Here is a 72,089-nt window from a genome sequence, read left to right as displayed (position 1 = left end):
AGTAAGAGTCCTTTCACTCTGATGGGAAAGGCAACACATGTCCTCATTATGTCCCATCCCCCTATATTCTCCCTTCCCCCTCCTCCTAATTGGAAATGGTTAAATGTTTCAGATATAGAAATGCTTCAGGGAAGAAATTCAAAGCTGATTAAATAAAAGATAAAAATCCAGAGGGAAAGTTCAAAGACCAAGATGGGTTCAACCTGTAGAAAAAGAAAGCCACAGGTTTGTTTTGTTCATGGGGAAAAAAAAGTCTTCTTGAGAACATCTTTGTCACTTTAACTCTAACACAGTTTACCTATAGCACCTATAACCCTAGGTACATTTGGGCAGTGAGGGGTGAGGGGTGGGAGAGAAAAAAAAAGGTGGATGTAGATGATGGCGGTTTGGAGATCAGAGCTGTGGTTTCATCTGCGTGATTCTCTTCCAGGTTAGAAATTCCTTTCATTGATGAAGACTAACAACACAATTGTATCAAGATCATAGCATGGGTTTTTAACTTGGGGTCCATGACATTTTTAAAAAATTGATTTTTATAACTACATTTTATTATAATATGTTACTCTTGTAATGGCATATATTTTGTTTTATGAATTCTAAAACAATATTCTGAGGAGGAGTCCATGAGAAGATGTTGAGAAGGCTTCACCAGAATGCCTAAGGGCCTATGAGACAACAAGGCTTAAGAAATTCCTCTTAGAGAATTGTCCATGGCACTTAAAGGCTTAGGTGCTTTGCCCATGTCACACAGCTAATATGTATCAGAGCAGGACTTGAATCCAGATCTTTCTGACTCCAAGGCCAGACCTTTATACCTTCATGCATCTACTCAGATTAAATTATCTTCTGCATATGCTAACACCCAGAACAAATGCTGGAGAGCAGATAACATTCGTCCTAAGATCCCTGCTCATTCTTGTGTCTCCATTTCTGGTGATGCATAGAATTTACGGGCACTTCCTAGATTCTAGACTCTTGATCACTTGACAATCAAGATCTGTAATTTTTTCCTGACTTTCTAATCTCTGGAATTTCAGATTGTTGACTTTTTCCTGACAATGAGGCCCACTGGATAATAAATTTAAAGTTGAAAGGGAACTCAGAGGTCATCCAGACAACAACCTTATTTTGCAGCCAAAGAGGCAAGGGACAAGGTTGCTGGACCAGGGAAATAACAGATTAATTTTCAGAATTCCCACCCAATAAACCTGATGAGATTGCAATGCCAAAATCTGCTGGTAGCTAAGAGGCAAATCTTTAAATATGAATAGGATTACTTGTGCTTTACTGATTGGGTTTTAGAAGCTGTGGGAGGAACTCCTATTTATTGACTCACTGAGAGTAAGTCATGAATCCTTCTGGTCTATTGAAGTGAGTCAAAGGAATGAATTACAAAATATTTATTAAACATTTAGAATATGTCTGGCACTGAGATAAGCATCGGAGATACAGATACAAGCACCCAATTCAGTCCCTGCCCTCTAGTAGCTTATATTCTAATTGGAGAAGACAACATGTATAAGAACACAGTAATAAGGTAAGAGAATGGTATTGATTCGATTACTGTTTTCTGAGCCAGAGTTGGAAAGCAGGGGTAGGAGATAGGCAGGGTACATATGCATCAGTGTGGCATAAAGAGGGCATTGGTACTAAGCTAGATATAGAAATTGCTCATTAATCAGAATTCCAGGCTCCCAAAGCAGGGGCCCAGAGTGTCATGTCAAAGGCGGTCACCCTTAGACTTTTCAGAACATCCTTTTTTACCTTCTTCCAGAGGTCAACTGGTAGAGTTTGGGCTATGAATGAAAGTGTTCCTTCACCTCACCTTTATTCCACAGAGCAATTACTTTTCAGGTTCCTACTTAAAAAAGCAAAGCTGGTAAGTTACTCAGATAGTGCAGACTGAATTATAGCATGACTAAGAAAACATTAACTGCTTCAGTGCTTTTTGTAACATTTGACCTCTGTAGTTCTATTCTTCTGAAAATTATGTGTATAATTATATATATATATATATATATATAGCTTCTTAGAATTTTGTACAATAACTGCACAGAATCCTTCCTCACTCAAAAGGTGAGTGGTGATTGGAAAAAGGAGTTCTGGGTTCAAGAACAAAAGACAGTAAAATTGCTGTGTAATTATTGGGTCAAGACTGATATTAGTATTATTTTGGCCATTTTACAGAAGATAAAATTGAACCTCAAAAAGGTTAAATGACTTACAAATCAAATTGTCACATGCCTAGATCTCATGACTCCTAGGTCAATACTTTTGGTTTATACAAAATATGCAATTTCAAGCAAGCAAATAAAATATGATATAGATGACAGTGTAGAAGGTAAATGCATGGAGTATTCACCAAAACAACCTGATTTGATTGTTTATGTGTGAGCCTAGTGTGACCCTATCCTCCCCCCATGCAGACTTGCCTGTCTCTTTAAGTGGTCCAGGCTCATACAGGCAAAATTCTTTGTGCATACGTTTCCTGAAGCTTTCTTACCTTAACCTAACCTCCTACCCTTTTCAACCTATCTAAGTTTAACCCATTAAGAATGCATTTCCTTCTCCTAAATGAGGTATCCTTGGACTATTCCAACCCAAACTGACAATCCTTTTTCTAAACTCTTAAATTATATTTTAGCATATATCCATACTCTTCATTTGACATGCACATTACCACATACATTGTCATAACTATTATTTAACTGTTTCCTGTGTTAGAATTTTCCCCAGGTATATTTTAAACTCCTATACAGCAGAGACAATATTTCACATTTAAATAATCCTTTGCACTAATCCAATTCTATACCCACTTTAGATACTTCATTAGTATTTGATAAACTGAGTGATTGATGTCCTAATATTGTAGTTTACACTCTAAGAACCCAAATACAAATGAAGAAACCTTTTTTCTTAATTAATTCTTAGGAATTTGGACTTTAAAAAATAAAATAAACACCTTACCAAAATGCAAAATGTAAAGATAATAGTGCTTTGCATAATGTAGATATCTGATAAATAATAGCTGAATGAATTTTAGAAATATTTTAAAACACATTCGTCTGATTAATTTTTTTCTTAATTTGAATGCTTTACTTAATGGTACATCTCTTTTACTTTTATTTCCCATTTTCACTTGTCAATGTGGCATACTAGAAAGAATTCTGGATAGGGAGTCAGAGAACCGAAGGTCAAATCCAGGTTACTACATTTGTCACCTGTATAGCCTTGGAACTCATCTGTAAACTAAGGTCCCTTCTAGCTCTTTGCTTATAATTCTGAAAACTATGTGTAAATGGGAAATATCTAATTAAAATAATCAAAGTGTTCCCTTCTGAACTCCCCTCCATCTCAGGATAGCTAGAAACTATGGGGAGGGTCGACTTGACTCCCCTTTTTACAAAAACCCCAATCTAACCCCTAGTTTAATTGATATTAGCTCATATTTCTCCTGGTAATTAAGTGTGTTAATGGAAATTTAGCACCAACCCTAAGAAGACTCAGTTAGAATCCTGTAAATTTTTTTTTTATCAACAACAGCTAATTTTGACATGATTGCTATGGGTGTGTTATTCCAGGTGGCAAACAAAATAATAAAATGTTACAATTTTTCAAATGGGTACTAACAAGTAGTTATCAATTAATAATATGATTTGGGTATAATTGCTATTCTATTTTTACTTCCCCCCGCCCTTTGCCTTTAGACAACAGTATCAATTGAACTTCAAATGTTTTGTTGTGAAAATAAATCAGATTCTCATGTTTTCTTAGTTTGTGTCAAAACAGTCAAAATTAATTGAGGGTTATTCAAGACTCTTCCCCTTCCTCTCAAAAAGAAAAGGAAAGTTAAGGGGAAAAAATGAAGGAAGGAAGGAAGGAAAGAAGGAAGGAAGGAAGGAGAGGGGGAGGGAGGGAGAAAGATAAAAAGAAAATAAAGCATTTTCTCCCAAACACATATATCATAGTGGTAAAAATGGATTTAATTGAGCCAGAAAATTACTTCAACCCTGATTTCATTCATTCATAAAACCCTCATAAGAAGCACAGGACCTGGCACAATGTAAGTGTTTAATAAATACTTGATTACTAATCAAATAGAATAGGTGTTAAAAGAACAAAAAAAAAATGTTGAAAAGAAGTGGATTTTTCACCTTGTTCTTCTAATATAGTTTGGCAAAGAAATCACAAAAAAGGCAGTGGTCCTGTTCCCTCAAGTTTTATTGCAGGAAGTGTGAAGGTCATGAAAAAGATAATGAAGGGCCTAAAGGGGGCTGACTGAAGAGCAGTGATTGGAAAGGAGAAATAATGTAAAAATGACAATTTAAAGGTTTAGTGATTTTTGCCCTAACTTGTAAGCCTCTTAAAAGATGCATGTCATTACTAAATGTTTAAATACCTGATGATGGCTGAAAGGGGGAAAAAAATCCAGAAGGAGATTTTTGAACTTTCATTATGTATGCAGTGGAATAAGAAACTCCACACTCTACAATAGTAATTAGCTGTGCTTAGGAACACCCTGAAGAGATGCAATTACCTTGAAATGAATTCAGCACTTTAAAATATACATTGAATGCATTTATTTATTATTTATGTTGAAAATTAATTGGTCATTTGCCATTTAAATGAATGTGTAGTTCCCCCCAAATCAGGTGGCAGATAACTTCTTAATAGGTAAATACAACTTCCTTAGAGAACAGATTAAAGATAAGGTAGTTACTGGAAGGCATGTTCATTAGCACCACTTACTCTCACAAATACTCCATAATAAAAGTAATAAAATACACTTTTTTTTAGTCAAAAATGCTTCTCTATCATTTATTCAATTTTTAGAAATTGAAATTAGAAAAAGTACTTGGATAATGGGTTGGGAAGGAAGAAACAGACCTTCTCAATAAATCCTGACTGTTCAGTGCTTCACCCAAATCTATGATTAGCCTTTTTTAATAACATCATTAAATATTTACAAAGTGCCTACTTTGTGCAGAAAACTGCTTGACAATGAGGATCACTGCGCTTATGAAATTTCTAATGTAGCATAGAGACAATTCACCAATACATATGATTATAATACCCAATATTACATAATAAATACAGTATAAAATTACTTAACAAAAGAGAATTTCAGTATAGTTTACTGAATAAAGCACTTTTTGCTTTCGTTTTTTTAAAGCAGAAAAAAATTTGTGACAAATATGCATAATAAAAATGAATTTTCACATTGGCTAAGGGCAAAAAATATGTCTTTCTGAATCTTCAGTCTCTCACTTTTCTGTCAAATGATGAAGAACATACTTTGTTGTCACTCTCCTAGACTAACAAATAAAGTTAATTTGATGGAATTGCCCAGGTTATTCAAGACGCTTGTCCCCCTCTCTCAAAAAAAAAGGGAAGAAAGAAAGAATAAAAGGAAAAGAGAAGAAAGAAAAAGAATGAGAGTGAAGAAGGGAGGAAGGAGAGAAATCTTCCCCCCTCCAACTTTTGGCAGATAATCAGAATTACATTTGACTGAGATAAAAATAAATGGTCATTAACATAATCATAATACATTTTTAATGTATGTATCAAAGGTAAATAAAAACACTAAAAGGGAAAAACATTCTCTTATAATAATTGGCATACATAGAGTACTTTAAAATTTGCAAAGTATTTTACACATACAGATAAATCTTAAACAGATTGTGACTTGTCCATAGTAAATCCAAAGTGACAGAGACAAACTAGGTCTTCCTGATGAAATAATAATCATACTCAAAAAGCTTATGTACTTCAATACTTTAGTAATTTTATTCATTCATTCATGCATTTATTTATTTGTTTGTTTTGTTATTGCACTCACTCCTTCCATGGATGCAGCTTGTCACCCTTTTCTGACTTAATAGATTTTTCTTCAAAAGTTGCTATAATGGAAAAAAACAACCATAAAACATAAACGACCATTCTATTATTCTTCAAGCATGTTGAAATGGACTTTTCCAAAATTAGCTAGGCTGACTTTGGTCTTGCCAGTGGACTTTAATGACTCTGAAAGAGAAAGTGAGGCTGAGGACTTTGCACAGCTCTACCTCACTTAAATCCAATTCACACGCAATCAAAACATCACACATTTCATTGGTCCTTTTTGAAAATGAAGGATGAATAACAAAAGGCTAATCATAGGACAAAAAAAGAGAGTGCAACACTGAGCCACAGTCAGAATGCATTTGCTACTTAGAAGCTACCAAAGCCTGTGTTTTGTTTATATAGCTGTCTATAACTTGCGGTCACTTCCGTGATATGATGAAAGAGCAGAGTAAGACTCTAGTGGACTTAATGTTTGATCAATCGATATAGAAAGAGCAAAACACCAATACATTACCAGAATCCCTTGCAGAAGAGGGTTTACCTTCTCCTTCCTTAGATACTTTCTAACTGTATAGTAATCTTTAAAGTTCTTGAAGCTTACATGTAGTGATTTAATGAAACTAAATCTCTCTTAATTCTTATCTTGTTTACAATTTATGTGTGTTTGTTTTTAATATTTATTTTGCCTTTTACCAGTCACTTATGTTTGCCAAACTATTTCTTTTGATTTTCCCTGTGCAATTTGTTAGAGTGTCTTTGGACAGAAACAGACAGTGACATGGAAAACTATAAATCCAGTTCTTATTTAATAGAGAGAATATTCTGATCGATATGGTTTAATTGTTAATATATTGCAGTGATATGGCTCTGTTCAATTTTAGGGAGTTTTTGGTGGGTGGAATGGAGGGAATTTGTTACTATTTTTACTTTCTCATGAACTCTTTTATGTGTAATTACAGTGGAAATGTGAAATTTTGAGATCAACCACCAGGGAAAGGACCCAACTGAAGTTACTAACTAATGATCTTGATATGGGGAAGTAATTTATTAATGTACAAAAGGTCTACAGTAAGGGTGGGAGGAAGGAATCAACTGATTATCAATGTGTCTATCAGGTGACCTTGGCTAGGTGTGGGGAGCCAAAGAGGCCTGATCCAGGACTCAGATAATTACCCTAATAATAGTGGACTTTAAGAGCTCTTTGAGATGGGACTTTTGTTAAGTTAGCTCCTGAGTTCTTTGTTATGGGTTACACTTAAAAGGATGTTGTTTGAGTTCTGAGAACAATAGGCTCTTCTCCAAGACTTTAGTTATTTTTTGATGGTTGGCTCCTATGCAAATGCCCTCTATCTCTGATTTGGCTTAGGCCTTGAAGCCAGCTCTCCAGAGCATCCTTTGTAATGTGATTGCATATGAAAGGAGTTAACTGACTCTTCCTAAGACTCTGGGGCACCTAGAGAACAAAGCCTTATCAAATGATCTATTCTGTGCTACTTCCAGGGTACAACAGTCTAAGGTAATGATTAGAAAACTTGAGTCTTTTTTGTCTCATTGCTCTATGAAAACCTCGTCCTAAGAATCAATAAATGGAGTTCATGGTTCTTCCTTGAGCTTCCCACATGGCCTGCTCATTTCTTATTCACGTCTCCAGTCATGCTTAAGTGCTGGACATTGGGCAGCCCACGCAGCTAAGAGTGAAGGGAGAATGTAGATTTGGAACGCTGGTTCATAATGCAAGAACCTATTTGTCTAGGAAAAGCAGTCAGCCAGGGCATAGAAGAAGTTTCAAGAGTGCGTGTGTGTGTGTGTGTGTGTGTGTGGGGGGGGAAGTATATAATATTGTAGAAAGAGAAGAGGTGTTTGCCAGATTCCTGTGGCCTATGGTCTACTTAGCATACTTGTAAAAGGCTTTTTTTTTTTCAATCACAAAGATGAATTTGCTGAAAACGGCCCTATTTAAAATGGGCTTCTGGACACTCATCCAAATGAGAAGCAAAACAAGAATTTAAGCAAGTTTGAATGGGGGCAGAACACAGAAGTACAAAATAAGATCAGGGAAAGGCCCATGGATGTTTTTCTCACTTAAGAATGTGGGGAGTGGGGAACAGAATAGCCTTTTTAAGATCAGAGAAATGGGACAGTGGGAGATCTCCCTGTGGAACTGAGTTGGGAGGCTGTGGAAGGATGGTTCCTCCAATGTCCATACTATTGTATGACATGCTGAGGATGACTAGTAGACTCTAGAGTACTAAAAATAATAGTTCTTTCTAGCCAATGCAGCAGCTATGGAGGGAAGTTAAAATTCAATTCCAAGCTAAGAAAAAAAGCATCTCATTTGGAATTAGAGCCAAATCGGATCTGACTTGAGTCTCTACTTTTCTATTTGCTATCAGCATGATTTAGTCATTGCTAAGAGCATGCTTCTTTTGCCATCCTTAGCCACACCTTTTTATCCATTCTTACCTCATGACCTCCTAGCCACTTGGAGTCTGGAGGTTGGGGACCTATAACCACAGAATAACTTACCTCTTCCCAACTCAGTTCCAGACAGAGAAATAAGTCTCAAAGAAAGGAATATCAATGAATGAGGTGATTTAATTCTGGAAGGAGCCTTCTGTTGTTAATAGGGTTAAACCTTCATAATACAAAATTAATGTTGTTCTTTTTTGTTTGTTTGTTTGTTTTCGGTGTGGGGAAGGCAGGGAAATTGGGGTTAAATGACTTGCCTAAGGTCACACAGCTAGTAAGTGTTAAGTGTCTGAGTCCATATTTGAACTCAGGTCCTCCTGACTCCAGGGCCAGTTCTGTATTCACTGCGCCACCTAGCCACCCCAAAGTAATACAAAAGGCATAATATTTCCTTCAGTGCTCAAGATGTGTAGGGGAGCTAACAAGAAGGAAATAATTACAAGGGACCTGGCTAGATAGATATTAGTAAGTCATTCTTAAGAACTGACAAGTTATCTACTCTTCACTAGAACAGAGCTAATCATACATTTTTCAAATTTCCATTCTTTGTACCAATGAAAAATATTAAACAGCACAATACATGATGTAACAGATAAAGTGCTATATTTAAAAATCAAGAAGACCTGAGTTTGGATCCTGCCCAAGACTTAAATTCTTACTTATTATCTGTGTGGCTCTAGGCAAATCACCTAAGTGTTCTCGGCCTGTTTCCTCATCTGTAAAGGCTGTCACGATGATAACGCAGTCTATAAATATCTTCTTGATACTTTCAGCTTTAGATTTTCATGATACCACTCTTTCCGGGTTCTCCTCCTACTGGTCTGACCACTCCTTCTCAGTCTCTCTTGCTGTATTGTCATTCTAGTTGTGTCCTCTATGCTTTCCTTTATACTCCTCAGCTCTAATGGATTAAATTATCATTGCTAAGTATAAGATTCTCAGATCTCTTTATAAAGCCCTACTTTCTTTTCTGATCTACAATCTCACATCCTCAACTCCCTGTTGGACACCATAGATATATTAAACTCAACATGTCCCAAACAGAACTCATTATTTTTCTAAACCCTCCCCAAGTCATCAAGGTTTAGCTTCCCTCTTATTTTAGAGTGTGCCACTATTCTCCAGTCCTCTAGGTTCAACTAGATACGTAGGTGTCATTCTTGACTTCTTGTTCTTTCTTCCCCCTCACATCCAATCCGTTACCAAGTCTTATTGATTCTATATTCACAGCATCTCATTTATCCCCTTTCCTCTGATACTGCCACTATTCAGGTGCAGGTTCTGATTATCTCATGCTTAGATCACTATAATAGACTGCTAGTGGGGTGGTTTCCCTGCCTCAAGATTCATCCTATCTCATTCCCTTCTCTACTTATTGATCTATGTGATTTTCTTAAAAGTACGGATCAGAGGATTTTTTATGTGATACTGGAGGTAATAGGGAGCCCCTATTGAAGAAACCCCAGTGTCTCCTGATCACCTCTATTTGGTTTTTAAGGCCCTTTTAAAACATACCCCCACATATACCTTTCCAGACTTATTATACCTTATTGCTTTCTACATACTGTTCAATACAGTTACAATGGCCTCCTGGATATGCTTTGCACCTGACTCTGTCTCTTGATCTGCATTTTCACTGATTGTCTCTTCTGTGGAGTTCTTTCCCTCCAAAACCTCACTTTTTTGCTTCTTTCAAGTCTTAGCTAAAATACTACCTCTCCCCAGTTCTCCCTAATGATAATACTTTTCCTCTGTGATTAATTCCAATTTATTCTTATATCTTAGATGTTTATATCTTATTTGTACAAGGTTGTTGGTATGTTTTCTCTCCCATTGGACTGTGAGCTCATTGATATTAGGGACTGTTCTGACTTTTTTTGTATCCCCAGCACTTAGCATGGTGCCTGGAATATAGTAGGAGCTTAATAAATGCTTATGGACTTTACTTGAAATACATAAAATATTTTGACCATAAAGAACCATATAAATGTTAGCTATTATACCAAACCATTTTTTCTGGCTCTAGCTTTGAGTTCCCAGTTTTCTTTGCAGCCAACATTAACTGCTGCCTTAGATCATTAGCTCTATGGGGTACAGAATAAGATAAGAAAGAGAAACACTAAAGTTTTTAAAAGTCATTTGAATAAAAGTTAAAATGACAAAAGAAATGTAAATTTACCTGTTCTGTGACAAAGTTTCACACTCTTTACAAAGTTGCTTATTAGAATAATGGGAATGTGTTTGTGCATACTCTAAAGAGAAATTGGGCATCTGGACAAGTGTCTCCAATATACTAAATATATGCCACTTTGATGAGATCCTCAAGATCTCCAAGTCTGAGCCACAAATAATTAAGTTTTTGCTAAAGATGCAGAGCATCAATGCATTACTCACCACTTGGAATCACATTACCAACATTCAATGAATCATTCAAATTCCAGGTGTATTTCTCATATATATCCGTAGATCCTTAGTGTCACACTGTCAAATTCAGAAAGGCAGTGCTCAAATTAAATACTCTGGTTCAAGCTTTAACATAGGAATGAGAGCTGATCTAACCTGACAGTTCTCTAGAAATAATCATTCTGACTTGTCAAAGATGGTACATGCCTGGATCTCTACATTATTCAAAAATAAAGGAAGCCAGGGAGAGGAAAAGAAGTGACAGAAAGTCCTACATTTGAGAATTAAATACTTCAAGGTAAAAATAAAAGGGAGGGCACAAGTATTTTCTTATAGCTGCACACTTTTGCTTTGAATTTTTCAACTGCATCCATCTATCATATCTTCCAAGCTCAAGAAGAGGTTATAAGTGCGAAGAATCTAGTCCAAGAAGGAAAACAAACAAACCCATAACAACAAATGTTAAGCATTTGGTTATTCACTGTTCAATCATGACATAAAAATTCATTACTTTCTGCTTAATAATTAAATATGATTTTAAGCTTTAAACTTAAAATATATGTGAATTAACCTTGATTTGTGTGGTCTTTTTTTGTATTCTGTACCCGAGATCTTCAGTCATCCCTGATTATATTCTAGTTGTCTTTTTGCTGTGCTAACTTAGTTATTGCTACCAGAGATGCACTGGGACTTATGGGTATTTCCCTATTTAAAACAGCAATAACCCAAAGCAACAGTGAAATGGACGTCGTAAACTGTATTGAACATCAGCTCCAAGAATTTCATTTTGTCTTCAGAGTGAGTGTTGAATGAACAATGGCAAACAAATTCCCATTCTGCCCTGTCCTCAGTCCTAATCGGCAAGGATCACCTCTAGAGTTGAAATGGCAGTTCAGACCCTTTTGCCCAACTGAGCCTTAGATCTCCATGAGGAGACCATCATAATGGCACTGCAGTCATCCCATGAATAACAAACTAGCTAGGCTGAGTCAGCTGGGTCATCTATTGCTCCCTGCTCACAGAGGAGAGCAGGGAGTGATAGATAGCTCCATTAACTCTGCCTGACTAATACACACTTGGGGAACACCAAATTGGGAACATTTTTTCCCTCTTTCTGAAGCAAACTGCTGAGACCATGTCAGTTTATTCTACATTTATAAAAACCAATAAAATTTCAGGAAGCTTGAATATTAGCAATAGTAACTGAAAATAATAGTGATAGCTTATACAATCACTCTGGAGTATTTAATTTTTAACTAACACCTTTCATTCCAGATGGTCAAAATGCTTTGTGGGCTTTCTTTACACCCCGTTAGCACACTTAGTTTTTTTAACCTGCTTTGATACCCATCTCTGCATTAAGATGTCACAATGTATAAGAAGGTGAAATGTGATTTCTATATTATAATTATCAAAGTACATAATTATGAAGAACATTTTATAATTTGTTGTTGTTCAGTTGTTTTTCAGTCATATCTGACTCTTCATGACTCCATTTGTGGTTTTCTTGGCAAAAATGCGGGAGTGGATTGCCATTTCTTTCTTCAGCTCATTTTATAGATGGGGATCTGAGGCAAACAGGGTTAAATGACTTGCCCAAGGTCACACAGCCAGTAAGTGTACGAGGCAGGTTTTCAACTCATAAAAATGTCTTCCTGACTCTAGGTCCCATGTTCTATCAACTATGCCACCTAGGTGGGGAAATATTTATATGATTTTTTCATAGTTCATGTATGATTTGACATAGTCTAAGTCACACATAAGGGTGTTGTTATTCAGTGCTATTTCTTCATTTATCCCATTAACTACACAAAGGCATGTGGGAATGTTGGAGATAGGAGGGAGATCTAACTTTGGATCCTCAGCCTGGTCAAAGCATTTAATCTCTCCAAAGCTTCACTTTCTTTATATGTAACATGTAGATGAAAGAGTACCTGCTTTGCAAAGGTTTTTTCATGAAAACTTTGAAGTGCTAGATAATTGTCAGCCAGTGTTATTGGTAAAGACTGTTTCATAGGATTGTGGAGCCAAAGTTAGAAGGGACTTCGGAAGATGTCTATCTTCATTTTGTATAGATGAACCAACTGAGGCCAAGTGACTTGTCCAAGGTCACATAGGCAGTGTCAGAGGCAGGACTTGAACCTGAATTCAGAGTACAGAAGTAATATTTTTTTTCATTGGTACCAGGATGCATTTAATAAAAAAAATATATAAATAAATTAAAATCAGTAGCTCAGAAGTCCTCAAATTTGTGATAATCATTTAGTTAAGTTTTGCTGAATCATTACAACTTGCCTGATTAAACATTCTGGTTGCCAGCAATAATTTGAGAAGAATTTCTAATTTTCAAAATCTATATTTTGGTATCTCAAACATCATAAATCTTAATCTACTGTAGAGAATTTGTTTCAAAAATACTTTAAAAAAAAGAAATCTTTTAAAACTGAACCTATCAACTTAGAATAGAAAAAAAATAGATTTTCATTAAAATGTACAAATTCAGACCTTCATAATATTTCTCTGGTGAAACACAGTAAAATAGTTAAACAGTTCACATTTTTAGAGCTGTTTTTTGTTTGGTTTGATTTTGGTGTTTGTTCCATTTAAACAATCCTGATTTCACTTTTCAATTTCCTATCTTTCATTTAGCCCTACACATTGCTGTCTTTCATATACCTTAACTATGTGGACAAGGAAGAGATTGAATTTTTCTACTAGGTAGGTTGACTTCTGTTCTTCCTTGACCATGGTTAAAAGAGACACACAGGACAAATGTTAGAATTGGGATTCAAACAAAGCTCAGCATTCTTTATGGTATACCAGTATAGCTTTCAAATGGTAGCAGCTTTCAAAAATGGGTTTTTAGGATTAGAATATTCCAACAAAAGTAATTCTAATTAATGAAACTGAAAAAAATATGCACATGCATTTTTCAATGAAATTATAACTTTAACACAAGGCAAGTTCATGTTTTCAAAATGTCTTTCTAAAATATTTTTTAAAATTACAAGGAAGTGTTTTTGGGGAAAAAATCCATCCAATCAGAGCAATGACCTATTGATTTAGAAATCAAACTTTAACAACAGATAATTATCTAAAATACTAATGTAAATTGTTTTGAAATATGCAAAGGCAATATTTATCATAAAGCCCATGTATTTTATTCTATATAAGTATGTAGTGTTACCCTTAGACATTCATTCAAAGTTTCCTGATTTCAAATTAATTGTAAATTCAGATGAACAACTTAACAAGCCATTTTTTTCTTTACATTTTCCCCTGGAAAGCTCCAATTCTCGTATGTATACTATGTACTATTTACATATGTGCAATGAGGATTATAAAAAATAAGATTCATTATGCATATTTTTGTGTACTTCATTTTTTTAATGGGAGAACATGGGAGAGAGACAAGAAATGTTAGTTGAAAAAGCAAAGCTTTAACAAAGTACAAAAAGGAAAGGAAAACAAAATAAATAAAAAAGAAGAGAAAAGAGAGGAAAGGAGAAAAGAGAGAGAAAAACAAAGGAAGAAATGAAGGAAGGAAGAAAGAAAGAAAGCAAGAAAGGAAGAAATAAAGAAAGAATAAAAAAGAAAGGAAGGAAGGAAAAGAAAAAAGAGAAAGAAAGAAAGAAAGAAAGAAGAGAAGAAAGACATATTAAAGTCCAATAACCCGAAACCACATAAATAAGGGGCAAACTATGACTCAATAGCTGGTGATGGCAGCTTTATATAGCTGTATAATATAATATTTACTGTTCCCAATGAAGACCTTGACTCATGAATGGGAAGGATCTGGACTTGTTTTTTTCATTAACATAGGAACTCCAGATGAGGAAACTTTCTTTTTCGATATAGATCAGTACCTTCTATGAAACTTTTAGTATTGGTGATTTGCCTAGGACACTGAGGAGTTAAATGAATGATTGGCTATAGTGTATGTGTCAATCAATCAATCAATATTTATTATCTACTACATGCCATGCACTGTGCTAAGCAGCAGGGCTACAAAAAGAGGTAAAAAAGCCATCCTTGCCTTCAAGGAGCTTATAATTTAATGGAGGAAACAATGTACAAACAAATTCAGACAAAGCAAGCTATATACTGGATATAAAGAATGGGAAGGCACTAGAATTAAGAGAGGTTGGGGAAGATTTTCTGTAGACCATGGGATTTTATTCAGAATTTAAAGAAAGCTATTGAACTCAGTAGTCAGAGTGGAGGATAGAAAATGTTTCAAGTATGAGGAAAAGGGAAAAGCCAGAGAAAATGTCCAGAGCTGAGAGACAAGAGTGAGTCATTTATTCAACAGGTAAGCAGTGTCACTGGATCTAAAAGTAGAGGTTAGGGAACAAGGTGTAGGAACTTTGAAGAGATAGGAGGGGAATAGATTGTGAAGACTTAGTATATAAGAACACTTTGTATTTGATCCTGGAGGTAAGAGGAAGTTATTGGTTGAGTAGAAAGATGACATAATCAGTTCTGGGTTTTAGGAAAATCACTTCAATGGCTGAATGGAGAATGGATTAGAGAGGGGAGAGACTTGAAGTAGACAGACCCACCAGCAACTGTTGCAATTGTACAGGAATGAAATGATGAGAGTTGGGTCGGCTGGGTGGTGCAATGAATAGAGCACCAGTCCTGGAATTAGGAGGATCTGAATTCAAATCTGAACTTAGACACTTAACACTTACTAGCTGTGTGACCTTGGGCAAGTCACTTAACCCCAACTGCCCTGTCTTCCCCCTCCAAAAAGAAAAAAAAAAGAAATGGTGAGAGTCTGAAAGAGATATGACAGTGTCAGAGGAGAGAAGGAAACTTATTTGAGACATTTGGTAAATGTGAAATTGATAGGCCTTGGCAACAGATTGGATGTAGGGGGTGAGAGATAGTGAGAAATCAAGTATGACTCCTAGGTTGTGAGCCTGAGGGATTGGAAGAATGGTATTGTCCTCTACTGTGATAGAGAAGATAGGAGGAGAGGAGGATTTGTGGAGAAAGGTAATGATGTCTGTTTTGGACATATTGCGTTTAAAATGTCTAATGGACATCCAATTTGGGACATCTGAAAGGTGATTGGAGATGCAAGAATGGAGGTCATTAGAACGTTTAGGATAGGTCATGATAGATCTGAGAATCATCAGCATAGAAACAGCAATTAAATACATGGGAACTGATGAGATCACCAAGCGAAAAAGTATAAGGGAGAAAAGAAATGGATCCAGGACAGAACCCTGAGGAAAAGGTTAAAGGTATGATCTGGATAAATATCCAGTAAAAGAGACAGAGAAGGAGTAGTCAAATAGATAGGAGAAAGTGGTGTCCAAAAAACATAGAGAGAAGAGAGCATCAAAGAGGAGTGATCAACAGTGGCAAAGACAGCAGAGAGTTCAAGGAGTGGCAAGGCAGATCTTGAACCCAGATTTTCTTGGCTCTGTGACTGACACCCTACCTGCAACATAATACTAGTACTGAGTCATTATAAAAACTTAAATTATCTTGGATATTATTCACTAAAACCCTATTCTGATGTTCATCATAGCATAAAGATGATAATCAGTATTTAAGAGTTACCAGAAAAACCCAAGCTCTGGCAGGTCCCTCCAAGCCAAATATGGTCCAATATGGTCCCAATGCTTTATTGTACAATGGTAGTTCAAAAGTCAATTTGTCTAATTTTGGATAGGTTCATCACCACGTTAGCTAGCCACAGTGTTAGTCACCTTAAGTCTCTCAAAAATGTTTATAAATTTGTATAGCAATAACTATCAGTTATGGTAAAGGAAATAGTGCAATTATGCCTTGTTTATGTGTCCTCTGTCAAAATCTTTCTTCAGTGCTTTATCATGATGAAAGGCTGGTGCAGGGTCATTGAAGACTATATGCTAGCAGAGAACTGGTATCATCTTCACGGTCCCATTAAATTGAAAAGTCTTTTGGAAATGGTAAACCCCTATAGCAGTCAACTGAGAAACCATCTAGCCAAGTCAGAAAAAATCAACATGACAAAGTTGGTCACCATAAATTTTTTCCCATCATAACAGTTGTAGAAGATCATATACCAAAACTATGGCAAATGTGATTTGGATTTATGGAGGAAGTGCCTATTCTAAAAAAAACATGAATTCTTTAAGTATTGATTTTCATGTTTACATTCTCACTTAAAGAAGTCAGAAAAAATGCCAAAAGGATTTCAAGAAACTTCCCACTAGTAACACTTAAAATAAAATTGAAAGTAGAAAACTCTAGTTAGAAGGCAAATTGATTTATTCAGAATATTTTATCCTGCCACAAGATCAGATCCATGAAGAATCATCACCTTTCCAGATGTTGATCAAGGTGATCATAAGATGCAAGATCTGAAGCAGGTGCTGCTGGTAACAGTATCTGCTTCATTGATTCATTAAACAAGAATTTATTGAGCACTTATCATGTGCAGAGCACCATGCTAAATGTGGCATTAACCCTGCTTATTATTATCTCAGTGAGCAACAGAAATCCAATGGAATTTTTGTAACCTGAAGAAACCAAAATACATATCTACTTTGAATAGAGCTCTGTTTAACCTCCAATGATTTGAACATCATGAATATTAAATCTAATATATATGTTCCTATATAAGGATCTTTTGGGTCCTTACATATGGAAAGAGAAAAAATATTTTCTCCCTAGGTGGGTGAAGTGTCACTATTCAGAAGTAGTATGTCAAGCAGTTTTTCACATCAAATAATTCTGGAAAGAATTCCAGCCCTGGGAGAATAGATGACAGTGCAGAGGTCATGGCTAGAGTGACATTAGGATGCTTCACCTAGCTCTTTCTTAGTGGAAGGTGATCTGTGTCTGAATGGTGTCTTTATCTGTGCTCCTTTTTCAAAAGCACTTGCAGTGATAATTAGTCTTCCTTCCAGCTAGTCACAGTCTTAGAAAGAGAGAAATAAAAGGAAGACAAGAACAGTAAGAACCTGACCCTAGGGGACTGCCACACTACATTCCAAGCCCCAAAGGGCCATCTGATGACTCTGTACAGTGTCATTTGTTGAATAAATAAGGTCCTATGTGGAAACAAAGTAGAACACAGTCTGATTTGGGATTGAAAAACAAAACTCACTATGTTTTTCTTTCATTTTTTTCACTGTTATTTATGTCTGGAAAGAATATATTTTGGAGAATTGAAAAAAATTAATCCCAACTATTTAAAAACTGCAGTGAATTACATATGACAATTGATATTAATGTCTTAACACTAATGCTAATCATATTATGCTAATATTCACATATTTAATATTCAATCATAAGACTGATAACTATGGTCTAGTTCACTCTTTTGCTATGAAGATTAAGGTTTCTATGTCAAGTATTATTTTTGTATCTATTATTTAACAGGAGCATCAGCAGTGTGTTTGCATGCTCCTGAACCTGCATGTTTTACATATTTAAAAGTGTCTAAAAGTCATTGTTTAGTCCTATCACAGTTTCTAACAGAACTGCCTTGCTGATGCTTCCATTCATAGATGTGTATCATGTTGACACAAAGTGTGCCCAAACACTCCATTATATAACAGCAGTAAATCCAAGTGGCATTAATGCTCTATCAAATCTCTGAAGCAAGACTAATAATAAAATGAGACTCATTGTGTTAGCAACCTTTGTATGATCAGAAATCGCCCAAATCATGTAATTCTCAGCTGCTTTTGATCTAGTTTTAATTTTGTAAAGTAAATTGTTTCATTGCTGAGTTTTCTTCATTGGGATTTTTAGTATATACGTACCTATGCTTAAAGTCCTGCTTAGATAATATTTAATAAAGCCTCAGATTTGCATATTACTACCTTTGCAAAGCCTTTTACATGTTATCTCTTTTAGTCCTCGCAATAGCCCAACCAAGTAGATGATATTATTAACTATTCTTTAATTTTTAAAATTCAATTGTATTTAACTTTCAATTCCACGTTTTCCCCCTTTTACTTCTCCTTCTCCCTGCTAATTTTCCTTGAGAGACAGCAAGAAAAGTAAAACTTGTTACAAACACATATAGTCAAATGAAGGATATGAATAGGTAATTTTCAGAGGAAGAAATACAAACTATCAATAGCCATATTATTTATTCTTTACAGATGGGGAAACTGAGGCTCAAAGTCATTAAGTGACAAGAGCTCACAACTAGTAGCTGAAGCAGATTTTGAAAATAGATCTTCCTGATCCAAGTTCAGCTCTGTTCATTGATTCATACAGTCTTTTGCTGAGAAGTAGAATAGCCTCGTGGGTAGATCACTGAACTTGGTTTTTCTGTCACCACTACTTTCATGATTGAGTATAAGCTCCTCCAAGTCAGACCTTTCTTTGAGTCTGACAAACAAATTGTCTTTCTTTCCCCATCATATATTTCTTTTATGCTTGCATATATTACATGCTGAATAAGTTTTTTGATTGATTGGTTACATTGCTTACAATTATGTGCAAAGTCATTTAATCTCTCTGAGCATCAGCTTCCTCATTTATAAACTAGGGATATTTTCTCAGTGTAGTGAGGAAAGTACCTTGTAAACTTTAAACTGATATATAAATCAGAATACTATCATTTCTCATTTTCATGGTGGGTTCTCAAAGATTGTCCTAGAAGACTTTTAGTTTTCGAAGGTGTAATGCCAATGCAATATTTATAGTGCCCACAATCACAATAAAGATCATGACTATAAGTATCACATGATGTTCGATCAGAAAATATGCCAAACTCTCCAGAAATAGGATAGAACTGAAGGATTTATTTTTTTTTTGGTCGTTATTAATTTGTTTACTTTTAGTTTACAAGATTAATTACCACAATTCCTTGAGTTTCAAATTTTCTCTCCTCCCCCCTCCCTCCATGGCAGCATACAATCAAGTATAGTATCTGCAAATACTTTCATATTAGGCATTAGTCAGGTTATAAAGATGGATTGTATCAGATGGAATGGACAATGGGAAAGAGGAAACAAAACCAAACAAGAAAGAGCAGGTAGTTTGCTTCAATCTGGGTTCAAACTCAGTTCTTTCTCTGAATGTAAACATCTCTCTCCATAATGAGTCTTTTGGGGTTTGTCTTATGACTCTGGATTGCTGAGAAGAGTCCAGTTTATCAAAGTTGGTCATCACACATACTTTGTGTCTGTAATTGTATACAAATTCCTCCTGGCTCTACTCTTCTCACTCAGCATCACTTCATATAAGCCTCTCCAAGTAAATATGAAGTCCATCTGCTCCTTGTTTCTTATAGCACAATAGTATTCCATAACATGCATATACCACAACTTGTTCAGCCATTCCCCAATTGATGGGCACCCCCTTAATTTCCAATTCTTTGCCACCACAAAAAGAACTGCTATAAATATTTTTGTACATATGGGTCTTTTCCCCACTTCTATGATCTCTTTAGGATACAACCCTAGAAGTGGTATTGCTAGGTTAAAGGGTATGAAATTATTTATAGCCCTTTGGGCAGGATTCCAGATTGCTCTCCAGAATGGTTGGATCAGTTCACAACTCCACCAGCAATGCATTAGTGTTCCATTTTGTCCACATCCTCTCCAGCATTTGCCATTTTCCTGTTTTGTAATCTTAGCCAATCTGACTGGTGAGATGTGGTACCTCAGAGTTGTTTTGACTTGCATTTCTCTAATCAATAGTGATTTAGAGCATTTTTTTCATATGTTTATAAATATCTTTAATTTCTTCCTCTGAAAACTGCCTGTTCATATCCTTTGACCATTTATCAATTGGGGAATGACTTGTATTCTGATAGATTTGACTGAATTCTCTGTATATTTTAGAAATGAGTCCTTTATCAGTGACATAGGTTGTAAAAATTCTATCCCAATTTTCCACTTGCCTCCTAATCCTGGTTGCATTGGCTTTGTTTGTACAGAAGCTTTTCAATTCAATGTAATCAAAATTATCCATTTTGAATTTTGTAATGCCCTCTAATTCTTGCTTGGTCATAAAGTCTTCCCCTCTCCACAAATCTGACAGACAAACTATTTCTTGCTTTCTCAGATTGCTTACAGTATCAACCTTTATACCTAGATCAAGTACCCATTTAGACTTGATTTTGTTAGTCTATTTGACAGTGTTAGATAATGGTGTATGTCCAGTTTCTGCCATACTATATTCCAGTTTTCCCAGCAGCTTTTGTCAAATAGTGAGTTCTTATCCCAAAAACTGGGGTCTGTGGGTTTATCAAACAGTAGATTACTATAGTCATTGACTGCTGAGATATGTGTACCCAATCGACTCCATTGATCCACTACTCTATTCCTCAGCCAGTACCCACTAGTTTTAAGGACTGCTACTTTATAGTACAGATTAAAATCTGGTATAGCTAGTCCAGCATCCCTAGCATTTCTTTTCATTAATTCCCTTGATATTCTGGATCTTTTGTTCTTCCAAATGAATTTTCTTACTATTTTTTCTAGATCTATAAGGTAGTTTTTTGGTAAACTGATTGGTATGGCACTAAATATATAATTTAATTTAAGTAAAATTGTCATTTTAATTATATTAGCTTGACACAGCCATGAGCAATTGATGTCTTTCCAATTAGTTAGATCTGACTTTATTTGTGTGAAAAGTGTTTTGTAGTAGTTTTCATATAGGTCTTGGGTTGTTTTGGCAGGTACATGCCCAAATATTTTATAATGTCTACAGTAACTTTAAATGGGATTTCTCTTTCTCTCTCTTGCTATTGAATTTCATTGGAAATATATAGGAATGTCAAGGATTTATGTGGATTTATTTTATATCCTGCAACTTTGCCAAATTTATTTATTGTCTCAAGTAGCTTTTTATTTGGTTCTCTAAGATTCTCTAAGTATATCATCATATCATCTGCAAAGAGTGATAGCTTGGTCTCTTCTTTGCCTAATTTGATTCCTTTGATTGCTTTTTCTTCTCTAATTGCTACTGCCAACATTTCTAGTACCAGATTGAATAAGAGGGGTGATAGTGGACATCCTTGTTTCACCCCTGATCTTATTGAAATGGTTCTAGCTTCTCCCCATTACATATAATACTTGCTAATGGCTTTAAGTAGATGCTGCCTATTATTTTAAGGAAGGCTCCATTTATTCCTATACTTTCTAGTGTTTTTAATAGGAATGGATGTTGTATTTTGTCAAAAGCCTTTTCTGCATCTACTGAGATAATCATGTGATTTTTGCTAGTTTTATTGTTGATATGATCAATTATACTGATGGTTTTCCTAATATTAAACCATCTGCATTCCTGAAATAATTCCTACCTGATCAAAGTGTATTGTTCTTGTGATAAGATGCTGTAGTCTTTTTGCTAATATTTTATTTAAAATTTTTGCATCTATATTCATGAGAGAAATTGGTCTATAATTTTTTTTCTCTATTTTATCTCTTGCTGATTTAGGTATCAGTACCATATTTGTGTCATAAAAAGAATTTGGTAGGACTATTTCTTCACTAATTTTCCCAAATAGTTTGTAGATTATTGGTATCAATTATTCTTTAAATGTTTGATAGAATTCACTAGTAAATCCATCTGGCTCTGGAGATTTTTTCCTAGGGAGTTCACTGATGGCTTGTTAGATTTCTTTTTCTGAGATGGGGTTATTTAAGTAATTTACTTCCTCTTCAATTAATCTGGGTAACATATATTTTTGTAAATATTCATCCATTTTACGAAGTTTATGTGCATACAACTGGGCAAAATAATTCCTAATTATTGTTTTAATTTCATCTTCATTGGTGCTAGGTTCACCCTTTTCAGTTTTGATCCTCATAATTTGGTTTTCTTCTTTCTCTTTTTTATTATATTGACTAAAGGTCTATAAATTTTATTGGTTTTTTCATAAAACCAGCTCTTAGTTTTATTTATTAATTCAATAGTTTTCTTAATTTCAATTTTATTAATCTCTCCTTTGGTTTTCATTATTTCTAATTTAGTATTTAATTGGGGATTTTCATTTTTTCTAGCTTTTTCAATTGCATGACCTCCCTTTTCTCTTAATTTATTCATGTTTGCACTCAGGGATATAAAAGTTCCCCTAAGAACTGCCTTTTCTGCATCCCACAAATTTTGGTATGTTGTCTCATTGTTGTCATTCTCTTGAATGAATTTACTGATTGTTTCTATGATTTATTGTTTGACCCACTCATTCTTTAGGATTAAATTGTTTAGTTTCCAATTAGTTTTTAGTCTGTCTTTCCATGGCCCTTTATTGCATATGATTTTCATTGCATCATGATCTGAGAATGATGCATTTATTATTACTGCCTTTCTGCACTGAATTATGAGGTTTTTATATCCTAGTACATGGTCAATTTTTGTGTATGTGCCATGTACCACTGAGAAGAAGGTATATTCCTTTTTATCCCCATTCAGTTTTCTCCAGAGATCTATCATACCTACCCTCTCTAAAATTCTATTCACCGCCTTAATTTCTTTCTTGTTTATTTTGAGGTTGGATTTGTCAAGTTCAGAGAGGGGGAGATTAAGGTTCCCCACTAATATAATTTTGCTACCCATGTCTTCCTCTAATTCCCTTACCTTCTCCTCTAGGAATTTGGATGCTATACCACTTGGTGCATATGTGTTAAGTAATGATATTGCTTCATTCTGGATTGTGCCTTTTAGTAGGATATAGTTTCCTTCCTTATCTCTTTTAATTAGATCCATTTTTCCTTTTGCTTTATCTGAGGTAAGGATTGCTACCCCTGCTTTTTTTTTTACTTTAGCTGAGGCATGATGTATTTTACTCAAGCCTTTTACCTTTACCCTGTGTGTATACCTCTATTTCAGATGTGTTTCTTGCAAACAGCATATTGTAGGATTATGGTTTTTAATCCATTCTGCTATTCACCTCCGTTTTATGGGAAAGTTCATTCCATTCACATTTACAGTTATGTTTATTATCTTTTACTTTCCCTCCATCCTATTCCCTCTCCTGTTTATACTTTTACTTTTCTCCCCTTCTCCCTTCCCTTCCTTAATAGTTTTCCTTTTGACCACTGCTTCCCTTAGTATTCCCTTATTGGCCCCCCTCCCTTTTCCTCCCCTTCCCCCTTACTTCTTCCTTTCCTTCTAACCACCCCCCTCCCCTTTTCATAGCCCTTTCCCTCTTCTACTAGCTGTAGGATAATTTTTATATTTAATGATGTATGTTATTTCTTCTTCACACCAAGAGTGACAGGAACAAATCTCATGTGAAGCTCCTCTCCATCCCCTCTTTCCCTCTATTATGATACATTTTTCTTCTCTTCTCCATAGAGTCCTATGCTTAACTGGTTGTGTTATTCCCTCCTTGCACCAGAACCAATGACAAAAAAGCTCATATAATACTCATCCCCCTCCTTTCTTTTCATCTGCTATAGTTTTTATGCTTCTTTGTGTGGCATAATTTAACCTTTTCCACTTCATTCATTCCTCTTCTTCCATTGCAGTCCCTTTGTAACCCTTAATAAGATTTTTTTATCTTCATTTTGTATAATTTATACTCATACCCTCTACTTGTCTATAAACAGTTTACTCTTATTAAATAGCAGGGTGTGTGTGTGTTTGTGTGTGTGTGTTTTCCTTATTTACTTTTTCTATGTCACTCTTGCATCTCATAATTGGAGGTTGAGTTTTCCATTGAGATCTGGATTTTTCATCAGGAAGGTCTGGAAATCTGTTATATTTTTGAATGACCATCTCTTTGCCTGGAAGAATATGCTCAGTCTCTCTGGGTAGGTGATCCTTGGTTGTAACCCGAGCTCTTTTGCCTTGCGAAAAATTGTATTCCACTGCCTCCAATCTTTCAGTGTAAAGGCTGCCAAATCCTGTGTGATCCTCTCTGTGATTCCTCAATATTTGAATTATTTCTTTCTAGCCACTTGAAGAATTTTCTCTTTTGCCTGGTAGTTCTTGAGTTTGGCCACAACATTTCAAGGACTGTTCAGTTTGGGATCTCTTTCAGGAGGTGTCTGGTGGATTCTCTCGATTTCTATTTTACCCTCAGGTTGTAGTATCTCAGGGAAGTTTTCCTTAATGAGCTCTTGGAGAATGTTGTCCAGGCTCATATTTTCATCATGATTTTCTGGTAGGCCTATGATTCTTAGATTATCTCTCCTGGATCTGTTTTCCAGGTCAGTTATTTTTCCATTAAGATACTTTACCTCTTTTTTCTAATTTTTCATTCTTGTTGTTTTCTTTGACTAATTCTTGGTTCCTCATAGAGTTATTTGCTTCAATTTGATTGATTCTAGTTTTTAGCGAATTATTTTCCTCGGTTAGTTTTTGGAGCTCCTTTTCCATGTCACACACTTTTCTTTTTAAGGAGATATTTTCTTCATTATAATGTTTTTCTAATTTTGCAATTTTGATTTTAAAAGAATTATTCATTTTGTCTTCTCTCTCTCTCTCTCTCTCTCTCTCTCTCATTTGGTTTTCAAAGTTCCTTTTGAGCTCATCTAGGAAAGCTTTCTGTGCTTGGAACCTGTTCCCTGTTGATGTTTCAGCTGTGGGTGTGGAGTCAACATTGTCTCCCTCTGAATTTGGTTCCTCCCTCTGAGGATAGTAGGACTCCAGAGTCTTTGTAATCTGCTTTCTACCCATTTTGAGTCAGGGCCCTAGGCACTCCCTTCCTCTTGGGTTCCCAAGCCTTTACTGTTTAGGGTTTTGCCCTGGGGCAATAATTACTGTTTTCAGGGTGTTGGGGTTGGAGCAGGCAAGGTTCACTCTGCCATTCTGGTCCTTGGAGGTCCTGAGAGGGGCTTTTTAAATTTCTGGGCTATGGAGTGGTAATTCCAGGAGTATTTGCTGTCCTGGACAGGGGCCCTGCATTTGGTTCTTACCTTGCTCTTTCCAGTCCCAGCCCTTTGGTGACAGGCCTGGTAGTGGCCTTTGTGGTTGGTGGGATGACTTGCACCCCTTGTTGATAAGGCCTCGTCCCAGCCTGCCTCTGCACACCATGCTGCCCCCTGAAGGATTTATTTAGACACTAGAAAACTGAATCTCAAAACCAGCAAGGCAATTCCATCATAGTACCAAAGATATTCAGAAGCCATAATAACAATGAGAGCCATGCCACCCCTTAGCCTTTCCACAAACCAATACAAGATCTATATTTACTTACAAAACTCTCTGTCTCCTTGCCTGAGCTCCTCTGTCCCCCACTGTCTGGCTAACTGAACCAGCTTCCTATGGGCTCTGCTTCCCTTCAGCAAAACTCCTCCCACTACAGGCTCTATGTGACTACATTCAGGCTATCCGTGGCAGAGTTTGTCTTCACAGCAGGGGACATCTTCAAACTACCCCCTAAGTATATTGAGGGGCAGAGAAGATCTTAAAATTCCCATTCCCATTACAAAAGGTGAAGAGTCTGAGTTCCAGAGTTCAGTCACTTTCTAACAAATTGCAAAGGATTTAAGAAGAAGCCTGCTGGTCAAGGACCAGCTTTGCTAGGTATAGAGAGGTTCATTGTCAGAAGGATGAGCACCAGGTAATGAAAAAGAAACTAACAAAAATATAAAAGAATCTCTCCTCATCTCCTGTTCCCCTCCTCCCTGCTCTCCTCTCCCCTCCTATTTCCTTTTCCATAATGAATGGTAGAACAGTGGCAGAAATTCAGTGTTGTGGCTTCTATGTGTAGCCCCTCCTACATGCTTCCACAGACCAATGAGATAGCTCTGTGATGGAGAGGATCTGGCTAGCAAGGATGCTTGGAGTTTGTGCAAAGAGGGAATATGATCATGAGGCACAGACTTTGGGGGCCTTTGAGACTGAAGGAGTAAGCTTTATTGGAAAGCAGCATATGGTCAAGAAGACCAAGAAGCTGGATGTAAATTATAATGGAGCAGAAAACAATGGGAATCCTCCTGGGGTGACTATCATCTTCCTTAGCAATAGGACACGACTATGGCAAATCAATTGAAGGGAGAATCTACTTACCGTGTTTCCCCGATAATAAGACACTGTCTTATTAATTTTTTGGACAGAAAAACACCAGAGGGCTTATTTTCAGGGGAGGGCTTATTTTAATGAACATTGACAGCAATTTTAATAAACAGGTAAATGTGAACAAAAAAATGTACCTTTATTCAATAAGCAAATCACTGGGGAAGAACAGGATGACGCGCTTACTGCTGCAGCTCTGATTGGATGCAGCTTGGAGCGCGGCGTGCGTTTCAGGGGCAGGGGGACGGTGCATACAGAGGGTACCATAATGTAGCGTGTAGCGCAGGGGATCACCTTCACTACAGTAGCAATCTCAATAGGGCTTATTTTCGGGGGAGGGCTTATTTTAGAGGGATCTTAGTAAGGGGAGGGTTTATTTTCGGGATAGGTCTTATTATCAGGGAAACACGGTAGTAGTGGATTCTTTTTCTCTTTGCGGCAAGCCACAAGGCTGAGGGGCATGTTCTTTCTCCTCCTCTCCCTTTCTTCCATCTATTTGGGAAAAGCTGGAAAAACAACAATTAATATCCTTTCCTTTGCTCTACTACTGCTAAGTGCTCAAGATGCAAAGATAAAAATCAAAATGGCTTGTACCATCAAAGATCTTACACTCTTAGGGGAGGGCATATGGGAACAAATAAAAAAGGCTTTGTTTTGTTCTTAAGAACGAGAGGAACTAATAGTTGGTGGTAGTCAATTGTGTAGAAGTCAGTATGTACTGATCTCTGAAGAAAACTAGGGATTCTAACAAAAAAGTGGAGTGATTACATTACAGAAATGGGGGGCAGCCTGTGCAAAATCAAAGAGAACTTTTTTTTAAGCAGGAATAAAGTATGTATGAATATGAGTAATATGTAAAAGTCTTAGTGACTTTTTAAGCTATTAAAGCTTAAAACAGCACTAAACCTTTTGGTACACTTTGCTTAATAAGGCTAGAAATGCATGTTGGAGTTAAGATATAAATGCATTTAAATGCCAAGTAGAGTGATTTATAAATTATCTTAGAGGTAATTGTTGTTTGTCCATTTTTGAAGAGGACCAATAACTTCACTGGGCAATGTCTTGACTTGTGCATGAATTGGATTTAAGTGAGGCAGAGTTGCACAGTCATCAACCTTACTCTGTCTTCCAGAGTCATCAAAGTCTATTGGAAAAACAAAAGTCAAGATGACTGGCAATGGCCAGGATGTAGTGGATGACCTTGGCATCTTTGATGTCTGGCCAAGTTCTAAGCATTCTAGGTGTCTGCTTCAGTCACCTTCCTAACTGTGGGAACAAACTGTTCTTATCCACCCATTCTGTCAGGGGAAATCTTTACTTGCTTGGGGTAGCCATTTCCTAACTCACCAATAGGTTTGAGGCCTGTTAGCAACAATTTTAGGAGTTTGGACCCACAGAGTAACTTGGAACTGGGGTAGTTGTTCTCCTAGGGACCCAATTTTTAATTGCAGTTTGGGCAGGAGTTTCTGAGAAGGGCCATTATGCTAAAATGTGGTACTCCTATCGGGGCAGAGTATGTGGGAACTATCACCACCACTATAGAAACTATAGTATTCACTACAAATGGAGCCTAAGGTTTAATGTTGTTGGGTTGGTTTTTTTTTTTGCTACAGTGTCATACTATTGATTCACTTTTCAGTATTTTCCTAGAGATTTTATATTGATAAGTTCTAGTAGTCTATACAAGTCTTCCGTACTTATTTGTTAATACTTCTCATAGATGCAAGGCACATGTAGGAAATACACATGGTCAAGGAAACTCATGTCTTCTGTATGGCAGAACCCTGTCATGTTTTTTCTTCTCCTTTCTTCATGCTACTCTTCTCTGGGGTAGCATCTCTGATGAACAGGTCATTCCGCAGAGTTCCCTGAGTCTGCTTCTCTCTCTCCACAGCTTGACTCCTGAATACCAGGGATAATTCTTTCTTGAATCCACAGTTGGTTCTCTTCTCTGCTGCCAGGGGTCACACTCCTTGAAGTTGCCTCTACTAACTCTCTCTCTGTCTCTAACTCTCTGCTCCCTGCTGGATGCAGTGTCTCCTGCTGAGTAAGTAGTTCTCTTGCAAAATGCCATGGCAGATGGTTGGGGGAAGAAAGAGAAATTCTGTACCCCTGCTGCTGCCCTCTGGTAGAAGCACAGGGGTCACATCTCACAAAACTTCTTCCTGCCCTGAATGTCTCTCAGGTTGGCAAGTATAGTTTTTTTTTTAAAGGTCACTGGGAACTTGGTCAAGATTTGGCTAACCAACAGCAAACAACGTTTTTAATTCCATCAGGGAGACTTGTTCACACTTTAGAAAGTGATAAGTTATAGATTCATCTTTGTATTCCCTTTAACACACAACTACCTCATTACTTCTGTTATCTGTCCTTTACCTTCCGTGATTATGTCAACTAGGGGTTTAGGTGGGAAATTTATTGGTCAAGGAACAATTCTACACACACACACACACACACACACACACACACACACACACACACAAACACACACCTAGAGATAAAAGGGAAACTGGGAAACCATTTTTGTGCCTCTATACAGTATAAACTTACCTGAAAAGATAATTTGAGACAATTTACAACCTCAAACCAAAATATATAAATGCCTTGAAAACTTGTAGTACGTTGCATGTCCATCCATTGGGACCCTGGAAAGCTCTAAACATATCATTCAATACATCTTATTAGGTTATATGTTTTATGAATGGTCTGTCATTCATTTACCTGAAATGAAAGCTGCTGACAATGGGGGGGGGGGGGAGTTCACTAAGAGATCATTCATTGCTAAATGAGAAAGAAAGTGGATAAGAACACTTGATCACGTTTCATTCTGCCCAAAGTCCTGTGAAGTTCCAAACAAAGTCTGGATTTGAAGCAAAGAACACCCATGGCCTTAGAAGATGCAGAACTGCAGGTGATCCAAAGAAAAATCAAAATATACACAATTCTCTTGGAAGTATCTCCCTAGCATCCTGCGCGTGTAGATGCCATCTGAGGCACTCTGCACTTGTGCCAGACTCCCATTAAATATGATTTCCAGTGGATCTATCAGCTGTCCCTCTCTCACCACATGACTGGCTTACCTTTTCCAGTAATACCTGATCTATACAGGTTTTGAGGGCATACTGGATGAAGTCATGAAAACAAAGTAAGCTTTCACTAATTATATTCCAAAGCAGATTATATCTGCACAGTCACATAATAGACTGAGTGATACATAGAATATAAAATCCCACTGTGCTTCTTATGTGTTGACCATAAAAACAGATTAAAATTAAAGCAAAACTTTATCTTAAGAGATCTCCACAATGTGATTAATAAATATGTTAGGATTATACAGACTCCCTCAAGCATGTAACAACACAGATGAGGTCATCCAAAAGCCCTTTGATAACTAACATCAAGTGATATGTAAAAGAAGGAGATGCGAATGGTGCTTGTCACCATCACGGAGCACGTTTGGCTCAGGGTTCAAATGGATGCTAAATTTCCTAAGTATGTGAGTAGATTGTAGTAGAGTGGATTGTAGCATTTTACCAACCACAACTCACAAGCAACAGGTAGTAGAAAAGACACCATTAAGGACATACGTGACCAGAAATATGATGTGGGCAAGAGTGAGAGAAAACATAGGGACAGTACAAGTGTTGAGTAGTATTCCTGAAATATTAAAAGAACCCAAGGAAAGCTTCTCACATATTTGGTTGATCCCTTGTGGGAATTACGGAAATACATAGACAAGAATTACACTAGATAAGAAGGTATAGAAGGGTTGCAATCTTCTTCAGTGGAAGTTGTAACCACATTAATGAGAACATTGAATCATAGATTGAGAAAGCAGGGGAAATTTATAGAAGTATCTAATTAGGGGTTCTTAGCCTTTTTGTATCCAGCTTAGCACGCTGCCTAGCACTTAACAAGCATTTCATAAATGCTTGTTGACTTCATTGACTTTGGCAGGCTGGTAAAGTCTATAAACCTCAGGATAATGTTTTTTTGTTTTAATCATAATTAAAGGAAAATGCTAAATTTCATTTAGAAACTAGGGAAAATAAAAATCCCCCCCCCATCCACATTCACAGGCTCCCTGAAATCTATCCACAGATCTGGTGGACCCTAGGTTAAGAATTCCTGATCTGAAAATATGTAAATACTTATTTGATATTTTGAAGTCTATCAAAATTTTAATCTCTTGAAATAAAATACAGTTTGTTGCTTTTTATCATTGTGAGTTGGATTTTTTTCTCTCTGCTGCAATATTCTTAACAAATTATCTCTAAGTTATTTTTACCCAAGCATAAAAAAATCCATTATTCCAATAACTTATACTTAAATTCTATTTCTATATCTAAATATTTATAAAGTGTTTCTCATCAGACCTTATCAGTATTCAGAAGCACTCCATATTAGGAATATAACTTTCCACACAGGAAGATGTACTTACTTTGGATGTTCTATTAGCTGGATTTAAACTAATCCTTTAGCAATGAAAATGGAGTATTTGGGGGGAAAACACTTTTGTTTGAATTAAACTTGTGTGATGCTCATTTCTTACAGTGTTAATAAGAGGTCCATTCCCAAGCAAAATTTATCATTCCTTTCTAGCCTTTCAAGCCTTGTCCTTCTTTTTAGTTGCTATGTCCCTCAGGTACTCAGAGCCCATAGGGAGTCTCCAGTTCCCCCAGCAGGAATAAGTACTGTCCCATATTTCTCACCCTCCCCGACAAAATTTATTTGTGCTGTATTTCAGCTCTTCAGAGTGCTGTTATCTACAAGGGGACAGTTAAACTCATTTGAGCTAAGGAGATAATGGAAGATAACATTTACATTTTAACTGCTCCTTCAGAGGCTAAACTCAAAGTGACTAATGACAGGAACAAAAATATAACCAGACAGATCAGTTAAGGAGACAAGAGTTCAAACTACACCAAGTAGACATTATCCTTGTTTCACCCATTCTTAAATAAGGCCCTGCCCATTTCTAAAATATAATTTATCTTTAAATAAGGCTGCTTACCTATTAGGACACTGTGTATAAAAAGATATTATTAAAGATATTTAAGGGACCTGGGGAATGGGCAAGCTTTCAGCTGGGGCTCTGAGAATGGGAAATGGACCACAATTTTAATAACTGAGGTTAGAAAAGGTAGACATGCTAGGCTTTAATGATATCATGCATATTCATGTGTTGTTTATGTGGTTATAAGAAAGCAAGTAGTCTTTGATTTTTGTTCACTCTGGGGAGAAACAGAACATACCAAGGTAACTAGGGTCAGAAGCATCATTCAATAAGCAGTCTCACTGCATGTTGAGTTTCTTAGAATTGAATCTGCTGAAAATAATTCACATTCTGCTTGGAGGGCAATAAGAATAAAAGTAAATGTAAGTTTCTTCCCAGAAGGCCCAAATCTGGTTGGATTAATCCCTTTGGTTTAACACAAGCAGTAAAAGCTGAACCATTGGCAACAAAATCTTTTTTTACAAGGGGAGGGGTAGAGAATAACTATAAAAGTTCCGGGTAGGTACAAGACTGGGAGACATGATTAAGAAAAAAAATTTATGTGAAAATAATGGGATACAAGCTCAATAGGGGTCAGAAGTATGATGTGACAGTCAACAAGTCTAATATAATCCTGGCCTTCTTCATTAAGGGAGGAATAGATTCCAAGAATAAGGAAATTATAGGTGTTCTACTTCTAGGGTTTTGGGATACCATTATTTTCCTGGTTCTTCTTCAACCTATTAGATCACTCCTTCTCAGTCTCCTTTGCTGGATCTTCATTTAGTTTACACACTCTAATTGTAGGTCTTCTGCTTTGTCCTTTTCTTTTCTTCCATACTAATTCAATTGGTGATCTTATCAGCTCTCATTATTTATTATCTTCATGATTATGATTCTCAAATCTCTATCATGCTCTAGCAGAGTAGCGGAGCTTGTGGCCTTGAGGCCACTTCCTCACCACTGCAGCCCTTCTACTGGCTTCCAGCTTCACATTTGCCATCATCTTTCAGGCATCTCAACCTTGATGTCCATTAGACATCTTAAACTCAACATACTCAAAACTGAACTCATTCTCTTTCCCCCAAACTGTCTCCTTCAAATTTTTACACCCAGGCATAAAAATTTAGACTTATCCTTGATGAAAATTTGATAAAATATATTACCTGCGTCCACATCACTGGCAAAAATATTAAAGAGTACAGTTTTAAGCATAGGCACATGGTCTACTTTATTGAAGATATCCTACCAGAGTGACAAACACAAATCACTCCTCTTTGAACCAGGTTATTCAAGCGGTTTCCTATCCATAGAGGTTGTATTATTGCCTAATTCACATCCCTCTAACTTTTCCACAAGGATAGGATTAGATATTTTACCAAATGCTTTGCAAATCTTCTAATCTCCCAGTTTAGAAACCCTGAAAATGGATTCAGTCCAACATGATCTATTCTTGATGGAGTGATATTGGGTTTTTTTTTTGTAACCACCACTTATTTTCCAAGATATCTGCTAATGATCTCATTCTTCCTTCTGTCTTTTTGATCCTCTCTGTGGGTTTATTTTGGGGTAAGATATGTGAAGGCTTATCTATGGTTTTGTGCAATTGGTTTTTATTCAGGTTTTTTTTAACTTTTAATGTTTTAATGTTTTAATGATATTTTCTTGTATTTCTTTTCACTTGCTTTTGAGAATCTTCCTCATAAATCACCCCTTCCAATATTTAAAAAGTCCCAAGGATGCATAGCTGAAAAGCCTAGAAATTCTTGAATTACAAGATAGAGTTGTCAGCTAGTCCAATCCCTGCTCTGAAGAACTACTTAGATAGAGAAAATTGTCCTCAGATTTCCTTTTAGATCTTTGTCCTTCAGTTTCAACTTTCTGTTTCAAAACCTCTTGTAGGTTCAGATAATATCTTTAGATGATCCGTGAGTTAATTGTTAATTTACAAAGTTTTTATTTTTATTTTTTGCAAATATCCCTTCAGATTCAACTGCAATTACCCAACACTTTGTACGATATTCCCTTCTTTTATATTTTGGGAGAAGTTATAGAAAGCAACTATTCAGTCATGTATTCAGATATCTTAGCCAACTTTATGGGTATGAGGTGGTACCTCAGCGTTACATTTCTCTAATTATTAGTAATTTAGAGCATTTTTTCCATATAACTATTAATAGCTTTGATTTCTTCTTCTGAAAATTATCTGATTATATCTTTTGACCATTTAGCAACTGGGGAATTTGACTCAGTTTCCTATATATTTGAGAGAGGAGACTTTTATCACAGAAACTTGTGGCAAACTGCCCCCCTCCCCTCCACTTCAGTTTCCTGCTTTTCTTCTCATTTATTTATAGGGGTTTGTATGTACAAAAACTTTGCTAATTTTATGTAATCAATATTATTAATTTTATTTAACATAAACATCTCTATTTCTTATTTGATCATGAACTCATCTTTCTGTACATCTGACCGGTAGTTTATTCTATATCCCCTTAATTTTCTTATGATTATCACCTTTTATATCTAAATGATATACTTATTTTAACTTATATTCACATACCATATGAGATGTTGGTCCATGCTTAGTTTCTGCCTGACTCCTTTCCAGTTTTCCCAGGAGTTTTTGTCAAATATTGAGTTCTTTCCCCAATAGCCAAGATCTTTGGATTTATCAGACACTAGGCAATTGCACTCATTTGCTTTTGTATATTGTATGCCTAATCATTTCCATTTATCAACTACTCTATTTCTTATCCAATGCCATTTTTCAATGATTATAGCTTTATAGTTTATTTTGAGATCTAGTACTGCTAGAGTCCCTTTTCACATTTTTTTTTTCATTGATTCCCTTGATATTCTTGACCTTTTGTTCCTCTGAATGGATTTTATTTTTTCTAGCTCTATAAGGTAACTCTTAGTAGTTTGATTGACATGACACTGAATACATAAATTAATTTAGGTAGTATTTATTGTCATTTTGTGGTTAAGGTGACAGAAAAGCTCAATAACAAATGCTGAAGGGGATACGGGAAAATAGAGAAACTAATGCTCTGTTGGTGGTGTCAACTCATCCAACCATTTTAGAGAGCAATGTGGAACTATGCCTTAAAAGGCAGAAAAACTATGCATACACTTTGGCTCAGTAATACCATTACTAGGCCTATATTCCAAAAAAAAAAAAAAAGAAAAAGGAAAAGAATCCGTCCATACAAAAATAGTTATAGCTGCTCTTTGTGTGGCAGCAAATAATTGGAAACTAAGGAGATATGTATAATGGGTATTATAATCCTTGACTTCTCAATGGGTGGGGCAGGTGGTAGGAGAGAGAGAATTTAGGACTAAAAATAATATAGAATGTAATTTTAAAAAAATAATTAGTTTTATAATGAGAAAGAGTAATCATTAATAGTACATCTACTTAGTGGGAATTATCTACTGAACTGTCTTATTAATGTCTATGTTCTATGTCAACTTAAAAAGAGTGGCTCAGGTTTCTGTCCTTCAGTTTATGCTATTTGAAATTTTAATCAATGACCTGGGGAAAGATATGGATGGGAAAGATAGGTAACATACTGTATGATAAAGTCAGAATCCAAAAAGACCTTAAGAGTTTGGAATGTTGAATCAGAGTTATCAAGATGACCTTTAATAGGGACGAATGCAAACTCTTACAAGAGGGTGTAAAAAAAATCAACCTCACAAGTTCAAGATAGGAAAGGTATCACTAGACAGCAGTTCATCTGAATGGATGAATTAAAAGACACTTAAGAAGCACTTACAATGTGCCAGGAGTTGGATTGAGTTCCCAGGATACAAATACAAAAAGAATAAGGGTTTTGACCTCAGGAAGCTGATATTTGAATGTGGCAAGACAGCACTTATAAGTCAGAGAAAGGTGTTTATCATGAGAAGTCAAAGGGTTGGCGAGTGAAATGATAAAATACTTGATTATGACATCTTTTCCAGGGATGATAGAGTTCATCTAATTAATGTTTTCTGAACTAGATTTGGAAAGTGGAGGAAGAAGAAAGGAGGGAGGGTAAGAGTATAGGTGTGAATAGCTTGGTATAATATGAACATGGCTGGAGGTGGGCAGTATAGTGAGTCTGAGTAGTCAGACTATGGATAACTCTCACAAATCAGTAGCAGAGGACTATGGTGAATGAATCGGAAAAGATCTGAAAGGAAAAAAAAATCAAATGGAAATGATCTGTGATTTGTAGTGGACTGTAAACTCAATATGTCAACAGAGTGATAATGGAATCCAAAACCACAAATGTAATATTTGGCTGCATTAAGAGAACCATAGAGCTACAGAATTAAAGAGATCCTTGTATTCTGATATGATCGTACATCTGGGACATAGTATTGAGTTACACATGTTACATTTTAAGAACGGCATTGGTAGACTAGAGTGTATTTAGAGGATAGCAATCAAGATGGTGAAATACAGAGATTTTACTACATGTAAATTAGTTGAAGGAACTCGAGGTATATAAAGTAAGAAGTATTAGGGGTTTATGCTTGGTATCTAAAAAGCTTGATCCTTAAAAGAAGGATTAGATTATTTAAGCAGAACTAGGAATAATAGATAGAAATTGCAAGAAAGCAAATTTAGACTTGCAATAAAGAAAAAAAAAATAATTCCCTTCAATGATAGCTATCCCAAAGTGGAATGGACTGCCTCAAGGGCAATGCTTTTTGATCCACTTCCTGCTGAATATCTTCAAGTGAAAACTGGCTGCCCAATTAGCCACTATTTTGCTGAGATTGTATATTTTAAAAGTAGAAATGAACCTAGATGACATTAGAGTTCATTTTAAACTGATATTCTGTGATTCTATAGTCCTCATTTTCCTTATTGCTTCTGATCATTGTCTTTCTTTACCTATTCTAGTGGGAAGGATCAAAGCTATTTTTCACTGTTTCATGACTCCCAGGAAACAAAATCCAATCTAGAATATTTTCTTGGTGTTATAACTGGAATTGTATTTGTGCTTTAATGTTTGTTCTAACCTAGGGAACTAGAAAAGAAGAATTAAACATAATGGAATTATGACATCTGTCTTCCACTTTTATTCCTTTACCTATTGGAATATGGCTTTTCTGTTTTGTTTTGTTTTGTTTTTCCAAATTGAAATTAGAAAGATTACCAATAAGAATTAATTAGCAGGCATTCATCAAGCATCTACAGTGTTCCAGGCACTGTGCTAGGCACAGGAGATACAAGTACAAAGAATGAAATAATGCCTAGGTGCAAAGAGCTTCATTTTAGGGAAGGTTAGGGAGACAAGAGCATATAAATGTATTTACAGCATAAATATAAGACAATAAATACAAATTAGTTAAATACAAGGTACTTTGGGGAAATGATCTATGGGTCAAAAACTATAGACATCCAGAAGGGTAGAAATAAACAAGACTTTGATATTCAGACAAAAATAAAGCAGAGAGGTTACTGAGGGAACTTATGGAGCTAAGTGGAAGCCACAATAATAAATGACCCATTAATGGGAAATGAAAAACAAAATAACACTGAGAAGGGGTAGTGAGATCAAGGGTCATCATTTTGCAAATTAGGGACACTAGCACATGTATAAAATACATCTGTTTTTAATAGTATATTAAACTGTTTTTTTAAAATAATACTATAAATTCATCCTCTTCAAAATCTTTAATTTTTGAAGAATCTGCATCTGTCATCTACTTGAGCCTGATACAAAGGCAAAGTTGAAAAAGGTCAGTCATTAAGAGGTAATCAGCAGGGAAGAAACAGTAATAAAATCAGGAGATCAAATTAAAATGATATGGAATCATAGACAGAACGGAAAGACTGAAGTGAATTCTAGAAACAAAGAATAGCAATGCCTACCTAATATATTAGCTCGTACATAATAGGCACTCAACCAATACTTGTTAAACTGAATTGAAAAATAATCTTGAAAGGAATCTTAATGATCATATAATTCAATCCTTACATTTTAAAAATGAGTAAACTGAGGCCCAAGAAGATGAAGTGATTTGCCAATTATAAAAGTGGCAGAGTTGGAACTTTGCACATGAAGAATAAGAAGTAGGGGCAGCTAGGTAGACCAGTGAATAAAGCACTGGCCTTGAAGTCAGGAGGACTTGAGTTCAATTCTGACCTTGGACACATGACAACTTACTAATTTGGGCAAGTCACTTAACCCCAATTGCCTTGCCTTCCCCACTAAAAAAGAGTAAGAAGTAGTTTATAGTTGCTCTTACTTAAAAAAAAAATCTTTTTTTGTATTTGAATTTTTTTATTTATATTAAAAAAACATCATATTTAATCCTCACTATAGATCATTCCTTTTATATACATATAGATGTACACATATATACAAACATATAATACTTAGGTATACACACAAGAGAACATATCTGTTGAATAGATGCTTCAGCTAGATAATGGCCTCAAATCAGGGTTTAATAGGAAGAGATCAGACTAGATAGAATTTGGGAAATTGTGTAGTATTTTCGACAATTCCAACCTGTGCCCTGCTGTAACCTAATTTCTTAGCACCAATATTCTATACCATCACAAACCATGACCTCAGAAAAATCAAAATGGCAAGTCACTTAAGGCCAATTGAAAGATGGACAATGGGTTACATTCAATTGCATGACTTGGGCATATGAGGTGGTGTAAAGAATATTATCTCATGTGTGAAATTGAGCAAGTCACTTAACCTCACTAGGCCTTGGTTTCCTCACCTCAAAAATGAAGGCCTTCGACTTGATAATCGTTAAAGTCTCTTTCAACTCCAAACCCTACATCAACCAGAAAAGGAATTCAGTCAATCATGTAACAAGAGTTAAGAACAATGCCAATAGAAAAAAAAGATAAGCAAAAGGTTAATAGAACAAATATCAGTTGGTGTTGCTGAGATGTTTAAGAAACTAGAGGAAGGCATGAAATATATTATGGTGGATTATCTATAGATAATTTATAAACAGAATCACATCGTTCTTCATGGAAGATGGAATATGATAGTGTGTAGAAAGCTGTTGTCCAATCCAAGAAGATCTAGGTTCAAGTCTTTACTCTGACACATACTGGCTATGTAACCCTGTAAAGGCTCCTAAGACTAAGAATTGCAGAGAAGGTGCCCAAGAGCTCCCAGTGTAAAGGAAATCATAGCTCTAGTGGCTGTACATATCCACTAATGGGTATGGATAGTTTTTTATCTAGATCAATGATGGGAGTACACATAAAAATAACACTGTGGATTACACATGTATTATACAGTATCATTATACATTATTATACTATGTAATACTATATCATACGGTATTATACTATGTTATAAGACATGTATAATACATACTAAAAATCAGCAAAATGCATAGGGCTAATTTATAGCAGAGGGGAAAGAGTTAAATTTGGTGTCTGAAGACACTATCTTGTCACAGGACGAAGGTTAAATCCTTGTTCCTCCTTTTACTACCTATGTGATTTTGGCAAGTTACTTCATCTTAGAGCCTCAGTTTCCTCATTAGTCAAATAAGAAGTTTGGTTGATAACTCTAAAGTTGCTCCCAATCTAAGTCAATTATCCTATGATATTAGTCCCCAAGCGTTGCACATGCCACCTGTACTTAAGACCTGACCTAATTGAATGTTTATCAAGGATTGTGGGAAAGAAAATTTTCAGATACAAAAACTTTGGTTGTTTTAGCTTTAGGAAGGGCCATAAATAAAGGCATCATAAAATATTTTAGCCTTTCAAAGAATAGAATTTAGTCTTAGAGCTTCAAAGCTCCTGATTTATTTACTCTTTTAGGAACTGAACTTGGTCCTTCATTTGGCATGTTTCTAAGGCACAAGAAACTATTAAAAACCATAGTATCAAGCATAGACCATATCACCATAAACTCATAATAAGTAATTTAATGATATGTTTGCATTTAAAGAAATGGTTTTGAGTTTAAAATTGTTAGACTGCTGGTCAGTATAGTTTATAATTATTTCTCATCATCTTTATGTGGCAGTGCTTGCTAAAAATATTTTATTGAATAGTAACGTAACATCTTTTGATACTCCTCCAGTGATTTCCCACCTGCTGGGCTTAATTTCAGAATTCAATGTTAGCATAAAATAAACAAATGATTTGCTCGTTTCCCTGAACATCACACTGCACTAATTTGCAGCTCACATCAATAATTCCATGAAGAGCATGCCCAGGACATCAGCCATTTGAGTCTTTATATTCTTTTATGGTTACATTTGGGGCTCATTCTATTTGAAGTACACCAGAAAAGGGGATCATTCTGAATCAAGTCTAGAAGGGAGAGAAGAAAAGGTAGGAATTAATTTGAAGGTCCATCTTACCTACTTGGGAAATGATAGAATGAAAGAGATTGGTTCTTAAATAAGACTCCAGTATTTAAGGAGCCTTATCCTTAGCATTTCCAAAGTAATATGGGGATCTCCCAGGTCAAAGTCTTTCTCGATATAAGCTTCTTCACTGTATTTCTTGGTTTCAGGAAGAAGAAAAAGAAGAATATGGTAGTTTAAAGAGGGAGTTATAGGAATATGGTCACAAATCCTGGCAAAGACATGAGGGAAGGAACACACGAGTGTTCAAAGGGTCCTCAGAAATAAAGAAGCCATTTTTACAAGATAGGCAGCCTCATTCAGCTCTTACTCTAGAATTTATTTCCGCAAAAGTCCTAGAATAACTAACTTTGTTTTTAAGGCCCAATAGTTCTTTCTCTGCATTACTGCAAGTGAAAGAGGACGAAACATATTTTAGGAAGGTTTCACTATGACTGTAGATCAAATGTTAAGAAGAAAAAGAACCTCAGCAATTCCCAAATACCCAGGGAACATTGTTTTAAGATGTGGATTGATAAGAGTTTATAGAGCTAGACTTTTATTCAAACTTCTGAGCTCTACATCATTTTGCCTTTGTAGACAATGCTTATACTTTTCGTCGGGCAACAGACTCATTCTGACTGCCAAAAAGACAGAAAATCTGAAATCTGTTTTTTGAGCACTGTCAGTTTTTCAAAGTAATAGGCACAACAAGAAGGAAGGAAACATCTGCTGTGTGCCCGCTAGTTTTCTTAGTCTTACATTAATCCAGCAAGTCCTTGGCAAGCAGTTCCTTGCACTGGGAGCCCTGAAAGTGTTGGAAGAGTATGGGAATGAGGCCTGGAATATCACTATGATGTGAATAACACTTTGCGGGAATGATCACTTTGAAAGCAAATAACATAACCTTGTAAAGGCCATTGAAAAACAAGGAGGTGTCCTAGTGAAGAGGTGGACTGGACTGACCAGGAGCAAAGAACTACCTGTATTTAAGTGATATTTGCAAGGTAGCAAGGGAGAGATTGTTGGAAATAGCTGGTTTGTGCTTGTAATATAACTACACATACAACATTTGGTAGAATATATAGTATGAGTGGACTACTTAGGAGAATTTAGTGAAGATAGGACATGTATAACCTGTAGCTTACTCCCCTACCCCAAGGTCTCTGGTCTCACATGGACAAGATTTGATCTGGGGGGAGAGGGTCTAACTTATTAAAAGTGTCATTTTTTTCTCTTGTATCTTACTATACAACTCAACCTGGAGTTTTGCTCTAGCAGAAAAAAAATCAGATATAGTCAGATATGGGTAATTTTTCCCTAAATGTAGATAACAGGAACAGGAGATCCTGGAGAGTCCAGGGAGCTTGGCTACTTCTACCTGGTATTCTGTCTTTGATTCTCTACATTGTGATGATTCTAAAAATATTTGCAACCTGTGATCCCTACTCAGCCCACCAAAGTTCTCTTATAACCTCCTCTCCCAATTGTAACTTCTTTTGGGCCACCTCCACGGTTAAGGAACCAAAACATCTGATTGTCTCAGTCTTAAGACCCTTCTTTATCTACATGCTTTGCTATCCTCAAGCAATACTTGCCTCCCTTATTCCGGGTACCTCTGACTTGCTTCCCATCTCTGACCTTGCTACTAAGCTTCTATTAATTCTACTTCCCATTCCTAAATTTTTAAAGAACCTAACTGTCTTTTAGTACACTATTAAATGTTTTAAACATTAACATTAGAGGAAATGCAAATAAAAGTAATTAATATTATTGTGAAGTTGGGCAATGAAATACTCCTGCAATAAAAAACAGAGGGGTGTTTGTTTTGGTGGCTGTTTGTTTGTTTTAGGTATGACTGCTACATTGGTGCAGGTCTCTGTAAAAAATAATAAGATAGAAAATTCAAGGTTAGGGAAATTACATACAAACAATCATGCTAGAACCACATGTTGCTATGCTTCTCTTCCAAAGAGGAACACCCCAAAGATGATATAATAATTGATTTATTTCTTATAAAAATGTATACAGTATTTTTAAACAGATATAATGCAAGTCACTGATTTATTTTACATTTTATTTTTATTTTATGCCAATCACATAAAAAATAAAGTTTATCCTTCATTTAAAAAAATTGAGTTCCAAATTCTCTCCCTTTCTCCCTGCCCCTCTCCTTGAGAAGGCAAGCAATTTGATATAGATTATAATGTGCAGTCATGCAAAACACTTTCATATTAGCCAAGACACTCTTTTAAAATACACAAACTATACATTTGTAAGATACTTTCCCATTTTCAAAACACCTTCATGCACTTTTCATTTCATCCATACTGAAAATCTGTGAAGCAAGTAGTATAGGGTATGATCTCCATTTTACACAGGAGGAAACTGAAATTCAAAAATATTTTGGAATTTACCATTGTAACACAGCCACTAAGCAAAAGATTGAAAGCTCTAGAACTCTGATCTTTCAGCACTCAGTTCATGTTTTTGCCTCTGTCCCATGCTTTCTTGCAGTGTTCAGTAGCTCTGTTCCATGCATCTTTTGACTATGAGCTAGATTGGGAAGTGATTTCTGAGTTTTCTTTCTAGTCTATTATTATAATCCACTCATGAAAACTATTTTCAATGACTTATCTAATTTTTGACACTCTATCTATAAAAGTTTAGTCTCTGAGTTAGTTAGGCCTAAATTCAAGTCTTGTCTCTCATGAGCAAGTAGATAAGTGATGCTGGCAAGGTCACTTAATTTCTCTGAGCACCTGGCAATTCGAAGTTATGGAGCAGTATCTGATCTGCTTTGGTAGAGAGAATCTCCACACTATGAGTTCCCAATAAAAAATACAGAGGTCTGGTAAAAAAAAAATTAAGTGACTATTAGAGAGGCAGAATGGTGTAATGGATAGGACAATAGACTTAGTGTCTGGAAAACTTCAGAGAAAATCCTGCCTCAGACACTAGCTGTGGGACTTTTGACAAGTCACTGAACTTGTCTGTGCTGCATTTTCCTCATCTATAAAATGAAAGAGTTGCTCTAAATGTTGTATAAGTTTCATTTCAGCATGAAATCTATGATCCTATCATCCTTTAACTAAGGAAATAAAGTAAAATGGCTACAGAATTACTCCTTTTTCAGGGAGCAGGCTGACATTTGACTTGAAAAAGTTCATTTTTCCTCAAGGTAAAGGTTAATATAGTCTCTGTCTCTCTCTCACTATATATATATATATATATGTATATATATATGTATGTATATATAAGTATATATATGCACATATAATAGATATGTATAGCTAGAGATATAAAACTGGTTCAGAACTTCACAGAAATAGACACAGAGATAGATATATCTATAGAGATAGAAATATATGTATGGTGTATGTATGTGGATTATATATGTATATGGATGTATATATGTGTGTGTATATTTTTTTTCAACAGTCACCTATTCTTTTTGTCTCCATCTCAGAGGAAAAATTGATTCTCCTCCTTTCAAGGGTTAACTCTTCCACTTTTATTCAGTATCCCTTCCTTTTATGTTTCATATGGAGCTTCTTTTTTCATCAAGTATTCCTTCTCTCTCTTCCATATGCAATCTCTCCCTACACACTAAATTGTGTAAATTGACCAAATATATTTTACAAGCACTTCCTTATCATAAAATAATTATAAATAATGACAAGAGTGATGATAATGATGATGATGATGAGAGAGAGTCAGCCCAGAATCAGAAAAACCTTGATTAAAATCCTGTCTCTTACAAACACTGGTTTTGTGACTGTGGGCAAGTCATGTTAAACTCTCAGTGCCTTCACACAACTTCCTCAGACTATAAATTGCAAAGCAGATATGGATTTGAATTGGAAGCATTACTCACTGGAAGCTCCTTATACTGATGAAGTCACAGTTCAGTCAAAAATATCCCTAAAATCTGACTACAACAGTAAAGACTTGTTGAAAGCTATGATGATGATGAAGATGAAGATTTTGATAACAGTGATGACCTTTCCTTTGTCCTACTACCTCTTCAAGCTATTATTTCATATCATCTCATTGTTCCGTCTCTCTTCCTCTTCTTCACTACAAAACTCTGGAGGGGTCTCTATGTACAAACCACCCACTCAGTCTTCAACCCACTGCAATCTGTATTCAGATCTAGGGAATTTGCAGAAACTGCTCTCTTGAAAATTACTAGTAGAATAACTTCCAAATAGTAGGGGCCCAATTAGGTTTTTTTGTTGAATGAATGAATGAAGTTTGCTGCACCTCCTGGATTCTTCCTGCTCTGGGGAAGGATATTTAGAAGTTAGTCACTGCATTAGGCTTCTTTTCTGAGGAAGACCTTCCCTCTCTTTTAAGGTTCTCTTATATCCACTTCAGCATTTCTAGCTTTTTTTTTTTTTGCAATATACCTGCTTTTTTTTTTTTGCCTTTAATCTCTTGTTTTTTTCTGTTTTTATTTGTGATTTGAAGGCTCCCTAGCCCCTGACTGATTAGTTCACTTTGACCCTCCTTCCTATCTTGACCTCTGGATTTTAGTACATTTCCTTGCTCTAGAGGGCTACTTCAACTTTCTCCTACCCTCATCTTTTACCTTTGTCTTAGTTTATGCATTCCAGACATAGAGTTCTAATACCCAGAATAACAAGAAATATCATTACAGAACTCTGTCTTCTCAGAGTTGTCAGAAGTCTTTGAAATCATCTAGTCAAGAGGTGTCAAACACAATAGCTTACCATACTGAGTGAGGCCCAAACTCCATTAAAATATAATAGGGAAATATTTAGCAAAATAAGTAAAAATACAATAGAAGACAGAACATGTTAATACACGATTTTCTAAGTAAATTGCATCCCACAGGAATTCTTTTGTATACTTTATTGGTGCCATTCCTATCTGAGTTTGACACCACTGATCTAGGCCAACTTTTACCTCAACACCAAATAAATCTCTCCTAAGTTTTCCTTTTGTCTTTTACTAGCTCTCACATGCTCTCCATTCTTTTGTTTCCCTAGTCAGAGTTGCTTTCTTTCCATCTGTTTGTTGTCTCTGCAAATCTCAACCTGAGGAGAATGTTTTATCTATTCTCCTTTTCTGGTATAAAACACTAACCTGTCTCCATTTCTCAAGATACAGTCTTCCTAATATAGAAATCCAATTCCAAATCCTTCTTTTTTTTTTTAATAAGCAATCAGGGTTAAGTAACTTGCTCAAGGTTACACGGCCAGTTATTATTTCTGGGTGTGGGGCTGAGTATCTGAGCCCAGATTTGACCCAGGTCATCCCGACACTGGAGCCGGTGCTCTTACTCACTGAGCCTCCTGGCCGCTCCCAAATTCTTCTTGATAGAAAACAATCTTGACTCGAAATCCTACCTGAGTTATAGTTTTCTTCTTCTTTCATTTCTCTGACTATGTGTCAGGTGTATTTGTTATAATAAAACAAGCTAATAAGGATTAGTGAGAACCTTTGATCTGGATTGATGGAGAGAGAAATTCTGGCATAGCACATTCTGTGTCACTTCTTTCTCTCACCCTCTTGGAAAGGAGCAGACTCTGCCACAACTTACCAGAAAATACCTGATGAACATCTATAACTTGCCTCTGCAATACAATGGAAAGGACCCTGACTCTGTTATCAGAGGACCTGAATTCCGATTATACCTCTGGTATTTATTACCTGTGTGACCTTGAGCAAGTAACTCAACCCCTTAGGCCTCATTTTCTTCAGTTATGAAATGATGGTGTGGCACTAGATGATTGCTAATGTTCCTTTATAGCTCAAAATCTAAGACCTTTGATCTTCTCTTTAATAGAATGCATATAGGAAGAGCTAAGAAAGCAACTATTAATCATCAAATCTATTAATTTGTCTTATTTTGGGGATTTTGTTGCAGAATATTCAACCCTTTAAGTAGGACATTGAGTCTTCTTGAAAATTTTAATTCATTAAAAAGAATTTTCATTCATTACAAAGATATCACCCTGCTTAAAAATCCAGAATTTAGACAATTGATAGGCAATTTCACAATTTGTGAAACTGGAATTATCATACTGACAAACAAGGAAAACCATAATGATTTTTGAAGACATACCTTAAGTAGAAATAAACATAATAAAATGAAGTATTTTATCAATAAAATTGATAACTAAGTACTATGGGGAAATGGGCCTAATCAATTTGCTTATAGCTTACTTATGTGCATCATAGAATTATACAGTCTGAATTGGAAGAAACCTCAGAGGTCACTGTAAAGCCAAGCACAAGCAGCTTTCCAAAAGGCTGCTACTGTGAACAGTTTTCAAGGTTCTGGTTACATAGCATAGTAAACTCTCTATTTATTCAATAACAAATCAGAGCAAAACATTCACAGAAAATCAATTCACAATGTTACAACTTATAAGAGAAAATCAAAATACAGCATCTGCCAACAACTCAACAACTTATCACTAAATTGGCCACATAGTTTTTACCAAAGTGGTAACATAGTTTTAAACAAAGTGCATTCATTTGGTCAATCACAAAATCCTCAATTCAATCACAAAATACAATAGTCAAAGTTCTCAACCCCTAGGTCACAGTAAATCATAATCTTCTCAGTCACTACACAGTATCCAAGTTAAGTCTTCTTTCGGCTTGACTTGAGGCTGGCTCTCAGCTTCCATAGTTCCTCTTCCATCGTCCCAGCTCCAACTGTCACCTGGGTTCAAAGGCAGGCAGTTCCTAGTTCCTTTCCAGTTCCTTGTCTAGTTCTTCATCCAGTTCCCATTCCATATTGAAGTTCACAGTGTCCAGTTCACCTCAAGTCCTTCACAGTTCCTGTTCCTGGGAAGACAAAGATTGACAGAGCCACAGTAATATTCATACACATTGCCAGCACCATCATCAATTCACTATTTGCCTGGGTAATCAACTCAGACCCACCAACAAGGTCTGAGAACTCAACACAAATCATCAAGATAGAAATCAACACAGACCCATAAACAAGGTCCAAGATGTCAGCAGAAGTCATCAGCAAAGTCTCAGGACCTCCAAAATCCTCCTCTAGGACTTCTGTAAATAACAACCAGAAAATCATCTTTCAGGACTTCCAGTAAGGTCCCAGGGTTTCTGTACAAAAGTATCACAAACAAACATCAACACAGACAGAGCAGACAAACAGAGTCCCGGGATACCACAAATTTTCTCCTTCTTGACTTTGCCACCACAAGAGTCCTCTTCTCAGTTCTGCTGTCTCTAGCCTGGAAATTTTCCTTATCTATGGTCATTAGCTCCTCCCCTTCCTGTTGCAGGAGTTCATGAGTTCTAGGGTTCACAAGTTGTGGGGTTCACATGTTCTGTTTCTTAACAGACTTGATACAAGGCTCAAAAGAAACTTGAACTGAAACAAGGTGTGAACTACTTCTATGCTTGCCATTATAGCCACTTCGTCTAATCTATCGCTAAAAAGGAATCCTTTCTATAACCCAATAACATGTGATCATTAAGTTGTGTTTTTTTTTTCCCTAAATACCTGCAGTGAGAGGGAACCTAAAACTTCCTGAGGTAACTCATTCCCTTTTGGACAGGACTAATCATTCAGTCTGTCTCTCTGAACCTTCTACCGATTTTTCTTTTTTCTGTCCTCTGGGGCCAAGTAGAGAAAGCTAGTCTTTCACATAAAACTCCTTGAAATGATTAAAGTCAACTATCCTGTAACTTCTATGTCCTCTCTTTTTCTAGGCTAAGCATTCAAAATATTCTAGCCTTGGAAATACCAACATTTGTGGTAAAGAAGGGAAACATAGACATAAATATTGAAAAGGAAGAAAAAGAGCTCATACTTACCGAGTGTTTTACAGTTTGGGAAGTGTTTTTGTCACAATAACCCAGTGAGGTAGACACTATAATAATATTCTCCCCATTTTACAGATAAGGAGCTTGAGGTTCACAAAGTTTAAATAAGATGACTAAGTTCATACTGATATTGGGGATAATAGAAAGGGCCTACTTTATGTATCACAATAATTCTTATGCTAATTGAGAAGACAGAGTGGTGAGGCCTTAAGCATATAAGCTGTATATGCTCCTGTCCTGTCTTGTAAATGTCCAGTGTAATTTAACAGGACACAGATGAACTACAGATGACCACAGGGTCTGATGACAGGATTCTACAACCATGAGTTTTGCAATGCCCATGCAAAGGTCCTGGTAGCTGATGTGTCAGGTAGATATATTCAGGTAAGCCCTGGCAAATCTTTCTGAAAGAAGTGATGGGCTAATCCACATGTTTCAACAAAAATATAAAAGTTAAAAAATTATGAACTAATGGATGGTGGGCAAGGAGTGGGAAGATGAATTTTTAGGGAAGACTCTTGAAGCATATATTAAAAATCTTGCTATACCTCTATTTAGAGAAGTGGGGTTCATGTTATCGTGCAATCTGCTTCCACAGTTTTTGTTTATTAGTATTGTGTGGACAATAAAGTGTTTCACGACTTGGTTTCTACATCACCCTGTGACCTAGACCACTTTACCTCTATAGTAAGATAGAGACCATGACTAAATTAGTAAGTGATAAGTCAAGAATTTTACTAAAATATAGAAAACGCAGTCATATACCTACAAAAACCTGAGGGAGAAAATTAAGAAATAAGAAATGAGCTCCCCAAAGCATTGAGATGTAAGATATTTGTTTTGAGATTTTAATGGCTTTGTGATCTCATTAAGATGAGTAATATTTCTATATTACATATTTCAACCTACCCATGCCTTCTCATCCCGTGTGATTCTTATCCAGGTCCTTACATAGACAAAGTAAAGTTGTTAATGTGTTGGAGGCCTTTCTCCAGATGGTTTAATATGTTGTGGGTACCATTGTCACATGTAGGTTATTCATATGTTATCTTTTTTTCTTTCTTTCTATATGAGCAGCCAATTTATTTCCTGGTCACACATATCATTGATGACATCTTGTATATCTTTTCTTTTACAAGTCAATGTTCAATCTTAATCAGAAAAAATATATATATATATATGTACACATACATATATATGTATATATGTATATTTATCTCACCAAGACAATAAGTTAATATCCACACAGAGAGAAAGAACCAACTAGAAATTTATGAAATGTGCTTTTACTTATATTTTAAATTTTAGTTACAGATTTCAAAATTAAATCCATATGTCTCAATGAAACGTGTGTGTATAAATATATATTAAAACACTTTTGCTGTACCTAACTCTATAGAAGATAAGGTTTGTGAAATGACATCTTTGTGCATTTTATATAATTTCATTTATTACTGTCCTTCTGACTTCTCAGACTTCCTTCATGTTTTTGCTAAAGTCTGACCTTCTATAAGAAGTCTTTATCTGTTCTCTCTAATCTTAGTGACTTTTCTTTAAGGTTACCCCCAATTTATTTTGTTTATACATAGTTGTGTTCAAGTTGGTTTCCTTATTTAGAAAATAGTCCTTATTTAACCTTATTTAACTGAGAGGTCCTAGAGAGAAGAGACTTTTTACCTTTCTTTTGCATCTTCAGCACTTAGCATAGTGACTTAATAGTATTAAGTGCTTAATACTAAGCCCTTCATAAATGCTTGTTGACTTAAAAGATTGCTTAACTTTTAAAATAAAAAGAAATTTAGGAATAAGGGTAAAATAGAAATACAGAAATAATATTGTAATATTAAAGAGTTTCAGAAGTAAAACAGATCTTAGAGTCCATTTAGTCTGACTTAATATTTTATAGATGTTCAAACTGTAGATTCTTGCCCAGGTCAAACAACTAGTTGTTTTTAAAATGACTTTTTCCTGATAAAGATATTAATTATATATTTCTTCTATATATGTGAATATATTGTCTATATTACACTAGATTATAAATTCCTGAGCTTCATGGGTGATGTGTTTTCTTGTTTTGCACTTTTATATCCTTACTGCTAAGGCTGTGCTATATATTAATTGCATGATTGTAAACAAGTCACTTTCTCTTTCTGGTATTCACTTTCCTCATTTGTCAAATGAAGGTGTTAGATTGGATTATCTCTAAGGTCTTGTCTTTCTAGCTACCAGTTATATGAACTGCTATGAATTCTTTTTTGGAAACTAATTAATTTATTTTTGAATTGCAGAGACTAATCTATTTATTCATTTACTCGCTCATTTATTTATTTGTTTATTTCTTTCCCATTCCAAATTCTTTCCCTCTGGCTATACCTTCCCCCAACTGATGACAAGGCAAGAAAAACAAAACCTAATATAAATATGTATGTCCTGAAAAACAGATTTCAACATTTAACTATGTTCTGCCTCAAAAGGAAAAAGAAAGAAAGAAAAAGTAAGGAAGGAAGGAAGGAAGGAAGGAAGAGAAAGAGAGGAAGGGAGGAAGGAAGAAAGAAAGAGAAAAAGGGAGGAAGAAAGAAGAATGCTCCAATTTGCACTCAAATCCATCAGTTCACTAATTGTAGGTTGTTAGCATGTTTGATCATGAGTCCCTTTGAATTGTGGTGAGTCATGGTGTTAATCAGAATTACTAAGCATTTCAAAGTTGGTTGTTTTTGCAATATTGTTGTTGTTATGTTGATTATTCTCTTGGTTCTACTTTCTTCACTTTGTATCAATTTATACAGTTCTTCCCAGGATTTTTTGAAACCATTGCTTTCATCATTTCTTACAATACATTTCCATCATGTCCACATACTACAATTTGTTTAGCCATTCTCCTCTATTTCCAGTTCTTTTCTGACATTTTTTTTGCTTTTATTTTAGAGGGGGGAAGGCAGGGCAATAGGGGTTAAGTGACTTGCCCAAGGTTACAGGACTAGTAAGTGTTAAGTGAGGCCAAATTTGAACTCAGGTCCTCCTCACTCCAGGACCAGTACTCTATTCACTATGCCACCTAGCCTCCCCCTGCCATAAAAATTTTTGAGAACTAGGTGGTGCAGTAGATAGAGTGCTAAACCTGAAGTCATGAAGACTCATTTTTCTGAGTTCAAATCTGGTCTGAGATACTTACTAGCTTTGTGACCCTTTGCAAATCACCTAACCCTGTTTGCCTTAGTATCTCATCTATAAAATGAGCTGGAGAAGAAAATGGCAAGTTACTCCAGTATCTTTGCCAAGAAAACCTTAAAATGGAGTCATGAAGATTCAAATACAACTGAACAACAAAAACAATAATATTTTTGCTATTATGAATTATTTTCAATGGCATTGGCCCTCAAAAATAAATATTGAATTAACAAAAACAAGAAAATTGAAAAAAATTAAATCTGGCACTTTTAAGATCACCTTTCAAAATATTTTTCAAACCTCAATTTTATGATTTGTCAGCAAATGCATTTTAATAGTTGTTCATTTTGGAAAATATTCTCAAAATTAAAAAAAATGCTCATAGAATAGCAATACTATCATAATATGAAGCAATACTGTGATGGTAGGATTCATTCATTCATTCACCAGTCATTTGTCAGTCAATTAATAAGTATTTCTGAAGTCTCAGGCATTGTGCTCAGCAGTGGAAATACAAATATAAGCAAAAAAGAAAGACAGTCCCTGTCCTCAAGGAGCTAATGACCTAATGGGGAGGAACCACATAAAAGGAAGCTGAAGAGAATATATGTGTGGAGAGTGAAGTGAGAAAAAGGTGCCTAGGACTGGGGAAGAGTTGGTGGTTAATGATGAAGCATAAAGGAGTGCAGCCTTTTGGGAAAGGAAGAGATGACTCATTTGTATACCTTCCTTAAGTGTAGGAATCTTCTAATCAGTGGGAAAGACCCCCAAGGACAGATGGTACTTCTAAGTTGTTAAAAACCAACTATATACAATGCACTGTCAGAAGAGATATTAACAAAGATAATTAATTTTTTTTGAAGGCAATTGGGGTTAGGTGACTTGCTCAAGGTCACAAGGCTAGTTTTTGTGTTAAGTGTCTGAGGCCAGAGTTGAACTCAGGTCCTCCTGACTCCAGGGCCAGTGCTCTATTCACTGAGCCACCAAACAACCCCAGATAATTAAAATTTTAAAGAGATTATTTTTCTCAGGCAGCTTATGATTCAATATAGCTATATAACACATATAAAACAATTACGTAGCAATGTATCGACATTTGTCAACGAAGGCACAAAGCAATCATATGGGTCATTTAAGAATATAGTTTGCATGAACAGCAGAAACCTATTAAATTTATAGCAAAAAAAACCCCTTTTCTTTACTAGTCAAGTACAAGTAAGTCCCTGCGAAATAAGGATTTGATCAAGTTAGACACCATATAAACTACTTGCCATTAAGGTTCTATAAAAATAAAAAGTTGAGCATTTCAAGAGATGGTACCATTTTATACAGTTATTTTTTTACTTTACTCAATAGTAGTTAAGAAAATTCAACAATTAAAAAACTCTTCATAATGGAAAAAAGCAACAACTCTGAATTCACTGAATATTCTGGATTTTGGCATGCATCAAACAGCAACAAGACTTTTGTGTCATACTCATAATGAGAAGCCAAATTTATAAGCTACATATACTTCACTAAAATCAAGTGTTAGGCTTATGATCTAATTGACTTCTTTGATGGGTCCATTTCTTCATCAGTGTTTCCTCTAAGGTTTCAGATTGTGCACTGATCAGGTCATCAGATATTCACATGAATTGACATTTTCTAATTTCACTTTGATGGGGGAGTAACATTACACTGAATGCATAATTGTATATAATTGTATATTATATACATTTATATATATAATATATACAAACTATTTATATATATATAAATATATATCATCTGTGTGTGTCTGTCTGTGTGTGTATAATTCACCATATACTTTTAAACCATTCATTCCCTTCACCTTCTAGTGTTTTCTACTCTATGAATACTGACCTCAGATAACCAACCTCATCTATCAAGTATAGGACCTAGAATCAGGAAGACTGGATTCTAAATCCAGCTTCAGATACTTACTAGCTATGTGACCGTAAACAAGTCACTTAAACTCTGTTTGCAACAGTTTCCTCATCTGTAAAATGTGGATAATAATACCACCTACTTCCCAGGGTTATTGTGAGGATCAAATGAGATAATAATTGTAAAGCACCTTGTACAATGCCTGGTACATAGTAAATGATACCTAAATGTTAGCTATTATTATGGTGGTTGTTATTGCTGTTGTTGTTATTAGTATTATTATCTTATGTAATTAAGTTACAATTTTGTTCAGACTGTAAAAATTACTTTGGGAATTCTTTCAAAGAAGATAGACAACTCTAATCATGTAGTCACCAAGTACCTTGTTCCACAAAAGGTTGCCAGTTTTGTTTTGCTTTGTTTTCACCTCTCATTCAATTCCTGTTGGATTTATTTCTTTATTTAGATTTCCTTTTCTCCCATGAAAAATACAAAGGCATTTTAGTATACCATCAACTCAACATTAGTCAATAATATGATGTTGTTCATCCTTTGTTTTCAAGAGGACCAATGACATCATGGGGTGATGTCTTCAGGTGCATGAATTAGATTTAAGTGAGGTAGAGTTGCACAAAGTCATCAGTCTCATCCTCTTTTCTAGTCATCGAAAATCCAGTGGCAAGACAAAAGTCAAGGTGACTGGTGATGACCCTGGATGCAGTGGATGACCTTGGGATCCTCCATGTCTAACCAAGTTCTATGCACTCCACAGCACCTTTTTCAGCTGCCTTCATGGCCATTGGAACAAATTATTCTCACCCACTCAAGCTGACAGGCAAAAAATAAAACAAAAGACACATTCAATCTTGGGTTATATTGATAGAAGGTTAATATATGGGGAAAGAACAGAAAGAGGGATGTGATTGTGGATTTCACCTAGTTAAAGGATTGTCATATTGAAGAAAAGTTTAGGTTATGTTTCATGGCCTCAAAAGGAGAACTAAGATCAATAGATGGAAATTATAGAAAAGCAGATTTTAACTCAACAGGAAGGAACTTCCTAATGATTAGAGCTGTCCAAAAATGGAATGGGTCATCTCAATGTGGGTGGAAACTGAAAGACTGATTACTTGGTGCGAATATCATAAGGTGAGATGAACTTTGTGACCCCTTTCAACTTCAAGTCTGTGATCCCACTTCATTTTCTCATATACAGCTTCATAAAACAGAGTAATTGATATACTATGAGAAATAATACTACAGCCTATCCACAGAACAAAAGTATCTTTATATTTATTGTTGCATTGAGTAGCTAGCTGCCTCTTAGAAAATTATACTTAAATGACACATGGGTAAATAGTCTCCCTTTTCTATTTTCAGTATCTGAAGTAGTCACTCTTTGACTGCCTACTCTAAGGTTCAAGTTCTCTTCTGAAAATGAGATGGTGACTCACTTTATCTCTATAAAGCATTGTAAATGCTAAATACACACAAAAAAACAACTCCTGTAATCATTCATCAAATAATTTCATAGACATCATACCTTAAAGGCATTGTTAAGAGTTTAATTCAGTCCAGAATCCTCATTGACTAGCTCTCCACATTCTGCTCTCAGTGAAGAGCTCACATTCAGAATATAATTGCCAAATGCAGCTTTCAGCAATAACCCCATTCACACTTCAACCCAGTTTCTCCAATTAGATTTATATAAGACCTACCAATTTAGAATGTGTACTTGATATTTAGCCATTTCTAAAAAATCTGCCAATATGTAATGGAAATCTTCATAAGGTAGTTTTCCTAAGACTTTCTTGCAAATTCCTTCTATATTGGGAGGGAGGGGTGGTGGGGAAGAGGGAAGAAAATCTTATGGGAACTAAATAATTCAAAAAAATTTCTCCTGGGAAAATATTAACAATCCTTTTTACTTTCTTAAAACTACATATGACACATTACAAAGTAGAATCTCACCCTACTGCTTTTTAATACATGTGTTCACTGAATATCTGAAGCTTCCAATAGGGTTTCAGTGAAATAATCTACAGCTTTACAGAACCATTGACAAAGGAAGTCAAACCAGCACCTAAACTGAAACTAATTGGTCCAGATGGAGTGCCTTAGACAAGATTGATCAGGCTTTGTCAGAGCCTTAGAATCCTGTCACAGGGTCAGACTGACCTTTGGATAGATCTAATGACATGTGCAATGTGAATTTATTTATACAGTTCCCTGCTGCTAACCTGAGAGGCTTTCCTTCAGTTTGAGTGGATTACAAATGGAAGAGGTGCTTCGATGCAAAAACAAATCTGTGAGCAATGCAGGTGTATGTCTGTAGTGATGAGGATAATGTATTTGTCTTTTAAAACATTCTAATCCTGACCAAGAATGAATACAAGTATAATGTTATTTTTTCTCTGTAATCATAAAAGAGATTCAATGAGTCTTATTCTTCTGTCAATGAAGGGAATAATAATGCATATTTGTGTATTAGTTTAACAATTACATAGCACTTTCCTCACCAAAAAAAAAAAAAGAAACCTGTTAAGTAGTTGGAGTTCAGTGTTATTGTCACTATTTTATAAGTGATGAAACAGGTTTTTAGAACTTGACGTGATTTCCCTAAGGTCACAGATGAATAAGTATTATATATAGGATTTAAAGTCAGGTCTTCTGATTAAAATATTCTTTACCTTAGACTTGAATGGACCATAAAATCAGTACATGCTTACTTTGAAGAGAATATATGTTATTAGATATAAACACTGTTATGTTTCTTGATAATGATGTGACATTTATAGCTTTGAATAGAAGGTCAGTAGCTAATAGTCTAATCTACAGAAAATGTTTGATTTTGTTTTTTACTTTTTCTGGTAAAGTACATACTATATAGATGGGTGAAAAAGAGACTTATCACACACATATATGTATATGTGAATATATGTATGCACACAGATATATGTGTATCTCTATGTATATTATATGAACATATGTATATACATATATGTGTGCATGTGTGTATAAATCTAGATACCTGGAGAAGAAAAAAAGATGAGAACATATGGAGAATCGTGAACAAAACATATTGAGAGGCTGATTTAATCATATCACTTGAATTTATAGATTCAAAGCAACATATAAAATACATTTAATACTGAATTGCAAAATGTGCTTGGATGTAGTTGTTTTCCTGATGTATGAAAGACTATTACTCTTTCTCTAAGTAAAATGTTTTCCTGTGGGAATGCTTAAGTATTAATTAAACATCCTATCCTGATCTGACTCAGTTCATCACTAACAAATACAGAGCCTCTGTACTACTGATTTTTTTCTTTAGATATATATGACCTCAATATCAGTCAGTCAGTCAACAAGCATTTATTAGGCACTATAAGGCAGCCCATATACTAAGCTAAGAGATACACAGAAAGGGCAGGGGGGTAGGGAAGAAAAGTTTTGTCTTCAAGGAGTTCACATTGTAATGAGGGAGACATTTAAATAACTTTGTGTATACAAGATGTATGTGTGTATGTATGTATAGACATATATAAGTAGATCTATAGATAGAGATTGAGAGACAGACAGAAACAAAGATGAAAGGTAATTTCAAAGGAAAAGGCTATTACCAAGTAGGAAACCAAGAAGGATATCCTAAAGAAGGCAGGACTTTTTGCTGAATCTTAAAGGAAGCCAGGGAAACTAAGAAGGGAAGGTGAGGAGGGAGACCAATATGAGTAAAGGAAACAGCCATCAAGGCATGGAAGCAGAAAATAGAGTTTCATGTTTGAGGAATAGGAAGTAGACATATATAATTCCACATAGACCATGTGGAAAGGAGTAAAGTGTAGGAAGACTGGAAAAGTGGGAAGGAGTAATGTTATGAAGAGCTTTAAAGTACAAACAGAGGATTTTATATATGATCTTGGAGTTAATAAGGAAATATAGGCATTTGCTAGATTAAGAGATAACACAGCTAACATGGTTAACTATGGTTGATGAAAAAATCAATTGGGAAACTAAGTGAATGATTAGAATATAGAAATAATTGAGTCAAAGAAACTAATTAGAAGGCTATTGCAATACAGAAGCCTGAACAAGGGTGGTGGCCACATATGTGTAGATTGTAAGATGTTTATGAGACATGTTGTAAAGGTAGAAAAGGGAAGATCTGACAATGGATTTAGTTTGTGGCATGAGGGAAAGGGAAGAATTGAAAATAAATGCTAGGAACCTGGGAGTCTTGAAGAATGGTAATGCCTTTGACAGTAATAGGAAAATTGGAAAGAGAGGGAGGTTTTGGGAAAAGATAGAGTTCTGCTTTGGATGAATTGAGATGTCTGCAGGACATCCAATTAAAGGTAAACAAAAGATAGTTGATGGCATGGGACTATAACAGGAGAGATAGTAGAGATGCATATAGAGATTAGGAATGATCTTCATAGAGACAACAATTAAACCCAAGGCAGCTGATGAACTCACCAAGTGTGATAATATTGAAGGAAAAGATAAGAGAGCCCATGACAGAACCTTGGGGGATATCCAAAGCATGTTGGCATGTCATTGGAAAGATCAATCAAAGGAGACTAAGAAGGACCAATTAGATAGATGGGAGGAGAACCACAGGAAAGAAGCATCACAGAAATCTTGGAGGAGTATCCCAGAGGCGAAGGTGAACCACACTGTCCAATTCTTCAGGGAAGTCAAGAAGGATGAAGACTGAAAAAAGCCATTACCCTTCACTATTCAAGGTCTCACTGGTAACTTGGAGAGGGCAGTGGAATGATGAGGTGACAAGACAGATCACAAAGGTTTTATAAGAGAGTGAAAGGAGAATAAGATGCAGCATCCAGTGTAAACAGTTTTCTGAAGGAGTTGTTAGCTAAGAAGGATCAAGTGAAAGGGGAGATATGAGCCTTCTCATAAGCAACGAGGATTGTTTTTCTACTTTTTCAATGCTTTATGTATTGTAAGTTTATTTGTCCTTCCACATAGAATCTTCTTTTATCAGAATCACAGAGTAAATTTGAAAGTTGAAAAGAACCACACATTCCAACCCATACCTGAAACGAATCTCTACTGCAAAATAACTGACAAGTGGTCTTCTGAAGTCTAAAGTTGACTGCTTGAAATCCATTTCCCTTTCCCTTGCCCCTCCCCATAAAACCCTATTCTTGGTGCTCTAAAGCCAAACAGAACAATTCTAGTCTCTCTTCCACGTGACAGGTTTTTAAACACTTGAAGACACCTATTTTGTCTCCCCTGAGTCTTCTCTTCTTCAGACTAATCCTGTGTTCTATCAACTGTGTTCCTTAGACTCTAGGTCCTTCATTATCCTTATTAGCCACCAATAGACTATGTCTCACTTATCAATACTTTTCATAAACTGTGGCAGCACAAACTGAACACAATTCTTCAGAAGTTATCTGACCATGGCAGAATACAATGGAAATTTTCTTACCAACATTTTCCTCCTTGATGAGCAATAAAGTTCTGGTTTCCTCAGAATGGAAATTGAATTTGCCAGTTTTTGAAAGGGTAAATTACTACTCATAAGAATGAATGCTAGATAAGTATTTGCCAAATGCATGACTGCACATACTACCTATATCTCTACCTCAAGTATCTTGACAACAATGATATTGTGTATAGTCACCCCTAGTGGGGTATTTAAAGATCAGATACATAGATACACACACATACATATATACATATGTATGTATGTATATGTATATAGGTGTGTGTAAATATATGTATGCATGTATGTAGTATATATTCCATTTTAGAAGTTTCAGTCATGAATGGAATTTATATTATTGAATAAAAGTCCATGTGGAAGGGATGTTTTAAAATTTCATAGGGATTCTCTTCTTTTTTCTCCTTTTTATATTGCAAGGTGATTAATGTTGCAGGCTAGGAGCCCTGGGAAATACAAACCACATCAAATGCTTTTTCAGGCTCTTGTGCTTGTAGCATACATTCCTTTCAGTGAGGGTAGTAATGGAGCTGCCTCTATTCCTTTTGCATTCATTCATGCTTCTATCTTCTGCTGTGCTTGTTGAGCCAAAACAGGAATTTAGACTTTTGCAGTCTAGGCTAGTTAAGGTTTTATGTGCATTGAAGAGAAAGCATATTTGTACATCCCATTGCCTTTAAGTCAACTCACAGAAGAATATACTTCATTTTAACTTTTCTCTTTAATATTTGAACAATGAATTACCATATAGGGAGATGAAAAATTATTTATATTGGTATTCTTAAGCTTAGGTAAAAATATTGGTTCTGCTGAGGGAAATATCCTCATGTAAAACACAGCATGATTATCTCTTCCATTGTTTCAACGTTTTGTCAAGATTGAAAGAGAGATAATCCTTTGACTCATGAACTTATGACCTTATGATCCTACATGTTTTGGAAATACATAGGGCAGGAGTTTTTAATGATAAAACTATATCTCCCCAGTAAAATAATTCAGCTAAACATCTGCTCTAAATCTATTCTTTTTGTTGCAACTGATATACTTCAAGAAAAAGAGCTAGTAATTAATATATTCTACAACAGATAGTGGTATGTGTCACTATCACATATACATATATATGCATGTGTATATATGTATATCTGTGTATAGACATATATGTGTATAGATATAGATATATAAACTGAAAACCAAGAGCATGTTTTTGTATTGATAGATTGATATCACGATCAAGTGGCCATCTTTCAGTGAGTTTTGTTAAACCATGTTAAATGATGACTAATACAATGCAATTGATGGGGTTTGACCCATGATTTCTGTGACCCTTGCTTGTTACAGGTGTAAAGACATGATTACTTCTTAGCATTGTGCAATGGGAGACCCTTCCTCATTACTACCCTTCCATCACTCTGAGGAATGTATATGAATTTGTATTGCTTTTTTATTAGATGCATATATATACATATATGTAAAATGTGTATGTATATATGTATACATATTCTTATCTTTATTCTCTCAAAAGGATCTTTGCACATAAGCTTATTCTCTCTCCCCCAAAGAATCTGAGTTAGAATTTGTATTTAAACTCACAAAAAAAAATCAATAAAAATCTCCATTAGATCTTTGATCCAACCTCTTAGGAGAACAACCCAAAGCTATCCTCCTTGTCTTTCCTTCTGAATTCTGTGTGAAATTTATGCCTCTACCAATAGGCTAATGTTCTTTAAGTGTTTATCATTTCTTATTTTTTGCTTGTAACACTAATAACAGAAGGCAAATCTTCCCCACTTTTTCCAATGATACTCTAAGAGAAAAGTTCAGGATTAAATATCCCAATAACACCTGGAATCAAAGGTGGGACAGTGCATATCCTTCTTACTACATAACCCTGAGCTAATTAAGATTCATTCTATTTTGAAATCTTATTCCCTTCAACTGATTATTAAACTCAAAGATCTTGAAGCAGAGATAGAAGATAACATTTGTTCCTTACCAATTACTTCCTGGAACCTGGAAAAGGAGGAATTATCTCTTGCACACTGCAAGGGCAACAGGTAGCAAAGTAGATAAGCGTGCTGGACTTTGAGTCAGGAAAAACTGAATTCAAATCCTGCCTCAGAAACTCAACTATCTTCATGTTCTTTCACAACTCATTTAAACTCTTTTAGGGTCATTTGTAAAATGGGGATAATAATAGCATTTGCCTCATAGGGTTGTTATGAGGATCAAATGAGATTATATATGTAAAGTACTTTGCATACATTAAAATGCACTACACATCATTGTTATATCAATTATTATAACTAATTATATTATTACTTGCTATTCTTGCCTATTATTATATAGATGAGGATTTTCCTACTCAAAGAGAAAGCTGAAGAAACATCCTTAGAACTGTTACCACTACCTCAATTCATATGAGGACTTGGATGACCATAGCAGCTCACTACCATTCCCAACCCTTCTGAGGTCTCAGTTGACTGCACAAAATATACTTTAAAACATCTCCCCCACCCCACCTCTGATTCTTTGGCATTTATGTCTCTCTGTCTCTGTGTCTCTATCTCTCTCTGTCTCTCTCTCTGTCTCTCTCTCTGTCTCTCTCTCTCTCTCGACATATATAAGTCAATCTTGTGCATGAGCCTTTTCCTCTTCCTAAAATGGGGACTGAGTTATCACAAAATCATGAATTTTGGAGAGGTCTTTGCTATAAAGTGTAAAAACTCAAAAAGACAGCCCTCAGCTTTAGTGACTAGTTCTAGTTTGAGAAGTTACAAAATATGAATACAATATAAGTAAATCAATTAAATTCAACATCTGTTTATTAAACATCTACTATATATGTGTGTGTATATATGTGATGCTAGGTGAATGATGGTGATAAGAAATATATGTATATAATATATACATATACATGTATATATATAATATACATATGTGTATGTATATATAGCTTTTAAGACCAATTCCTTGTTCCATCAGACTTGAGCTTCATGTTTCAGGCATGTAGACCAAGTATCTGAGAATTTATTTTCATCATTGAGATTTTACCTTTAACCATGATTGAAGGGGTCCTACATATAGTCTATTTTTAAAGATCATGGGATGACAAGATCACAGATTTTGGACTAGGAGGGATCTTGAAGGTCCAAACAATGTCTCATTTCCCTGGAGCAAATAATCTGCTTTTGCTTAGTCCTGCCCCTGTAGTGAGTGCTACCTGTAGTGGACCTATGCAATCTTACAGTCTTATAAAATTACCCTGAGGCCTCCTTCCTCCCTAGGGGAAAGCACTCAGAGTTGATAGTTAAACCCTTCCCCTGAGCCTGCATAATACATATCATTTACAATGCCAATGGAGGGTAAAGTCTATATTTGTTACTCTATGTCATGGCTCTACCTACAGTTCCATAGCTCTGGATCCTGCCTGGTCTGTAACTCAGTATGTTGCAGGAACCCTTCATTCATAACTATCAATTTTGGCTGACTTATATTTCTACAGCTTCCATTTTCGCAGATCAGCTCAGTATCCCACAATTGCCCCTCCTCATTGCTCTCTCTGGGGTTATGTATTTCCTAGAGCAGATGATTCCCAGTTGCACATGGTTCTCTGGAGAAATTGTGTGGATTTACAGACCTCCCTCCAGGGACCAAGTCTATGTGTATGGGTACAATTGGTTCCCCCCAGGTCAAAACTCCTAGCTTCTTTCATTGTAAATACCAAAGAATTTGAGAAAAGAGAGAACAAAAACGGGAGAGATCAGAGGGGCTTCAAGTATGAGTTAGTATTTGAGTGGAGTGTTGAAGGAAATAAGGATCCTAAAATAATGGGTCAAAGGGGAAATACATTCTAGGACTAGATAATATACTCTGCAAAACAGGAAGACAGTACATGGAATGCCAAATTCAAGGAATAATGCCACGGCAAGTTTGCCTGTCAGGTTTATTGTGTGAAAGGGAGTAATATGAAATAAATTTAGAAAATTAGGTGGGAATAAAATTAGGGAGAACTTTAAGTCTCAGACTGAGAAGTTTGTATTTTATCCTGTTGATAAGGAGCCACTGAAGATTTTTTAGAAAGGATTAACTGGAGAGGGGAGAGGCTAAAGGCTCGGAAATCAATTAAGAAGCTTTTTCAATAGTCAAGGAAAAGAAAAACTGATGATTTTTTAGTGAGTTTACTTAAGCAGCTAAGTGATGCAATGAACAGAGCACTGGGCCTGAAGGCAGGAAGATCTGAGTTCAAATTCTGCCTCAGACACTTACTAGCCCTGTGATCCTAGGCATCCGTTTACCTCAATTTCTTTATCTTCAAGAAGGGAATATGGGGCGGCTAGGTGGTGCAGTGAATAGAGTATGGGCTGTGAAGTCAGGAGGACCTGAGTTCAAATCCAGCCTCAGATACTTAACAGAAATACTAGCTGTGTGACCTTGGGCAAGTCACTTAACCCCAATTGCCCTCCAAAAAAGGCAAAAAAAAATGGGAATAATAATAGCACCTACCTCACAGGATCGTTTTGATGACCAAATAATTCATAAAGCCCTTAGCACAGTGACTGGCACATAGCAAGTACTATATAAATGTTAGTTATTATTATTGAACATTTCACTGGACAAAATATTTTATTAGTTTTGCCTTATGCAGTGCTTATGCCCAGGTCTTGTGCTGGATTCTTGTTGCCTCATTTATGGGACCTTGATTTTGGCCCTGATTATGCACCTTGGCACACTCAGTACACCTATAGTATGCAGTAAAAGACAAAACATTTTTATGGGTGACTAAATCTATGTAAATCTTTCTTTTAATTGTGTGTGTGTGTGTGTGTGCCTGTGATCTCTTTTGTACTCTGGAGAAGCCTATAAAGAAACATTTGAAGATTGATATTTTTAATAATTGTAGGACATTCTAAATTTTACTTTGATATTAGTGAAAATAAATATGTAATCTTTTTTTTATTTTTCCCACCAAAGTTCCAAGATCTGAAACTGGTCCATGGACCCAAGGTTAAAAAAAATCACTGGTCTAAATGATGAATTCAAAATCTTGTGGAAGTGAATATTGAAAACTAAAAATAAATAAATATTTTTAAATGATGAATACATGTTTCACCCATGTTAACTGTATGCATGTTCTGAATTCCCAGGGAAATTCAGGCTCCTTGAGGGTAGAGATTATTTGCTTTTTATTACATTATCCTTATACACACTGCCTTTCACATAATATGTATTCAACAATAGTCATTACATTTCATTAAACTGTATTTTTCTGTGCTTTGTTCACCATAAAACAAAATTATCTCCATTAGAGAAGGGGCTCTCCTCACCCCACTCATTACACCCTTCCTCTGCCCCATGATCATTTGGGGGTTCCAAATAAGGTCAGATAAGTAGACTGAAAGGCCTTAGGTAGGAAGAATCTGCTATGACTGGTAGCACTTTGCATTTTGTTAGCCTAATATCAAGAAATTATATAGTATAATTTTTTTCCTACTTCACCTAGTTCTCTGATTTAATTATTACGTATTGTGCCAATTTATCTACCATGTTGAATTTACATATTTCCTTGAATTAACTTAGCTGTCCTGTTCTTTTTATTGGATAGAGGAATTTTAATTATTCTAGGTGACTATAGAAAAGGTTAAAGTTTTAAATCTAGCAAGTGAGTAAAATATATGAGTTGCTATTACTTACTTCTAATAGTGCTTTGGTTAATAGCACTAATGCTAGATCCTAAGAAAGCTTTAAAAAATCCTTGTTGATTTGTTACTACAAAAGCAACCATCGACTAAATCTTAAATCCTTCCTTTATTCTCTGAATACCTTAGAGGTTCTTTTATACCTACATAATACTTCAGAGATTTCCCAATTATGAGAAGAGAGACTGAATTGAGTTAAAATCAAATCATCCAAAAGCACAATCATGTTAACCTAATTTGCCCTTCTTATCTTATCATATACCATTTCATTTCTCCCTTTCTTGTCCCAGAAGGTGCAGAATAATATTCTTGTATTATTCCTCTTTACTACCTGTGTGTATCACATGGTCTTATTCAGGCCATTCTATTAGATGTTTAAAATGACATTTATCATCCTGAAGCTTCTAAAAGGCCACTGAAGCCAATCTTCCCTTCACATCAGGGAAAATAAGCCCACCTAGTAACCTAGACACTGAGAAGAAAAAGCATTTAATTGTTTCCCTGTAGATTCTCTCCCTGAATCAAGTTTAGATGAATAATAAAGCAAAATTTTAATGCCACCTCAAATTGATATAGAGAGAAGCTGTGATGGAAATACTCTAAATGCTTATTCATGATGCCAGCCTCATTTTTTCACTTACTCTTTAAATCGGATCTTAGGTAGACTATATTGTTTTCTGTGTGTTCCTTTTCTTTTCCATCAATTTTATTTGAATACTTTATTTGGGGATTTTATGATCCAGAAAGTTCACAAGCAGAGTGATCATGGCTGGCATATCACTAAAGGAGATGTGTAACTTTCTCTTTCCATGATGTAACTTTAAACTGGCAGACGAGTGTATGGAATCTGATTCCTACTCTACCCTACTCCATCAATATTACAGAATGAAGTTATTCTGAACTTCAATAGTGGAATGGTTAAAAAGAACATGAGGCAAACTCCTTCCTCTACAGACCAAAATGAAGTTGTGTTACTAGGATAGGCATGGGAATTGGATCTGTGATTTCATTAGTGTAAGGAACTAATAGGAATTGAACCTGTTATTCTATTAGAGGGAACACCCTCTGTCAATGCCTATTAACACCTTCTCTGTAACTTAGAATCTTAGAGAGTTGCTGAGAGCACTGGGAGATTTACTGACTTGCCCAGGGTTGCAGTTTATACTCATCAGAAATGGGATTTGAACTGAGGTCTTACGGCTCAAAGGATAAATTTCTACTCACTACTCTATATATTACCAAAAAAGTTCCTTTTGACATTGCAAAATCATACTTTGTTTCACATACATACCATACTTCTTTATCACAGGTAATTCTCCACAATTTTCTACATATGTTTCAGTAAACTCCAACTCTTTCTGTTAATTTTATCCCAAATGATTCTTTCATGGTTGATATTTTATTAGTGATTTGCAAATATTCTTTCATTCTCATCTACCCCTATGAACAAAAGTTTTCATTTTAGATTTAGCACATTAATATTAAATGAAAACGATGATGCTTTATTCAGAATTTGCATCTCTAGCATTGGTATAAAGCCTAATTTTTTCAAGTATTTTTAGAATATCAGAATGTATATTCTGGCACATTGGCATTAAACCTGGTATACACACATGATATTAAGGAGCCATCAGGGGCTCAGGATGCATTCTTGTTCATTGCTTTGACATTTTCTATATTCCTGAATTTATTAATGAAATAAAGAGAGATAGAAAAAAAAGGTTTGTCACTGATATGACTTCTCTGGATTCCCAGGAAGAGTGCTCAGGGATTATTCCATTGTTGTGTATAAGGATGTCTCCCTTCCTCCTGTACCAACAATCGTCACCACAAGTATTTGCCCATTGAAAATAAGAAATCTAACCTTTTGTGTATAGAACCCTGATTATTAGTTTAGGAAATCAAAATGAAAGGCAGTGCCATATGTTCAAGAGAAGATGTGTTAGTTATAACTAGCTTGAGGACTCACAGATAAGGCTTGATGATTTCTCATTACTTCCTGATTTACTGGCTGTTGCCCTCTGCTCTTGTGTTTCAAGATTATTCAAATGGTCAAAAGGTACCTGAACAAGGAGAGGAGGTGAGTTGGTTTCTTTCTCATCCATTTTATGTTCCATTCCAGTCATGGATATGGAAGTATACCACTATCCTTTCAGAAATTTGTGACTTTCAACCTTGAAGTCATTCTGGACTAGTTTTCTGTACCTCACCCCCACCCCAATTTTTAATCCATGTATAAGTCTGGTCAATTTTACCTCCACAAAATTACTTCCATCTGTCCCCCTCTTTCATATATATGTATGTATGCATGTGTGTATATATACACATATGTGTGTGATATGTATATATAGAGATATATATGTGTTTCCTGCCAATTATACTTTTTTTTTAACATTTGGGTTGTTTTTTTTTTAATTTTGAGTTCCAAATTCTATTCCTCCCTCTCTCCCCTTCCCCCATCCTGAGAGGGTAAGCAATCAGATATAGGTCATGTATGTGAAATCATGTAAAATATTTCCATATTAGCCATTTTGCACAAGAAGACTGGAATAAAAGAAAAAGTGCAAAAGTGAAAAATAGCATGTTTCAGTCTGTATTCAAACAATATCAGTTCTTTCTCTGGAGGCACATAACATGATTCATCATTAGTCCTTTGGGATTATCTTGGATTATTGTATTACTGAGAATAGCAAAGAATAGCTAATTAACAGTTCTTCATCATACAATATTGCTGTTATTATGTACAACATTCTCCTGGTTCTGCTCACTTCACTTTGCATCAGTTTATGTGAGTCTTTTCAGGTTTTTATGAAATTATGCTGCCTGTCACTTCTCATAGCACGATAATATTCCATCACAATCATGTAGCACATCTTATTTAGTCATTCCCAATTGATGTTTTTCCTTCTTTCCACTTTACATGAGTAAAACCCAATTTCAAATCTGCATCATCTTCTTTCTAATTGGTCCCTTGTCTCCAGTCTTTCTTTTCTCCAATCTATCCTGCACACAGCTGCCAAGATATTCCTAAGTAACAGAGCTGATCATATCACTCCTGTACTCAAGAAGTCCTGGTATTTCCCCATTCCCCTAGAATCAAATAGAGACTCTTCTGTTTAGCATTTAAAATCCATCAAAATCTGTCCTCTTTCTAGGATAAATATACTTTAATACTCTTCATACATTCAATATTCCAAACTCAGTGGTTTACTTGTTCTTCCCTTTATATGACCTTCCATCTTTCATCATCTGTCTCTTTCCATCTGTATCATTAGCACAGACTGTCACACCTTCCTTAAAAGCAATCACTTCTCAGCTTTATACCCTAGAAACCCTCACTTTCTTCAAGGTTATATTCATATATCACCTTCTACCCAGGACCTTTCCTTATCTGCCCTCCCAGTTGTTAATGACCTTCTACTTTCCAATTATTTAAATGCTTACATGGTGTTTCTTCCCCAAAAAAATTATATTAAGGAGTGGCAAGAGCTTTCTTCCTCATTGAACAAAGGAGTGAATTAAATGGAGATTAGTCATTCGTCCAACAAACATTTTTCAAGTGCCTACTATGTGCCAGGCACTTCTATAAAAAGATGCAAACAAAAGTGTCTCTTCTCAAGGAGTTTACATTCTACCAAGGAAAATAGCATATGTACATAGAAGGAAAGGAAGAGGGGCTGAACATGATTCATGGAAAGAAGAAATTCGCAGATGAAGATTTTCTCTCTAACAATGCAAGATAGAAGTTTCTTTCCAACTTAGTCTCAGAGAGATACATGCTAGGGCACTAAGAATTGCAGGGTCACATAGTCAACTTTGGCAGTACTTGAACACAGATCTGCCTGACTCCATGTTACTCCTTATGCACATGTAAGTTGATCCAAGATATATAAAAAACAAATGCAAGATAAATGCAAGATGTTTGGGGGGAGTAGGGTGGCACTAGCCTCTGGGGGCATCAGTAACGACCTCCTGTATGTGCTAGCACTTGTACTGAACTTAAAGTATATTTATGTCCCATTTCATTCCCCTAAAATGATCATTGCATTTTAGGAAGCTAAGAATTCTAAGAAGTGGAGGTGAGACAGAAGTGAATTCTGGGTCTGAGGGACAAACTTATACAAAAGCTTGGAGACAGAAGATGGGTTGTTAAATGTAAAAGGCATTCAGCATGCAGCTTGGCTGGACCCTAAAGTGTTTCAAGGACAGTGATATGTAATAAACTTGGCAAGGTAGGCTGGAGGCAGATGGTGAAGGGTTTTAAATTGCAAACAGAGAAGGTTATATTTGGTCCTAGTGACTCGGTCTGACCTGTAATATATGAATATCACTTTGCCAGCCGGCTTGAGAATGGAATAGAAAGAATATTGACTGGAGGTGGAGAGACCAATTAGGAACTACTACTAGCCAGTAACAGACTTTTTCAAAGGTGCCAAGACAAGATAAATTGTTTTTCTTTTAGTCTGACATTGCTTTCTCTCTGTGTGCCATGTAGGATTCCTAGTCAGACAGGGGAAAGGTTGTTACTATACTTACCAGAACATTCTAGATATGTTCTATTTGGGGATGGGGGAGTGACTGCATTGTCTACAAAGATTATGCCCCCACAACTCTCCCCTAAAGATGAACCCTTATATACCTTCATGAGAGTCAACTAGAGTACAAAGGAAAGGCATCATATTTGGAGTGCCGTGACTTGGGCTCAAATCTCGGGTTTTCTGCTTTCCCCTTCTGTGATCATGGGTAAGTAGTGCCACTTTTGTAAAGCTCCTTAAAATAAGGTGATGGAACTAGATGTTCTTTTAAGTTCCCCTTCAATTTTAAATGCAGTGGTATGTTTTCCCTGATGAAGAGGATGAATAAAACCTTAAATTATTTATTTAGCATTGATATTCCACTTATTTCCCCAAGAGGGATCACTGCATTTTAGGGTTATATTGTAGTTGGGAGAAAATTTAGGGATAATGAAGCCCTCCTTATTTTACAGATTACAAAATTTAGTCACAGTGTATAAGTGACTTGCTTCTCCCCCCCACCCAGTCACAAATTATTATTATTATCAGTACTATGTTTCCTGACATGATAGTGTAACAGCTGCTATGAGAGAAGCTAAGGCTAGTTTATTTCTTTAGCTTGGGAATTCTGAGCTGCAGTATACTGGAAGGAAGGAAGGAAGGAAGGAAGGAAGGAAGGAAGGAAGGAAGGAAGGAAGGAAGGAAGGAAGGAAGGAAGGAAGGAAGGAAGGAAGGAAGGAAGGAAGGAAGGAAGGAAAGAGAGAGGGAGGGAAGAATGGAATAAGGCTTTATTAAGCACCTACCACGTGGTGGTCTTGGATTGTAGCTTTTTCAAATTGAATTTATCATCAGCTGACCTTGATGCTGTGCTCATCCTCATTGAAAGCATTTGACAACATGGCTGAAAACATCATGCTAAAAAGCATTGAGCAAACACATAGCCTTGTTTAACTCCATTGGTGACTGGAAAGGCATGAGAGCTTTGTCTTTTATCTAGAACCTGGGCAAGTACTCCATCATGAAATTGATGTACAATGCTGATTAACTTCTCTGGGCAAATTTTGACATAATTTTCCATGAGCCTTCATGACTAACAGGATAAAAGGCCTTGGTCAGAAATTTGAAAAGGCTACAAGCCAAGACCAAAGTGAAGGGAGTATTGGTACACAATTTTCTGTTTGCAGATGATTGTGCACTCAAATGCAGCCTCTGAAGCTGAGATGCAATAAAGTATGGATCAATTTTCTCCTGCTTGTGCTAATTTTGGCCTAACAATTAACACCAAGGAAACACAGGTGCCCCATCAGCCACCACCACACCATCCATACGTGGAACCATTGGTTATAGCAAATGGAAAAGTTTTAAATGCTGTGGCTAAGTTCATTTACCTTGGTAGTGTACTTTCCAGGCATGTACATTGATAACAAGGTTGATGCACACATTGCTGAATTGGTTCATTGTTTGGGAGGCTCTGAAGGAAGGTGTGGGAGAAAAGAGGTATTAGACTGATTACCAAACTGCTAGTCTACAGAGCCTTGGTGCTGACCTCATTGTTGTAAGCTGTGAAACCTAGACTGTCTATGCACCATGCCAGGAAACTGAATCGCTTTCATTTGAATTGTCTTGGGAAGATTCTGAAGATCACCTGGCAGGAAAAGGTGCCAGACACTGAGGTTCTTACTCGAACTAAACTGCCAGGCATTCAGACTCTGCTTCAGAGAGCACACCACCAATGGACTGGCCTAGTTCAAATGCAAAACATATGCTTGCCAAAAAGACTTGTTTTATGGAGAACACACACAGAGCAATCTTTTACATGGTAGTCAGAAGTAGCACTGATAGAATTATCTCAAGGTCTCTCTCAAGAACTTTGAAGTTGATTGTGTGACTGGCTCACTGGCACAGGACCAAGGCACCATGCTCTATGACCAAAGCAGAATTGAAGCAGCTCAAAGGAAGTCAAATTTGGAGATCCCACCCCAAACGTTTACACAGACCATTTGTGTCCGACCTGTGGTAGAGCATTCTAAGCTCGTATTGATCTGATCAGCCACAGTCGGACACATTGAAACTTAACTTTAGCATGGTGATGCTGTCTTGGTCCTCTTCGGGAACCAAGGACAGTCACCAACCGCCATGTGTGTGTGCTGTGCTAAGTAACTTGAACATATTATTTCATTGGATGCTCACAACCCTGGGAGGTAAGGACTATTATGTTCCCCAATTTGCCTTTGAAGAAATTGAGATAGACAAAGGTTAAGTGACTTGTCCAGGGTCATACATCTAATAAGTGTTGGAGGTCAGATTTTAATTCAGGTGTTCCTGATTGCAAGCCAGCATTCTCGTTATTGTGTCATCTAGCAGCTTATGTTTTATGTTATGTTATGTAATGTTATGTTATGTTATGCTATATCATATTATATCATATCATATTTTAGCAGCTAGGTTGCTCAGTGGATGGAGCAGAGGGCTTAGAACCAGGAAGACTCATCTTCACGAGTTCAAATCAAGTCTTAGATACTTATTAACTGCGTGATTCTGGGCAAATGATTTGATCCTGTTTGCCTTAAGTTCTCATCTGTAAATTGATCTGGAGAAGGAAATGACAAAGCACTCTTTGCCAAGAAAATCCCCAAATAGGGTCACAAAGAGTGGGACATAACTGAAATGACTCAACTATTATATCATTATTTGTATAAAGTGATGTGTAAACTCTTCACAAGTTAGTATCTGCAGGAAAAAAGTGGTATTCCATTTTAAAGACATTTTCAAAAGAAAATAGGCCTCCATTCAAATGCTACTTGAATGCCTTTGTGGCATAGAAGTCATATTCCCAACTCTGACTGATCTGACCAAGTTGAAAAGACTTAAATATTGATCTAGAAAAGATCTCTTTGCTGTCTTCCAAGACCCAATCTACCTAAAATGAGAAAGTTTCATGATCAGAACAGTAAGTACCTGATGATGAAGTTGCTGCTTGATTATAGCAATTCACAGAAACTGTCTACTGAGAAGAGAAAGGAGTTGTGATCTGTGATAGTAGGGACAGAATCCATTCTAGTGGTGGAGCATGGCTTGGAAGTGTATCTTTGGCCATGTTTATGATGAAGAAAGACAAACAAAAGATATTTATAAGGGGACTGAGTCTGAAAATGGGAGATAGGTCAGAGAATAATGCCTTCCTTGTAGTAATCTACACTTTTCTTCTCTGCACATACAGTTCTGTATCCAGGAAGCATATATGTACAGAAAATAAGTTATATTTGCCCAGCATTAAATGGAAAGACACAATATTAAATTTAAGCACATTATATCTAGGCAGTAAGGAAAGCTTGAAATTGGGAAGCCGAATCACGGTCATTTGGGAGCAAGGTTAATAACCAGATAGATGCCGTTGGGAGAAACCAGTAAATTACTATGAATTCTTATAGGCATCATTGCAAAACTGATACATTGAGATGGGTTTTGGACTGAAAATCCCCAGGTAAATACCCTTGGCCACTTCCTGTTGGAAGTCAGGGAAG

This window comes from Petaurus breviceps, unplaced genomic scaffold, assembly GCF_028583685.1.
Source record: "Petaurus breviceps papuanus isolate PSGF00001 unplaced genomic scaffold, PetGlider_PUasm1.0 90579, whole genome shotgun sequence".
NCBI lineage: Eukaryota > Metazoa > Chordata > Mammalia > Diprotodontia > Petauridae > Petaurus > Petaurus breviceps.
This window is presented reverse-complemented; position numbering follows the sequence as displayed.